Source organism: Triticum aestivum, chromosome 5B (assembly GCF_018294505.1).
Source record: "Triticum aestivum cultivar Chinese Spring chromosome 5B, IWGSC CS RefSeq v2.1, whole genome shotgun sequence".
NCBI classification, from domain to species: domain Eukaryota; kingdom Viridiplantae; phylum Streptophyta; class Magnoliopsida; order Poales; family Poaceae; genus Triticum; species Triticum aestivum.
The window spans coordinates 172,145,324-172,217,412 of record NC_057807.1 but is presented as its reverse complement, the minus strand read 5'-3'; positions in this window follow the sequence as shown (position 1 = coordinate 172,217,412).

Below are 72,089 nucleotides of genomic sequence, written 5' to 3'. Positions count from 1 at the left end.
AGGACCTCTGGATTTGGCACTCCTTTTTTGTATGCCAGGAACTCACAATGACATCAACATACTGCAGTGCTCGAATGTCTTTGCCAAGCTTGTTGAAGATCATGCTCCTCCGGTGAACTTCGAAGTCAATGGGCACCACTACACAGGTGATACTACCTAGTAGATGGCATCTATCCGAGATGTTCTACATTTTTGAAGACTATCTCAAACCCTATGCTAGGAGGCAAGCGTTCCTACTTCGCCAAGTGTTAGGAGGCTTGCAGGAAGGATGCCAAGCGGGCATTTGGTGTGCTCTGATCTCGATTTGCTGTTGTCCGGTACCCCGCTCTAACCTGGTTGAAAGATCAAATGTGGGAAGTCATGACTTGCTGTGTCATCTTGCACACCATGATCATTGAGAGCGAGCATGAAGAGTCAGTGTTCGACACTGAACCATATTACAGGCAGGGTCCTCTTGCCCAAGTTGATCACCTGCTACCGGCATCATGGGCTGCCTTCCTGAATATGCGTCAGGAGATCCGAGACCCACAGGTGCATCAAGAACTGCAACACGATCTGGTGGAGCACCCATGGAGGCTCAAGGGCAACGCCTAGTTCGACGTGTGATGAACTATGATTTTTATTTTGTGTTTGAATTATGAGTTTGCTTCGTTGAACTATTTGATTTGTATTGATTTCTGTGATGAATTATGAGGTAAAAAATAGTTTATGTTGAATTAATGAGGAAGCACGCCGAATTTGAGCCAAAGTTGCGCCAAAATTGGGCCGAAATCGGTGAGTGGGGGAGAACTTGGGGCGTCGGCTGGGAACCCGAGCCCCCCACGCCAAATTTACCGCCGGATGGCCCCCAAGCAGCGTTATTTCAAGTCTCTAGGGGGGCAGACGACTGGAGATGCTCTAACACTCTTATTGTCATTGGATTAAACTGCACGAATCTCTGCGTGAGCGACTGGGTTAGTTAGATTTAGCAAATATTCGCTGAAATGTGCTTTCTACGCGAGCACTCCTCTGCAGCGAATGGATGGACAAGGCTTATCCACTTTCGACGCCACTCCTCTATTTCTTCCACCCATCCTCACCCTACAACTCACGCGTGCTCCCTGCTCTGTCGTTGCCATGTTCGCACACGGGGTCCTGGCCGAGGTTCGCCGCCTAGGAGACAAAGATGACGAGGTTGATGGTGAAGGGTTGCGCGTGCGGTGATTCCATGATTCCGCGCTCGACACATGCGAGGGAAGCTGACGACAGGGACGCCGCGCTTGCAGATAGGGAGCTGGTTGGGGGTACGCCGCCTGGGAGACGAAGAGGCCGAGGAAGGGCGACCACCGGGGGGTGGATCCATTGGTTGGCGAGCACCAACGGCTTGCTCGCTCTCCCCTCTGGTGGTCGCGCGTGGGACAAGTTCGTCGCGCTAGGGCCGTGCCGCTGCATCCAGCGGGTGGCCGCGGTTGCCGACGCCAACTCGACCCTAGGGTAGCCCATGCTTGAGCCAAGGTTGATGGTACACCGCGGAGCGCGCAACTGGGGGTTGATCTGTGCATCACGCGTCATGCGGGAGACGCCTCGAGGATGAGGTTTGCGTCAAGAGAAGCAGAGCAGGGATTCGAAGTGGCCGCCGGCGGCGCAACATCGGAGGCCGCCAAGGCTGCGTTGTCGATTCTTCGAGGACTGACCATTTCACTCGCGCTGGAGGGCGTGCATCCACGTCCGTGTGTGTTGACATGGAGGCTTTTGTTGAGGGCGGCGACCCTGGTAGTCAACAACAAAAAGATGGATAAATAGCACTAGCACCTGATGTCTATGGAAGCAATTAGGTTAAGTTATGCTTTTATTCTTGGTGCTTGGGGCATGTTGTTTTTGTCTATTTTCTCATGTTCTTGTTTTGTAGTACACGATTTGATTGATTCTACAAGCAAGAACAAGATAAAAACAATCCATTGTTAGCTCAATTGCAGGCATCATTAGAGTTGGCTTCTGTCCATTGTTCGTAATTTGTAAATTTATATCTGTGTTGTTGTGGTTAAGTTTAAAGATGGCAAACTGGGTTTTACAAAGTTTTGTGTAGCATTTTTAGATGATAACACCTAGTATGCCATGGGAAAAAATTGCTAACTCAAACCATATGGCAGCTTGTCTTATTTGTCCAACCATTGTAATTGCCATTGTCTTACCTTGTCAACTAAATATACTTCAATTAGAGTTCTTGTTGCATCATATTTGTAGCATGCATTTTTCTCTTCTATATCATGGTACAAATCCTTAATTTTCCATGTGTTTGAATAAAAAAATCCTAAATTTGCCATGTTCCGTTGGGAAAATTCCTAATTTTTTTATCTCTTTTAAAGAAAAATTCTCCTAATTTTACCATGTGCCCATGGCAAACTCCTAATTTTGCCATCTTTTCCAAAAAAATAAAACTATTAAAATCTGCCATGTGCCCTTGGCAATTTGCTACATTCACCATGTATGTTAAAGAATAAATCTCCTAAATTTGCCATGTGTCCATTTAAAAAAAACTTGCCATGTTTTTTACAGAGCAAATTTTTAAAAATATTTTTGTTCCACGGCACCTTAAGTTCTGTACTATATGTATAGACATGCCATGAAAAACTTTTTAAAGATGATTTTTTCCGTGCATTTTAATTTGTATTAGATATATGTTCAATACATGGTATATTTGCTTGCTTTTAACTATAAACTAACCATGGCAAACTTTCCAATCTTTTGCCACTTTAAGTTAACTATATACTACATTCGCCATTTAATTCGTACATTTGACATGTCCCCATTATACATTTTTTAAAAGAAATGTTTTGTAGAATATTTTTATAAGTCTGCCACGTGTTATTTTATTGTAGGTACGGTAGCAATTTTCCTTATTAGACCATGCCATTTTTACTATTTAGAACATGGTAGTTTTATTTTAGGTACCATGACAATTTTAATATTTAGACCATGGAAATTTCATTTTATGTACCATGGCAATGTAACTTTTTAGATAATGGCAATCTTATTAGTTAGACCATGGCAAAATTATTAATAAGAACATGTTGATTTTATTATTGGTAGCATGGCAATTTTTATTCTTTTGACCATGGTAGTTTTATTTAATTATACCATGGTAGTTTTATTATTTAGATCATGGCTATTTATTATTTATACCATGGAAATTTTATTAATCAGACCATGTTGATTTTCTGTAAGTAGCTTGACAATTTCATTATTTCGACCAGACATGGCAATTTGGTTTTTTCTTCATATCATAGACGCCTTCTGATGAAAATTTTTCTATGTATCCATTTTGAAATTTAAACAAAAAACTTGTTATGTTTTTATGGAGCAAATGTTTTAAAGCTGCTTCTTTCCATTATTGTTTAGACCATAGGAGTTTTATTTAATTAAACTATGGTATTTTTATTATTTAGCCATGTATATTTATTATTTACACCATTGCGATTTTATTAATAAGACCATGGTAAGTTTTTGTAACTAGCATGCCAATTTCATTATTTGGACCATGGAAAAAAGTACATGGACTTGGCGATTTTGTTAATTATATACCATGGTAGTTTTATTGTAGTTAGCATGGCAATTTTATTTGTTAGACGATGGTAATTTTATTTGTTAGGCCATGGTAGTTCTAATGTAGGTAGGATGGTATTATTTATTTATACCATGTCAATTTTGGAAATTTTAATTTGCCACGGCTACTTGTTTTTGTACAATATTCATTGTAAAACATGCAACTGAAACATTGTTTTGTGTGATGGAAATTAAATATCTGTTGACATGGTACTTTGAAAATGATTTTCGCCATATTGGAACTTTTATAGATGTTTTGTGTTGATTTTTGAATAGTTATTTTTGTACAACCACTTCTTTTGTACAAACATTTTGGGTGATAACTAGAATGTAGCAACTCTCTGGTAATACATTTTTTTATTCTAAAATACTCATCGTCTAATGACTATATGCTCTAGTTGTCGTGGATACTCGTAAACATTTTATTGGGTTCCAACGTGCTTTGAATGGGAATTGCCTTTTTATTCTACATTGTACATTCATGAATGTTCTAGTTTGATGGAAATTTTATTCTGCATATTCTGGCAAGTTGTTTATATGCATATTTTTGTTTCTTTGTTGAAAATCATGGACATGTGGCAGTTTCACGTGCAGTTGATCAGATATGTTAGATTACGAGTGAGGGCACATCAGTTGTTAAAAAAACAATCAACACCCGAAAATCCTAGCCCTCGCTCCCTGCCGGTGGCCACCCCGGCCCCGACGTCCACCATCCCAGCCACCCCTCGCCGGAGTTTCCTCCTGTGTGGTCATCTAGTGCGTGCCCATGGCGCTTGCCGATCTGAATTTCGACAGAGGGCAGGACTTGGCGTCTGAGATTTGGAGAAAGTGGGGCATTCCTATTAACTTCGAGGAAGGTAAGGATATGGAAGAATTTCTCCTAGTGGCAAAGTTCACTAGATCTAAGATCAAATTATCTGAAGAATCAGTTTGAACTATTCTTCTCTCTTGCTTTGGAGGCTGTGCATCTTTAATTTGTTCAAAGTCCAGCGCTTGCAAAACTAGTCTTTCAAGTTCTCTGTCTCATCCAAGGAAGTTGGTTTCTCTATCATAAAGGAAGGTAATATCAATCTACCTCTACACAATATGAATTTCCTTCTTTGGGGTAATGGCGGGCCAAATTCCTCCTAGGAATTAGATCAGTATCTCATAGAGAAGGAGGATGCATGGACTCATATCTTTCGACGTCATCCTAACAAATCATATCTTCAAGCCCTTAGATCCCCAGTAGTTTTTCAACATCGAAGCGATCCAGATCCTCGATCATACCAGACATTCAATGATAATTCCATGGCTCCATCTTCGGGCGCTGATAGACGAACATGCGTTAATGCAATCAATGTGGCAGTTTCTGGCAATAGGGTGGGATCTTTGCATGTTCAATATGGCCCACAGGGCCCTTTCTGTGTGCGCTGCCTGCTAATGGGCCACTTCAGGCCGGAGTGCAAAAATAGGATCAAGTGCAGGCTATGCAAACGATGGGGCCATATTGAGCAGGATTGCTTCTCCAGGGCCCAGCCAAGCCCAGCTCCCAGGTCCACCCGACGGTCGAAATTCTGAGGCATGTCCCCTCTGTTCCTGCGATTGTGACTACTCATGTCGTATCTGTGTCGACCAATCGGGCAAATTAGGTTAATGCTCCTCTGCAATCACTCCGGGTTGGTAGCCATTTTCTTGCCTCTTCCCAAAGCTCCATTACCCGGTGGCTTCAGGAGGCGATTAACCCATCCACCTCTCCCCCTTCCATCGTCGCAGCTCCAACCTCTCGCCTTGCATCAATGGCGACCTTCCCCTTTGATCCTGCCCCTTTTCTTCCACCTAATCACCACATCATTGAGGACGAAGGCAGGCCGGCCAAAGTTAAGGTCATCAATGGCGTGGCGCCGGCAACGCAAGAGGAATGGGTGATTGCTTCTATTGTTCCGATGCCTAATCTCCCTGTGGCTTTCAGCACTGTCAGATAGGTACTCTCCGATTTCCTCAATAAAAAGCAGCTAGGTTTTTCTGAGATTGAGCCCTGTCCATTTGGGCAAGCGTACATCAAGATGAATAGTGTCTTTGACAGAGATGAGTTGGTCTCCTCTAGTCCGCATTTGTTTACTGATGCCCATGTCATCTTTCAAAATCACAATAAGGGTATGAATCGGAGAATATTGACCCCGGGTCTATTTTCCATCATATATTTTCAGATCTATAAAATCAAAAACCCAAAAATACCTTGTTGCAATTTATTTATATTTACTTTATTTTGCCTTTTACTTATATTTTATATCTATCTCTATTAGATCTCACTCTTGCAAGTGACCGTGAAGGGATTGACAACCCTTTTCGCGTATTATGCAAGTGTTTATTAGTTTGTACAGGTGCATAGTGGGGACTTGCTTGTGCCTCCTATTGGATTGATACCTTGGTTCTTAACTGAGGGAAATACTTATCTCTACTTTGCTACATCACCCTTTCCTCTTCAATGGAAAAATCCACGCAAGCTCAATAAGTAGCATTTGGCTTCGAAGGGTTCGTAGAGCTCACGCGGTTGTGGCGTTCTGCAGAGGTCTTCGCGGATCCTCCGAAGAGTGCGTCGGACGCCGTCCATCATGTTGACCGATTGGAGGGTTATGAGGCGAAGAGGGCCTTCTGGCAGCAGTTCTAGGAGGCGCTGCAACCGTAGCTGCTGAATCATCGGACGAAGCAGCTAGCGAAGCTCTTCCGCATGGAAAGGCCAGAACTCCAGGACATCTGCACAAATTGTGGCCCGCAGAAGCACTGACGACCAGCTTCTTTGGCCTCCTAGCTCGGTTGCAAGTGGCCATCCCGCAGGTGGATTGCTGGAAGCGATCTACGTGCGTAGAGGGAGCATGGCGGGCGTACGCCTGTGTGAAGACTCGATCTTTGCTGCAGGGCCCCCGAAGGGAAGGTGCATACCATGGAGCAATTCTTCACCGAAGTGGAAGAGGGTGCCTGGGTTATCGAGGCCACATTTCCAAAAGACACTTTATATTTTTAGATAGCAGGTTGGAATGTTGAAGTATGTGGGATGTATAATAACTATATTTTGTTTTAATGAGTATGGCTTTAAATTCCCTCCTATGGTTGTGTTCTTCGTTATTTAATATTCGTACTGTTTGACTGTTTTGAACTGAAACTGGCCAGTCATCAGCTTCTACCCCAATGTAGAATATACAGAGGGTGTTCCTTGAGGCAGTTTCAAACCTTAGCCGACGTCTCGGTACCCAGAGGCGGTCTGTGCTCATAGGAACAAGGCAATCAGACTATAACGACTTTATAACTTTCATTTATTCATAGGAGTTTGATGGTGGGGACTGATGACAAGCCCCCGGTGTGTGAAGTGGTCGGCTTAAGGACCTTAAAGGGTACGTTTTCTTTATTTTATAAGGTCAAGCTTTACATGCCAAGCTGTAACGAGAGGAACTAAAAAGATAAAATGTAATAAAGGAGCAAATAAAAAACAGGGAGGATCTTGCCATTGGGTTTGTGAGCCCAAGCTGCTTCTTGGTGCACGTCTGCATCTCCATGTTGTTGACCAGCTCGTCTTCATTGACGGCAAAGATTAACACGGGTTGTATGCAAGCTCGGTCATGCACATGCTTGATGTGTTCGCTGGCCGAGTCCTTTTGAAGAGGTCTGCAGATGTACGCTACGTGGTTGAAGCCACGTGAATATACTTTTGTTGGCAAGCTCTTTGACATAACCTTGCCGATGTGAAAGCTCAAGGCTCGGTCGCTTCTCGCTCTAGCCTATCCGATGTTTCCATTTTTTTGGCTCCTCGGCAGCCCAGGGAATCTTTAGTGCAAAATAGTGCACCCTGGGGACATAGTGCCCCTTCCAAGGGTAGCGCGCAAGGAGCCCGTACCCCTATTTAGGGTGTGAGGGTGCATGTTTGAGGTCGACTGGCGTAACCCGCGTGCACTTTGATGAGCTAGTTGTGCATTTACCATAACGGGCTGCCTTTTTAGATGTCTCCACCTTGGTTGCGAAGGCCGTGGTCTGCTCCTCCGTCTAGGTAGAGCACTCTCTGTTACCATTAACTGTGATAACACCATTAGGTCTTGGCATTTTAAGCTTGAGGTAAGCATAATGCGGGACTGCATTGAAGCGAGAAAATGTGGTGCGCCCTAGGAGTACGTGGTATCCGCTTCGGAAAGGGACGATGTCGAAGATTAACTCCTATTCCTGAAGTTCTCGAGTGACCTGAAGACTACCTTCAGTTTCACAGTTCCGATACATGGGTCCTCAATGCCTGGTATGACACCTTTAAATATGGTGCTACTTGGCTTGATCCGAGATGTGTTGATGCCCATCTTCCTAACTGTGTCCTCGTAGATTAAGTAGAGACTGCTTCCTCCGTCCATGAGGACGTGTGTCAGACGCAAACCATCGAAGATTGGGTGCAAGACGTGTGCTGCCAATCTGCCATGCATGATGCTGGCTGGATGGTCATGTTTGTCGAATGTGATCGGGTAAGCCGACCATGGATTGTACTTTGGGGCCATAGGCTCTAACGCATAGATGTCCCGGAGTACAGGCTTCCTCTCTCATTTCGGGATGTGGGTAACATAAACCATGTTTACTTCTGTCACCACATTAGGAAACTTCTTTTGGCCTCCTGAAAGTGCAACTAATTCCCAGGTGGTTTTGATAATTCATAACAACATATAGCTCATTGAACTAATACTCTTTCAAGATCAATGTTTCAGAAAGTTTAATGATTGGTATGGCATGGACTAGAGATGTGGACCCCTGAAAATGCTAAGGACACATATTGGCAAAAGCTCAAGACTCTACATTTTCATTTTAATGATCTAAGATCACATTGAGTCCATAGGAAAAGCCAATACTATTAAAAGTTGATGAGATGTTGCTTAATGGCTTGCTTGCTCAAAATGCTTAGTGATATGCTCCAAAATCCCTCAACCACTTTCTCATTTCCACATATGTCCTAAACCTAAAGTCAAACTCGGCCCCACCGATTTGATCTATCTGGCGCCACCGAGTTCACTTGACATAGCCATATCCACAAACCCTAATTAGTTTGATCTCATCGATAGGGATCTCGATCTCACCGAGATGGGAATGCAAACTCTCGGTTTCCCTTCGTAATGTTCCGGTTTAATCGAAGTGAGAGATCAGTCCCACCGAGTTGGCATTGCAAACTCTGTGTTTCCTTTTTGTAATGTTTTGGTCTAACCGAGATGAGCGATCGGACCCACCGAGTTTTCCTGACCAAGTCTCTATTTGCTTATTACTTAAATCGGTCTCACCGAGTTCATGTGATCGGTCTCACCGAGATGAGGTTTTGCCCTAACCCTAGCGCATCGGTCTCACCGATTTGATGTTGTCAGTCCCACTGAAATGCCTAACATTCATATTTTGAACCAAGTCGGTCTAACCGAGTTTAACCATTCGGTCCCACCGAGTTTGGGAATTTGTGTGTAACAGTTAGATTTTGTGTGGAGGCTATATATACCCCTCCACCCTCTTCTCCATCTGAGAGGGAGCCATCAGAACATGCCTACACTTCCACTACTCATTTTCTGAGAGAGAACCACTTACTCATGTGTTCAGACCAAGACATTCCAATGCAACCACAAGAATCTTGATATCTAGCCTTCCCCAAGTTGCTTTCCACTCAAATCATCTTTCCACCATAGCCAAATCTATGAGAGAGAGTTGAGTGTTGGCGAGACTGTCATTTGAAGCACAAGAGCAAGGATTTCACCATCAACATACCATCTATTACCTTTTGGAGAGTGGTGTCTCCTAGATTGGTTAGGTGTCACTTGTGAGCCTCCGTCAAGATTGTGGAGTTGAACCAAGGAGTTTGTAACGGCAAGGAGATCGCCTACTTCATGAAGATATACCCAAGTGAGGCAAGTCCATTGTGAGCGATGCCCATGGTGGAATATACAAGGTTGCTTCTTCGTGGAACCTTCGTGGGTGGAGCCCTCCATGGACTCGCGCAGCCGTTACCCTTCGTAGGTTGAAGTCTCCATCAACGTGGATGTACGATAGCACTACCTATCAGAACCACGCCAAAAATCTCTGTGTCTACATTGCGTTCTCTCCCTCCAAACTCCTGCCCTTTACCTTCGTATGCAATGATTTACATTCCGCTGCTATACTCTTAGAATTGCATGTGTAGGTTGTTTGCTTGACTAATGCTAAGTTGCTAAAATCTGCTAAGACTAAAAGTTGGGAAAAGGCTAGTTTTTTATTTGGTCAAGTAGTCTAGTCACCCCCCTCTAGACATACTTTTCATCCTACAAGTGTTATCAGAGCTTTGGTCTCCATTTACCTTGATTTCCATTGCTTTGGTGATCATAGCCTTGGTTTCACAACCTAGGAGAGTATGGCGTCTAGTGAGGGAAATTACCATCGTAGAGGTCCGTACTTTGATGGGACTAATTTTGCTAGTTGGAAGCATAAGATGAAATGCATATTCTTGGACATAACCCCGCCGTTTGGGCTATTATGTGCATTGGTTTGCAAGGTGAATTCTTCAATGGGAGAGAACCAAATCGTGAAGCAACCGTGGAAGAATTGAAGATGCTGCAATACAACGCTCAAGCTTGTGATATCCTCTTCAATGGATTGTGCCCCGAAGAATTCAACAAAATCAGTCGTCTTGAGAATGCAAGGGAAATTTGGGATACTTTGATTGATATGCACGAAGGTATCGAGTCCGTCAAGGAATCCAAGTTGGATGTGCTTCAAAGTCAACTTGACAAGTTCAAAATGAAGGATGGTGAAGGTGTCACTGAAATGTACTCTGGGCTTGCTCTCATCACAAATGATATTGCCGGCTTAGGAAGTGAAGAGATGACTGACAGATTCATCATCAAGAAGATCCTAAGAGCATTGGATGGAAAATATGATACCGTGTGCACATTGATCCAAATGATGCCCAACTACAAAGATCTCAAGCCAACAGAAGTCATTGGAAGAATTGTTGCTCATGAGATGTCACTCAAGGATAAAGAAGAGCTTCACAACAAGTCTAGTGGTGCATTTAAAGCCTCATGTGATGCTCCTGCAACATCAAGTGAAAAACAAGTCTTCAATGAGGAATTGAGCTTAATGGTGAAGAACTTCAACAAATTCTACAAGAGTAGAAGCAAAGAGAGAACCTCCAAGTCAAGATCCTACCATGACAAAAGATCTTCTAGTCGTTAGCGAAATTGCTACAATTGTGGAAGAATCGGACACTACTCCAATGAGTGTATGACTCCCTACAAAATAAGAGAAGACTCACCTAAAAATAAGAAGTAGAAGAGAAGAATCACCTCCAAGAGAGAGAAGGAGTAGAGATGATTATTATGAACAAAGAACCTCTCGTAGAAGCAAGGATTCGGAAAGGAAGGAAAAGTCATCAAAGAGCTACACAAAACGAAGACATCAAGCTCATGTTGGTGAATGGGTATCTGGTTCTGACTCCGACCACCACTCCGAGAGAAGTTATCACTCCGACTCCGAATATACTCAAGATGAAGGTGTTGCCGGTCTTGCACTTGTGTCAACCAACTCCTACGACATATTTGACTCACCAAATGAAGGAATTGGAAGAGGCTTCATGGCTAAAGGCCCCAAGGTATCACACCCCGAGTATTTTGATTTGAATAGTGACGAAGTTGACTTGCTAGGTGATGATGATTTACTAGTTGACCATGCTAGTGATGAAAACTTTGATGAAATTGATGTTAATCATGCTAATCAAGATGAAATGAATGAAAATGATAAGAAGGAGATTGAATGTCTAAATAAAGAACTAAACACTCTTAAGTTAGCTCATGAAACTCATGAGAAGCTACACTTCGAGAAGCTCAACCTAGAGCAAGAACATGGGTTCTTAAAAGCCATCAATGATGATCTTCAGAAGAAAAGTTCTTCTTATATTGCTAAGCATTTACTCTTGTCTACTTACATGCCACAAGTAAAATATAGCAACAAGAGTAAGAAAGATTCTTCTTCTAGTAGTAACAATAATCATGCTAAATCCAATATTATTGCTTCTAGTAGTTCTCTTGATTCCACTAATGATTCTCTTAGACAAGTTACACTTGAGAAAGAAAATAGCTTACTGAAGGGAATTATACAAGAGCCTTGCCGGAAGTAAGCAATTTGAGGAAATTGTATGCAAGCCAGGAAGGCACCGGAAGAATCAAGGTGTTGGTTTTGAATGAAAGTTCAATGCCAATGGAGTTGAGTGGGAAGAATATCAATACCCCAAGACAAAGTTTGTTCCTCAACAAGAGAAGTATGATCCTACTTCCTTCAAGGGGACACAAGCTCAAGATGATCTTCCACCACAAGACCACAAGCTAAAAGGAAAGGACAAGCTTCAAGAGGAGATTGATGCATTTGAAGAAGCTCCAAAGGCCTTGGTCAAGTGGGTTCCCAAGTCCACCTCAAGTTCTACTTCATAAAGTACATCTACAACCCCAAGGATTCCCATCAAGATGATGTGGATCACGAAGAAGAAGAACTAGAGAGTTCTTGAGGGTGACTCCGCCAACACACTTCACTCATATTCATATTGGCAAGAACAAGTGAAATCAATTTCCACATCTTGCACTAATTCAAGGAGTCACAAACCCTCTTGTTAGTAAGTCAAGAGACAAGGTAACCTAATGCTTTCTTGGACATCATCTTGTGTGTACTTCACTCTATGTCATATTCTTGTTTGTTCCTTGTAGGACTAACCCATTTAGGTATTGTAAGTGCAACTCACTCCAATGGAATGCTCCAAATGATCTACATCAACATTGAGCATCCACATCTTCAACATCTACATGAAGTCATCATCGACAAAACCCAAGGTTAGTTCATCCCTCTAAAAGGGGATATCACATCTAGGGGGAGCTTTACTCTAATAATTGAGCTAAAGCAACTCTAATGATGTGAACACAACAATGCTTTATGTAAAAGTGGTAACCCCACTTGTGCTTTGCTACCTCTTGAGCACTGCGTTGGTTTTCCCTTGAAGAGGAAAGGGTGATGCAGCAAAGTAGCGTAAGTATTTCTCTTAGTTTTTGAGAACCAAGGTATCAATCCAGTAGGAGGCTCCTCAAAAGTCCCACACACCTACACAAACAAACAAGAACCTCACAACCAACGCGATAAGGGGGTTGTCAATCCCTTCACGGTAACTTGCAAAAGTGAGATCTGATAGAGATCATAAGATAAGATAAATATTTTTGGTATTTTTATGATATAGATTGAAAAGTAAAAGATGTAAATAAAAGTAGATGGGAAACTTATATGATAAAAGATAGACCCGGGGGCCATAGGTTTCACTAGTGGCTTCTCTCAAGATAGCATAAGTACTACGGTGGGTGAACAAATTACTATTGAGCAATTGATAGAAAAGCGCATAGTTATGAGATTATCTAGGCATGATCATGTATATAGGCATCACGTTCGTGACAAGTAGACCGACTCCTTCCTGCATCTACTACTATTACTCCGCACATCGGCCGACTCCTTCCTGCATCTAGAGTATTAAGTTCATGAAGAACAGAGAAACGCTTTAAGAAAGATGACATGATGTAGAGGGATAAACTCAAGCAATATGATATAAACCCCATCTTTTTATCCTCGATGGCAACAATACAATACGTGCCTTGCTGCCCCTGCTGTCACTGGGAAAGGACACCGTAAGATTGAACCCAAAGATAAGCACTTCTCCTATTGCAAGAAAGATCAATCTAGTAGGCCAAACAAAACAGATAATTCGAAGAGACTTGCAAAGATAACCAATCACACATAAAAGAATTCAGAGAAGATTCAATTATTTCTCATAGATAAACTTGATCATAAACCCACAATTCATTGGATCTCGACAAACACACCGCAAAAAGAGTTACATCGAATAGATCTCCAAGAAGATCGAGGAGAACTTTGTATTGAGATTCAAAGAGAGAGAAGAAGCCATCTAGCTAATAACTATGGACCTGAAGGTATGTGGTAAACTACTCACAACTCATCGGAGAGGCCTTGGAGATGATGTAGAGGCCCTCCATGGTCGATTCCCCCTCTGGCGGAGCACCGACGAAGGCTCCAAGATGGGATCTTGCGGATACAGAAGGTTGCGGCGGTGGAAATAGTTTTTTGTGGTGCTCCTGGATGTTTTCAGGGTATGGGAGTATATATAGGCGAAGGAGGTAGGTCGGTTGACGCTCGAGGGGCCCACGAGGGTGGGGGCACGCCCACCCCCTTAGGGCGCGCCGGGCACCCTTGTGGCCGCCTCGTTCACTGCTTGACGTCCACTCTGAGTCTCCTGGATTGTGTTTGTTCCAAAAAGATCGCTCTCGAAGGTTTCATTCCGTCTGGACTCCGTTTGATATTCCATTTCTTCGAAACACTGAACTAGGCAAAAAACAGCAATTCGGGCTGGGCCTTCGGTTAGTAGGTTAGTCCCAAAAATGATATAAAAGTGTAAAGTAAAGCCCATAAACATCCAAAATGGGTAATATAATAGCATGGAACAATCAAAATTTACAGATACGTTGGAGACGTATCAAGCATCCCCAAGCTTAATTCTTGCTCGTCCTCGAGTAGGTAAATGATAAAAACAGAATTTTTGATGTGGAATGCTACCTAGCATATTTCTCAATGTAATTTTCTTTATTATGGCATGAATGTTCAGATCCAAATGATTCAAAATAAAAGTTCATATTGACATAAGAAATAGTAATACTTCAAGCATACGAACTAAGCAATCATGTCTTCTCAAAATAACATGGCATTAGAAGGTTCATCCCTACAAAATCATATAGTTAGGCTATGTTTCATTTTCATCACACAAAAATACTCCCATCAAGAACAACCCCGGTTTCAGCCAAGCAATTGGTTCATACTTTTTAATGCGCTTCATCGTTTTTCAACTCTCACGCAATACATGAGCGTGAGCCATGAATATAGCACTATGGGTGGAATAGAATATGATGATGGAGGTTGTGTGGAGAAGACAAAAAAGGAGAAAGTCTCACATTGACGAGCCTAATCAACGGGCTATGGAGATGCCCATCAATTGATGTCAACATGAGGAGTAGGGATTGCCATGCAACAGATGCACTAGAGCTATAAATGTATGAAAGCCCAACAAAAGAAACTAAGTGGGTGTGCATCCAACTTGCTTGCTCACAAAGACCTAGGGCATTTTGAGGAAGCCCATTGTAGGAATATACAAGCCAAGTTCTATAATGAAAAATTCCCACTAGTATATGAAAGTGACAACATAAGAGACTTTCTATATGAAGAACATGGTGCTACTTTGAAGCACAAGTGTGGAAAAGGATAGTAACATTGCCCCCCTTTTTTATTTTCTTTTTTGGGCCTTTCTATTTTTTATTTTGGCCTTTCTCTTTTTTTTTCTTTGTCCCTTTTTTTGGCCTTTCCCTTTTTTTTTATTTGGGAACAATGCTCTAATAATGATGATCATCACACTTCTATTTATTTACAACTCATGAGTTGCAACTCAAAACTAGAACAAGATATGAGTCTATATGAATGCCTCCAGCAGTGTACCGGGATGGGCAATGAATCAAGAGTGACATGTATGAAAATTTATGCATGGTGGCTTTGCCACAAATACAATGTCAACTACATGATCATGCAAGGCAATATGACAATGATGATGCGTGTCATGATAAACGGAGCGGTGGAAAGTTGCATGGCAATATATCTTGGAATGGCTATGGAAATGCCATAATAGGTAGGTATGGTGGCTGTTTTGAGGAAGATATAAGGAGATTTATGTGTGATAGAGGGTATCGTATCACGGGGTTTGGATGCACCGGCCAAGTTTGCACCAACTCTCAAGGTGAGAAAGGGCAATGCACGGTACCGAAGAGGCTAGCAATGATGGAAAGGTAAAAGTGCGTATAATCCATGGACTCACATTAGTCATAAAGAACTCATATACTTATTGCAAATTTTTATTAGCCCTCGAAGCAAAGTACTACTACGCATGCTCCTAGGGGGGAGGTTGGTAGGATTTAACCATCGTGCGCCCCGACCTTCACACAAGGGAAGGCAATCAAAAGAGCACCCCATGCAATAAATTTGTTACACAACTTTTACCATACGTGCATGCTACGGGACTTGCCAACTTCAACACAAGTATTCTTTAAATTCACAATTACCCAAATAGCATGACTCTAATATCACCACCTCTATATCTCAAAACAATTATCAAGCATCAAATTAATCATAGCATCCAATTCACTTCCTATGATAGTTTTTATTATACCCAACTTGGATGCCCATCATTCTAGGACCAATTTTATAACCATATAAAATACAATGATGTTCTAAAAGACTCTCAAAATAATATAAGTGAAGCATGATAGATCAACAATTTCTACAAAATTAAACCACCGTCGTGCTCTAAAAGATATAAGTGAAGCACTAGAGCAAAATTATCTAGCTCAAAAGATATAAGTGAAGCACATAGAGTATTCTAATAAATTCCAAATCATGTGGGTTTCTCCCAAAAGGTGTGTACAGCAAGGATGATTGTGTAAATCTAAAAAGCAAAGACTAATATCATACAAGACGCTCCAAGCAAAACACATATCATGTGGCGAATAAAAATATAGCTCCAAGTAAAGTTACCGATAAACGAAGACGAAAGAGGGGATGCTTCCGGGGCATCCCCAAGCTTAGGCGTTTGGTTGTCCTTGGATATCTTGGGGTGCCTTGGGCATCCCCAAGCTCAGGCTCTTGCCACTCCTTATTCCATAGTCCATCAAATCTTTACCCAAAACTTGAAAACTTCACAACACAAAACTCAACAGGAAATCTCATAAGCTCCGTTAGTGCAAGAAAGAAAAACCACAACATAAGCTATTGCAATGAACTCATTCTTTATTTATATTGGTGTTAAACCTACTGTATTCCAACTTCTCTAAGGTTCATACCCCCCCCCCCATACTAGCCATGGATGCATCAAAATAAGCAAACAACACACGAAAAACAGAATCTATCAAAAACAGAACAGTCTGTAGAAATCTATAACTTTCGAATACTTATGGAACTCTAAAACTCCTACAAAAATAGGAAGTCGTGGGAACTTTTTCTATTGATCTAGAGCAAAAAGAATCAACGCAAAATCACGTTTCTGTGATTTATTAAAATTATTTTCGTGCACGCAAACATTTCTGTTTTTCAGCAGAATCAAATTAACTATCATCGTAGGTTATCCTATAGGTTCTACTTGGCACAAACACTAATTAAAACATAAAACCACATCTAAACAGAAGCTAGATGAAATATTTATTACTAAATAGAAGCAAAAAAGCAAGGAACAAAAATAAAATTGGGTTGCCTCCAAACAAGCGCTATCATTTAACGCCCCTATCTAGGCATTAGTAATAATGTACGCGCAATGCACATTTATATTAGGTAGGATATTAGTTGCATGTCATATTAGGTAAGATATATCTGTTGCACGTTGGTATTTGGTAAGATATCCATTACTTTTTCACGGAAATGGTAGGATATTAATTATATGGCAGATTTCAAGGGATAGCGTTGAGTCAAAGCGTATTTATGACCAATGGCAGTGGTGGGTAATTAGAGAGTTAAACGTGTTTGGTGATCAACATTAGAGCAATTTGAACCGCTGGATAACGTGATTTAACAGTCGAGATGGTTTGGATCTGCCTATTTGGGTCTTTTTATATTGGTATAGATAAAAGCGAGAATAGATCTAGGTAGTGCCATCTTTGGCATTCAATTCATAAGTGGCATGCATAATGGATTCATAAGGTAATTTAACTTTCATTCTAGGGAAGTGTTCCATGTCTTTCCTTAATGGAAATTGGAATCTAATATTCCCTTCCTTCATATCAATAATTGCACCAATCATTCTAAGGAAAGGTCTACCAAGAATAATAGGACATGAAAGATTGCAATCTATATCAAGAACGATAAAATCTACGGGCACATAATTCCTATTTGCAAAAATAAGAACATCCTTGATCCTTCCCATAGGTTTCTTAATGGTGGAATCCGCAAGGTGCAAGTTTAAAGAGAAATCATCAAAATCATGGAAACCTAGCACATCCCATAAAGTTTTCGGAATCGTGGAAACACTAGCACTCAAATCACACAAAGCATAGCATTCATGATCTTTAATTTTAATATTAATTGTAGGTTACCACTCATCATAAAGTTTTCTAGGTATAGAAACTTCCAAATTAAGTTTTTCTTCATAATATTGCATCAAGGCATCAACAATATGTTTGGTAAAAGCTTTATTTTGACTACAAGCATGAGGAGAATTCAACACGGATTGCAACAAGGAAATACAATCTATTAAAGAACAAGTATCATAATTAAATTCCTTGAAATCCATAATAGTGGGTTCAATACTATGTAAAGTTTTGACCTCTCCAATCCCACTTTTACCAAATTTAGCACCAAGATCTAAAAACTCTGAATCATTGGGACGCCTTTTAACTAAAGTTGACTCATCTCCAGTCCCATCATTATCAAGATTCATATTGCAAAACAAAGATTTAATAGGGGACACATCAATAACTTTTAGATCTTCATCATTATTTTCCCCTAACCCTTCTGGTTTGGCAGCCATCTTATTGACTAAGGTGGCTTGCTTATCAGAAATTTGGGCTATAGATTTTTCAAGACGAGCAATCTGGGAATTCAAGCCATAAAACTCTTTAGACATATCATCAAACTCTTTATTCATGTATTCCATGAAGCTTTTTTGTTCTTTAAGTTCTTTTGGAAAGAAACTGTTGTGCTCAAATTGTAAAGTCCTAAAGCTCCTAATATTTAATTCCATTTCATCCAACCTTTTAAGGTGGAGATTAACGTTCTTAGGCAAAGCCATAAGGGAAAACAGGCAAACAAGAAGCAAGCGAAAAAAGAGAGGCGAATGGAAAAGAGAGGCCAAATAAAATGGCAAGGGTGAAATGGGGGAGAGGGAAGCGAGAGGCAAATGGCAAATAGTGTGAGATGAGTTTGTGATGGGTACTTGATATGTCTTGACTTGAGCGAAGACCTCCCCGGCAACGGCGCCAGAGATCCTTCTTGCTATCTCTTGGGCACTGCATTGGTTTTCCCTTGAAGAGGAAAGGGTGATGCAGCAAAGTAGCGTAAGTATTTTCCTCAGTTTTTGAGAACCAAGGTATCAATCCACTAGGAGGCTCCTCAAAAGTCCCGCGCACCTACACAAACAAACAAGAACCTCGCAACCAACGCGATAAAGGGGTTGTCAATCCCTTCACGGTAACTTGCGAACGTGAGATTTGATAGAGATAATAAGATAAGATAAATATTTTTGGTATTTTTATCATATAGATTGAAAAGTAAAAGATGTAAATAAAAGTAGATGGGAAACTTATATGATAAAAGATAGACCTGGGGGCCATAGGTTTCACTAGTGGCTTCTCTCAAGATAGCATAAGTACTACGATGGGTGAACAAATTACTGTCGAGCAATTGATAGAAATACGCATGGTTATGAGATTATCTAGGCATGATCATGTATATAGGCATCACGTTCGTGACAAGTAGACCGACTCCTGCCTGCATCTACTACTATTACTCCACACATTGACCGACTCCTGCCTGCATCTAGAGTATTAAGTTCATGAAGAACAGAGTAACACTTTAAAAAGATGACATGATGTAGAGGGATAAACTCAAGCAATATGATATAAACCCCATCTTTTTATCCTCGATGGCAACAATACAATACGTGCCTTGCTACCCATGCTGTCACTAGGAAAGGACACCGCAAGATTGAACCCAAAGATAAGCACTTCTCCTATTGCAAGAAAGATCAATCTAGTAGGCCAAACCAAACTGATAATTCGAAGAGACTTGCAAAGATAACCAATCACACATAAAAGAATTCAGAGAAGATTCAGTTATTTCTCATAGATAAACTTGATCATAAACCCACAATTCATCGGATCTCGACAAACACACCGCAAAAAGAGTTACATCGAATAGATCTCCAAGGAGATCGAGGAGAACTTTGTATTGAGATTCAAAGAGAGAGAAGAAGCCATCTAGCTAATAACTATGGACATGAAGGTCTGTGGTAAACTACTCACAACTCATAGGAGAGGACTTGGAGATGATGTAGAGGCCCTCCGTGGTCGATTCCCCCTCCGGCGGAGTGCCGACGAAGGCTCCAAGATGGGATCTCGTGGATACAGAAGGTTGCGGCGGTGGAAATAGTTTTTCATGGTGCTCCTGGATGTTTTCAGGGTACGAGAGTATATATCGGCGAAGGAGGTAGGTCGGTTGACGCTCGAGGGGCCCACGAGGGTGGGAGGCACCCCACCCCCTTAGGGCGCGTCAGGCACCCTCGTGGCTGCCTCGTTCGCTGCTTGACGTCCACTCCAAGTCTCCTGGATTGCGTTTGTTCCAAAAAGATCGCTCCCGAAGGTTTCATTCCGTTTGGACTCCGTTTGATATTCCTTTTCTTCGAAACACTGAAATAGGCAAAAAAAACAACAATTCGGGCTTGGCCTCCGGTTAGTAGTTTAGTCCCAAAAATGATATAAAAGTGTAAAGTAAAGCCCATAAACATCCAAAACGGGGAATATAATAGCATGGAACAATCAAAAAATTATAGATACGTTGGAGACATATCATGCTTAAACGATGAGTATGGCCTATGATCAAATGTTCTCATTTGACTCCTAAGTCAACATACTCATATATAGATGACCTAGTCATCGCCAATTGTTTGATAGATGCTAGAGTGTTTGTGCATGCTTTGCGACATATTTAATTTGTTATCTTATTGTCTGAATATGTTGGTTGCATAATTTTCTTCACTCGAGGACATTCATTTGTTGTTTTGATTGTTTAGTCTTTTCTTTTGACAATTGGATGGACAAGAATGCCTAAGTACTCTCTCTAGCTATCTGTTCTTTTCTCATCTCAAACTCTATTCATGCCACATCAAAAGGTTGATCAAGTCAGATTCGAACCCTTTGGGTGAGGAGCACTCGGAGTCACCGATTCGTCGTAGACTTAAACTTCCAAAACCTCTTGATACCTCTTGGTCTGGCTGATTCATTCCTTTCGGTCACACCAAGTTCATTAAGTTGATCTAGGTTTCAATCTCGGTGCAACTGATTTGAACACTTCAGTCTCACTGAGTTGCAGTAACCACTTGCGGTTCTGCATCTCGATGCCACCGAGTTGTTCCACTCGGTCACACCGACAGGGTCTGGTTGAATTTTTGGAAATTCCTCCAAAACTCTTCGCCTGCGCTGTCCAGCTCTGCCGACTCAAAGTCTTCGGATCATTGCCTCCGTCGCCAGCGGCCTCCTACCGCTGGTCTCCGCTGCCATTAACAGATTTTCCTCCGTCGTTGGCGTTGTAGCAATCTCATCGCCAAGTTAGGGTATGAGTTTGATCCTTTGTGCTTTCTCACTCTGATTCTTAGCACGAAGACAGTGCCATGATTCTTGCCACGATTGAGGTTATTCTATCCAGCAAAAACTTCCATTAGATTAGTTTTTATTCGAAAATTTAGGGTTAGGTTTCTGTTGAATTCATCTCGGACCGACCGAGTTGTAGAAATCGGCCTCACTGATTTGGCCTAGGCCATTGCACTGTGATTTTCGGTCTGACCGAAACTCGCAAATCGGTGTGACCGAGTTTAGGACTCTGTGAAACCCTAGCAATATCGGTGTCACCGAACTGTGCCTCGGTCTGACTGAGTTCACTAGTTTTGACAATGGACATTGCTTCGGTGTCATCGTGTTCAGCAAATCGATAGCTCCAAAATGACTTCAGTAGAAAACTAAAACTAAGTTTTTGGCTCAATTGTTTTGCAAAATCTCTGCACTTTGTGATGGTCATCCACTCTATCTCGTTTATATCCATCCACAGGGTCAGCCTTCAGCTTGCAGCAATGTCTGACAATAGTGACAACCAGAATATGTCTGAGGAACAAGTTCAGATGAGTGAGGGCACTAGTCCCTCTGAGAGGAGTCATGATGATGGGAGCATAAGCACTCCCAGCAACCTGCCCAAAGCTGCAACTAGGCAGAGGAAGAAGAACAACAACCTGCCCAAAGCTGCAACTAGGCAGAGGAAGAAGAATACATTTGATTCTGAGGTTGAGGATTTTGTGATTGATGAGGAAGTCTCTTCCAAGAGGAAAGGTGACAAGAAGAAAACTGGCACTGCTGCTAATCTCAAGCCAGGGTTGAAGACAAAAGTTCCTACAAGAAGAGTTCCCATGTCCAAAGCCAGATCCTCAACCCAAGAAACCATGGTGTTCACTCTTGAACCCAAAGAGGCTGGTGAGGGCAAGAAGAGAAAGGAGAGGGTCAAGAAGATAATGGCCAGAGTCAATGGGATATCTTCTATGATCAGAGACCCAGAAGAGGAAGAAGAGCAAGATGCACCTCCTGCAAAATCTCAGAAGCTAATGGGGGATGCAATCAGATTAGGGGCTGCTCGTTCAAAGCCCAAATCTGCCCCCAAGGCTGCTGCTCAAGCCCCCCAAGATATCCACCAGAAACATTTCAAATGCTGAGAAGAATAAGGCCCCAATGCCTCAAGTGGAAGAAGAAGAAGAAGGGCAAGTACTTAGGAAGTTGAAGCCCAAGATTCCTGATCACGATGACACACATCCTGTTGCTGAGAACATGAAGGTCGGAAAGGATGCAGGTCTCAGGATATGGAGGAAGAATGACCCATATGCCATTAGAAGGAGAACGGTGGTTGACTACAGGTTCCACACAAAGGAACAACAAGACATCTATGAGACTGTGCTGCTTGACGAGAATCCTATAGTCAGTGACATGAGATGGGTCGACTGGGAGTACATTGACAACAATGAAGATTATTTCCCAGGAGTCCATGAGAGCTTCAGATGAACAGGAGTTGATGCATTTGTTGGACAGAAGTTGACAAAATGTAATGATGAGTTGATCATGCAGTTTTACTCCACAGCACACTTTTATCCTGATGGTAAAATTGTTTGGATGACAGAGGGTACCAGGTACCAATCTTCTGTGGCTGAGTGGGCAAAGTTGATGAATGACCCAGAAGAGCATGAGGATGATACGGATGTACATGCTAAGCCAAGGAAGGGACATGACACAATGGCTCACATGTACAAGGAAATACCAGATGCTGCCTTGGACACCCACAAGTTTGGGTCTATTTATTATCTGCTGTCAGGTCTGCCAACAATCAACACAATTCTCAGACACACTTTGCTGCCCAAGTTTGGAGATGACAAGATGATCAGTGGGCACTTAATAAATCTGTTGCATATGTTTGATGTGCCTGAAAAGTTCAATGTGATGACACTGATTGCTGAGACAATCAGGAGGACAGCAGCAGACCAGAAGAGATCATGTGGCTATGCTCCACAAATTCAGATGCTCATCAACTCCAAGATGGGCAAGAGCATGTATCTCTTGGACAAGGAACTTCTTCCCATGCTGCCAGAGTTTGAAGATAATGTGTTTGTCATGGATCCATCACATGCCACATCTGTGCTGGCTCACGAGAAGAAGGAAAAAGCTAGAGCTGAGAAGGCATCCAAGCCACCAAGTGCAGAAGAAGCTTCCCAGATATTCCTGAAATCCAAGCAAGATCAACTCGGCTATCTCATTCAAGCAACTTTGAGTATTGAGAAAGGGTTGGCAACCCTAACTCAGAACCAAGAGAGACTAGAGAGGATCATTGAGACTAAATTTAATGATCTAGACTTGAAGGTCACAGAGATTCAGACTGCAGTTGAGCAACTCTAGGATGAAGCTGAAGAGAGAAGAGGGAGAGCTACCAGTGAAGCTTTTCAGAGAGTGCCAAGGGCACAAAGGTCTGCAGTTGTGCCAGCCATTAAAACAAGGGCTACTACATCAGCTACAACAGCTACAGCCTCTATTGCTCATCTAGTTGCAACTCCACCAGCTCCTCAGACCTCTTCGGATGCATTCATCACAGGACTCCTCTCCACGCCACCTTCACACTCCGGAGCTCCGGGAGATCGTGCCTAGAGCCACATAGCACTTTGCATTTTCAAGCTTTTTGGTAACTTGTTGCCAAAGGGTGAGAAACTGTGTAGATCATAGGCTTCGAGAGAGAGTGTGTTTTCTTCTTTTTGCTCTCTTGCTACTCCATTTTATTTGCTTGTTTGGATGAAACAATGCTTTATGCTTATGTATGAGATACTTCTATGATCATATGCTTGATCATATCATACTTTAATGCTTGTTCTTAATGATGATATTCTATCTCTCATGTATGATCATTCATATCTTATTTTGGTGATGAGTGCATATTTCATATTTTATCATTTTGAGTGCTCCACCAAGATGTATGTCACATGGAAGAGTAACCCCTGATCCTAATTGATTGTGCATTTGCATTCAAAAGCAAATTTCAAATAATGCACAAATTTAGGGGGGGCTCTTGCTCATCACATAATTCTCAACCCGATGATGTACTTCATTTATATTATCATTTGTCTAAGCTTTGATCTATATGTTGTCATCAATTACCAAAAAGGGGGAGATTGAAAGTGCAACTAATCCCCGCGTGGTTTTGGTAATTCAGAACAACATACATGACAACATATAGCTCATTGAACTAATACTCTTTCAAGATGAATGTTTCAGAAAGTTCAATGATTAGTATGGCATGGACTAGAGATGTGGACCCCTCAAACTGCTAAGGACACATATTGGCAAAAGCTGAAGACTCTATATTTTCATTTTAGTGATCCAAGATCACACTGAGTCCATAGAAAAATCCAATACTATTAGAAGGGGATGAGGTGTTGCTTAATGGCTTGCTTGCTCAAAATGCTTAGTGATATGCTCCAAAATCCCTCAACCACTTTCTCATTTCCACATGTGTCCTAAACCTAAAGTCAAACTCGGTCCCACCGATTTGATCTATCCGGCACCACCGAGTTCACTTGACATAGCCATATCCACAAACCCTAATCAGTTCGGTCTCACCGATAGGGATCTCAGTCTCACCGAGATGGGAATGCAAACTCTTTGTTTCCCTTCGTAATGTTTCGGTCTAACCGAAGTGCGCGACCGGTCCCACCGAGTTAGCATTGCAAACTCTCTGTTTCCTTTTTGTAACATTTCGGTCTAACTGAGATGAGCGATTGGTCCCACCGAGTTTTCCTGACCAAGTCTCTGTTTTCTTATTACTGAAATCGGTCTCATCGAGTTCATGTGATCGGTCTCACCGCGATGAGGGTTTGCCCTAACCCTAGCGCATCGGTCTCACAGAGTTGATGTTGTCGGTCCCACCGAAATGCCTAACGTTCACATTTTGAACCAAGTCGGTCTGACCTAGTTTGACCACTCGGTCCCATCGAGTTTGGGAATTTGTGTGTAACAGATAGATTTTGTGTGGAGGCTATATATACGCCTCCACCCTCTTCTCCATTTGAGAGAGAGCCATCAGAACATGCCTACACTTCCACTACTCATTTTCTGAGAGAGAACCACCTACTCATGTGTTGAGACCAAGACATTCCAATCTAACCACAAGAATCTTGATCTCTAGCCCTCCCCAAGTTGCTTTCCACTCAAATCATCTTTCCACCATAGCCAAATCTGTGAGAGAGACTTGAGTCTTGGGGATACTATCATTTGAAGCACAAGAGCAAGGAGTTCATCAATACACCATCTATTACCATTTGGAGAGTGGTGTCTGCTAGATTGGTTAGGTGTCACTTGGGAGCCTCCGTCAAGATTATGGAGTTGAACCAAGGAGTTGGTAAGGGCAAGGAGATCGCGTACTTCATGAAGATCTACCCAAGTGAGGTAAGTGTTGGGGAACGTAGTAATTAAAATTTTTCCTACAATCACGCAAGATCTATCTAGGAGAAGCATAGCAACGAGACATGAGAGTGTGTCCACGTACCCTCGTAGACCAAAAGCGGAAGCATTTAGTAATGCAGTTGATGTAGTCGAATGTCTTCACAATCCAACCGATCCAAGTACCAAACGTACGGCACCTCTGTATTCAGCACACATTCAACATGATGACGTCCCTCGAGCTCTTGATCCAGTTGAGGACAAGGGAGAGTTATGTCAGCACAACGGCGTGGCGACGGTGTTGATGATGTTACCGGCGCAGGGCTTCGCCTAAGCACTATGACGATATGACCGAGGTGTTAAACTGTGGAGGGGGGCACCCCACATGGCTAAGAGAATAACTGTTATGCTTTGGGGTGCCATCCCGCCCCCGTATATAAAGGAGGGAGGAGGAGGTGGCCGGCCAAGGGGAGGAGCACCAAGGGGGGGAGTCCTACTAGGACTCGAAACCTAGTAGGATTCGACCCCCCTTCTTTTGCTATTTCGAGAGGGGGGAGGAGGGGAGGAGAGGGAGAGGGGAAGGAAAGAGGGGGCCCCGCCCCTCTCCCTAGTCCAATTCGGACTACTATGGGGAGGGGCGCGCGCCACCTTGTGGCCTTCTCTCTCTTACTCCCTTATGGCCCATCTAGGCCCATAACTTCCCCAAGGGGTTCCGGTCACCCCTCAGTTCCCCGAAAAATGCCCGATCTCTTCCAAAACCTTTCCGGTGTCCAAACTGTCACATCCTTAATTCTAGTCTGACCTACACTGGTTTCCATGTGGGCATCATGTTTAAATTCAAATGAAATTTGAATTGAGAAATTTTTAAAAGCCTCAGAAAACCTCTAAAAATATTCAACATTTAAATCTCATCAAATGAGTCCAAGAAAATGTTCCTGTTATTCTGTGAAAATATTGGCATGAGGTAAAATTCCAACCAATATTTTTGGAGTCACGGAAATAATTTATTTTGGGCCTTTGATTTAAATCAATAATATATTTGGGTTGGAATTATTTCTGCTATATAAGAAATAATGTTCAAATATTTTGTAAGTTTGCATGTTACCTTGGACTATCTCTCTGAGCTCAGTAAAAATTTATAGGAAGTTTTAAAATGGTTTAGTTTTCAAACTAAATCAAAACAAAATAACAGAAATAGGAAAGAAAAATAAAAGAGAGAGAGAGAGAAGGACTAACCTGGCGCCCACCAACCGGCCCAGCTCCTGTGCTGGCCCAGCACTGTGCGGCCCAACCCACTACGGCCTCCTCCCCTGTCGCCTTCCTCCTTTGCTAGGAGGACGCGCATGTGGCCGATGCACGCATGCACGTGCCACGGCCACCTCCTCCCTCCTAGCCTGCCTGGCTCCCCCTCGTCGCGCCTAGACGACGCCAGCGCGACGCTTGGACGCCCTGGACCCCTCCCTCTCTCCCCCGAACACTCTCCCCTCCTCTGTTCTCTCCATCGAGCGCCGCCGTCTCTACCGGTCGACGTTGCCACGGCCACCATGCTCCCATCGCCCCCAACGTGTCCCCGAGCTCCTCCATGATGTCGCCGTCCTCTCCACCGAGCCACGCGGTGCCGGAAGCCCTATGTCATCTCCAACATCGCCATTTTCCCCCTCGGTCGTCCGAGATCGCCAGCGCCCGTATGTCGTTGTCCGTCCTTCCCCGAGCCCGTTTTGACGCCTGCTGCAATCTCCGTGAGCCACTGAACCTTTCCCCCCTCTCTGTTCTCACTCTTGTGCGCCGTAGCCGCCGCACCTTGCTCACCCGCACGCGCCGCCGCCTTGACCACCGCCGACGTGCCTCCGGCCACCTAGAGATCCGACCGTTGTGCTCATCTCCCTTCCCGCGCCGCGTAGAGCATGTAGGTGCCCCTCACGAGCCTCCCCGTCCACTGTAGCACCGACCCCGAGCTCACCCGAGCTCCCGCGACCGCCAAGGTCGACGCCGGTGACGACTCCGGCCATCTCAGGCCCCACCACAGCCACCACTCAACGCAGACGAGTGCTCGCTTCATGTAGATGCCCTCCGCCGGCCATTTGGTCACTGGAGGAGGAATCCCGACGCCCTCCGCCATCTCTGGCATCGCCGGCGACGAGCCGTGGGTCAACTCCGGCGAGTTGACTGGGGTTTGACCCCAGTTTGACCCATCCTGGGTGTCTGACATGTGAGCCATGCCCCTGTTTAGTTTAGGTGCCAAATTAGTTAGCGCTAATTAACTTAGCTAATTAGTTGACCTACTGACATGTGGGCCCAAGCCCTAATTAGCCTAGGTTAGTAATTAACCTAACACCAACTAACTCTGTCAGTTAGTTGTGTCACTGACGTGTGGACCCCACACGTCAGGTTGGACCTGGACCGGCCCTGTTGACTAGCTGACATCACAGTGACGCAGTGCTGACGCAATAAGTCATTTTCTAGATTAAACTTAATTCAGGAAATTCCAAAAAATTCCCAAAAATTCTAAAATTCATAGAAATTCAACCATAACTCCAAATGAAACAAATTATATATGAAAAATGATCAGAAAAATTCAATCCGTCCATCTGTACCATTTTCATACATGTTAGAACAACTTATAGCTACTGTTTTGGACAAATCATATAAATGGCATTTGAATATCCACATATGGAGTTTGAATTTGAATCTTGGATTCAGACCAACTCCATTTAATCTGTTGCTAGTTGCATTAGCTCAAATCACAGCATATTGACATGTCATGATCATGCATCATATCGTGCATTGCATTGATTGTGTTCTTCCTCCCTCTCAATAGACGTAGTTTTGGCGATGAGTTTGATGACACCGATGAAGAAACTATATTATCTTCAGAAGTGCCAGGCAAGCAAAACCCCCCTTGTTCATTCCGATACATTCCCACTCTCTCGCCCCTGCTCTCTTTTACTGCATTAGGACAACAACGATTCATCTGTTACATGTTGTGGTAGTTGAACCCCTTTCCTCTGCATGACCTGTCAATGCCACAATAAATAGATGAAACCCACTAGCATGAGTAGGAGTTGTTTGAGCCCTGATGTGCCTACTCATTCATGCTTGTTTGTCATGCCTGCCACTGCTTAAAGTTGTGTCAGGTCTGATACATCGGGGATGAATTGGAATGGTGATGAACATGTCCTACTGTGTGTGAGCTATGTGTATGAACACGATTTGGTAAAGGTAGCAGTGAGAGGCCATGTAGGAGTACATGGTGGGTTGTCTCATTGAAGCGGTCCTCAGGAACTCAGTTCTGTGTTTGTGATCCATGAAAGAGCTACTACCATGCATTGGGCCCTCAAATATGACCCCGCTCGACTTCTTAACCACCCTAGCCCTCTGTCCAGGAGTTGCAAGTAGTTTCTAGTGTTTGTAGTATACTGGAGGCCGTGCGTAGCGCTGACCTGAGGGGTAGGCTGTGATGTGGTAGGCACATGGCCGGGTAAGCCGGGCGCCCGTTTGGTGTCACGGAACCCTATACACATCGTTCGGGGACGTATGTGGAAACCTCGGACGGACTCCCTGCGGATGGAACCTGAATAGGCGATAAACCTGGACTAGAGAGTTGAGTGTTTAGGTAGGTCGTGGTCTACACCCACGTCGGCTTTCGCTTGAAGTCTACCGAGCACATGTCGTGTGCAGACGCTAAGTGGTGGAAACATGTATGAAGAAGTACACCCTGGAGGGTTATAAAAGATCTGTTCGAATAGCCGCGTACGCGGTAAAGGACCTTTGGGTTTCCTATACAGTTCATAGACAAGTGAAAGTGGATACTCTAAAATGCGCAAGATAAGCGTGAGTGCTATGGATGGCGTTCTCGTAGGGAGACGGGAGCGGATCCATAGTGGTGTATTGATATGGTGAATATGTGGACTCATGTGCGCCACCTCAAAAGAGTTACTTGCAGTCATATTTCAGGATAGCCACCGAGTCAAAGCTGGCTTGCTACAGTTAAACCCCACCATCCCCTTTGTTGATAATGATGCATATGTAGTTAGTTCTGATGTAAGTCTTGCTAGGTACATTTGTACTCATGTTTGCCTATTTTATGTTTTGCAGAGAGACTTCCGTCTCACTAGTAGTTCTGCGTGGGCTTCGATGTTTAGCTTGTTACCTCAGCTACAATCTTGTACCCTCGGCAGGATCTGGTAGATAGTCAGGCTTCTCAACCTTTTTCATTTGTAGATGTCTGTACCCAGACATGTTAAGCTTCCGCTTGTGCATTGACTTGTATGCTCTGAATGTTGGGTCGTGAGACCCATGTTTGTAATATCTCGCTCCTCGGAGCTTATTGAATAAAAAACTTGAGTTGTAGAGTCATGTTGTGATGCCATGTTGTATTTGCACATATCGAGCATATTGTGTGTATGTTATTGAAATGCTTGGTATGTGTGGGATCTGACTATCTAGTTGTTTATCCCTGGTAGCCTCTCTTACCGGGGAAATGTCTCCTAGTGCTCCCACTGAGCCATGGTAGCTTGCTACTGCCCCAGAACACTTAGGCTGGCCGGCATGTGTCCTCCAATGTTCCTGTGTTTGTCCCTTCGGGGAAATGTCAAGCGGTGTCTACCGGAGTCCTGTTAGCCTGCGACAGCCCGGATTCTCCGGAGTCCTGTTAGCCCAGTTGCTATAGCCTGGATTCACTCACTAATGACCGACACGTTCGTTGTTGGGTCATGTATGCCTGTCCCTGTAAGTTAGTGCCACTTTGGGTTTACGACTAGCCATGTCAGCCCAGGTTCTTTGTCATATGGATGCTGGCGACACTATCATATATGTGAGACAAAAGGCGCAAACGGTCCCGGGCATGGTAATGCGACACCCCTGGGAATACCGTGCGTGAGGTCGCAAAGTGATATGAGGTGTTACATGCTAGATCGGTGTGGCATAGGATCAGGGTCCTGACAGCTTTGGTATTAGAGCCTGACTGCCTGTAGGATTACCAAGCCAAACTGGTCGAAGTTGAATCTAGAAAGTCTTTAGTTATATAAGGGAATTGATTGTGGGATGGAATGTAAGGCTCCTTTTACTCCTTATACCTTATGCCTTCGGATCCGAGTCATCTTATCTTTCCTACGGGGTTAAGGAACTAGGCTTTCTCTTCTCTCTATCAGGATCACGTGTTACTAATACATAGACTTATAAGATTGATGAATTCAAGCCTCAGTTCAGTTCCTACTACTTCCGTATGTTAACTATTGATCTCGAAACTTGTATATTGTGCTTCTGAGTGGTTATGCCACCATTTTGTAGGATGTCTCAAATGTTTTTGAGCAATTACAGCCGTTATGCCGTCTGAGTCGTCCCAGGTTTCTAAACAATCTGATGCATTTGCAAATCCCTTCGTTCCGTTCCCGAAGTTTCTTTGTGCCAGATCAACCACACTAACTAGTGTGTTGAGGTACTACCTCGACATTTATGTTGGAGCTATTATTATGACCACGTGTTTGAGTTCCTAGTGTGATCATTCTGGCCATCATTCTTGAAAGCATTCTGTGATGCAATTTAGTTAGTAGGTATTCTACTCCTCGGTTTTGAACCCGAGATTCACCCTACTTACCTCATGTAGATAGTGTTTGCTAGTTTCTTTAGAATATTAGTAGCCTTTGCATTAGTCCTCGAGGTCCATGGTATTTCTTCCTTCCAAATACCATGAACTGCTTATGGCAGAAGTTCTTCGCTGAACCGAAAGATCACAACCAGAGTGCTTTTGACGAGTTCTCGATTCTATGCTGTGACTCTGCCAGTTCTACCTTCTCTGCATGGGTTATCTGGAAGAAATGTGTTGAATTCGTTCGACATGCTAATCTATGCATACACAACTCAGAAAATCATATGTTCTTTTGAGTTGTCCCTTTTTAGTTGTTTTCTGGCCCTCATCTATCAATTGATTGTCAAGAGAATGCGTGCATTCGTTCATCGATACCTATTACTCTTGTGGTCCGTCAAGTCATTATATTCTAGAATGGCTAGGAGAAACAAACTGCAGTACCTCATCCATATCTAGGATTGGGTCAAAGCAGTTGTATTCTGCAGATCAAAAATGCAATCAAGCTTTTGGTCCGTTCTACCCTGAAGTGTTACCCTCTTTACGTCAGGATCGTCATGAGAATTGCACTATCTCTTATGAATTCTTGACGCAGTGATACTTCTTGCCATCATTGTTCATTCCTCGGTTTCCGTGTTATTGTAACCAGAATGCCGACAAGTGAATCATGGTGTGTGAAATCAATACTCCTAGCAACTTCGTTGCTTGGTAGTTAAATGGTCAATAACCTCATTCTTAGCGAGTTGATTATTGAATCATCACCCTAAGGTTGATCGTGTTACCTAATCCACTTCCTTGGTGCACTCCTCGATTCATGAGTTAGGATTTTGTCAAGTCCTCGCTCATTTGATCATATCTTCTTACCCTGAAAAGTAAGATTGCTCTCGAGCTTGTAACATATCGGTGGTTCGTGATTTTCTGAATATCTTTTCGGAAGTATCACCAGGTTGTCACCTGGCCGCTATGTTGAGTTCGTGAACATGTTGGCTCTCTTGTAAACCACCCTCTCTTCAAGAATCAATGTTGGATGCCCCGAGCTAGTTGGCCGAGCTAAACAACAACTTGGAGGGTTGAAAGATAAAAGCTTGTCTGATTTAGCTCATTCTAAGGGATATTTTGTGCGTGTGTGTTGAAGAAAGATGATATCTTCCTTGATTGAACCTCGTGGTCAATTATTGGATCTATTGTCTTGCCAAAACTTTGATTTGAGTATGGGCTATCCTAAAATCAAATCAGAACCAACGATGTTCATAATGTCGTCTTACTTGTGGTTGATTCCTCGATCATATGTACACCATTATATCATTTGGACTGACCAATGCTATCACCTTGTTCACATAATTATGGAATTCCATTTACATGGAAATCTTGATGACTTGTTGTTGAGCTCATCCGCAGCATTGTGTCTCCTCCATGACTCGTGTTAAACATCCAACTAGTATTGGAAACTTCTATAAGCATTTCTTCATGCTAACTCATGAAGCATATGTTCGGATGTAAGAAGTGACTTTCTCTAGTTCATGTGCATTTGACGCAAGTTTCCACCATGGATTCGAGAAGCAATGTTGCTTCCTTTGGAATCATCCGAAATCGGTCATGCATATGTGCGAAGTATTTTTTGGTTCGGAGATTTGCAACCTTCATTCTATATGTATTCCTAGCACACCAAGCGACTAATTGATTTGTTCAAGGAGAAGAAGTTCCTTCTTAAGAGCAAGACTTATGCAAGGACTTCAATATCCTCGATGATGGTTCCCCTCCTGAACTCGGTAGTGTTTTATTATAAGACTAATATGTGGTCATGCTTGTCTCCGACAACGTGTTCACATGTATGTAGCAGAACTAGCTCATGTTTTGGAGCTTGCTATTGTAGTTCATTCCCCGAGAATCTCGCAACAACGTCTCGTCGATTTGTGTTGCAAACTTTCATTTTTCTCTCTAGACTTGACGAGTCTGGAAATCCTGACACCAACCAGATCTGAATCTCAGGAAGTTATGATGGTTGGAACGTTTCCCAAGAACTATAGTATCGGTCTCTCTGTAACCCGGTAAAGTGGATGTCGTGGCCAACACACCCAGCCGAAAGACCTATTACGGTAGTATCTTGATTGAAGAAGTTGGCCACCTCCCTATAAGGATTTAGTAGGATTTACTTCCGTAGTTATTCCTTATCGATTCTTGTGCTTCCGAAGTCCGGCCTTTTACTTGATGTTCTACGTACCAAATCATTTTAATAAATGGGTTGCGCTAGCACATCAAGGACAACATTAAAAGTGGAGTGCTAAATGTCTCTCGGTTGATCATCCATAGTTTGTCCCCTTGGCCTCGCTAAGGTGAAATCTGAGAAAGTGTTATCTTCATTTGCATCTGCATCCTCCACCAATATTCATCATGGTAGTATGTTGTGTTGCCAGGATCCTTGACACGGATGTCGGTAAAATCCTGATGAATATGGAGATGCTCAAGTTCTTGAGAGCATGCACCAACACTAGGTGTTATCACCGGCACTAACTGGGATTGCTCTTAGTTTCCTTGGTTATGCTATAACCTGTCAAATAGTGGACTCCCTCGTTTGTTGAGTTTTTCCCCAGTTACTAGAATCATTCCCATCATTTGCATTTTGTTCCCAGCTTACCGCCATCGTGCCACCCTACTCTGGATTACCTTTCTCAGTAATTACTGATCAGGACCGTCTTCAAAAGTGGTCCTACCATGGGTCCCATCCATCTTCGGAGATAAGCAAAATCACCCCTTGTGTTGTCTTCAACAAGGTAGTCCAGATTATCCAATCAAGTCCGGAGATGCCATTCCTTTGAACTTCGCCAAATGATTATTGGTGAATTGCCTTAGGCTGGCACAGAGAGTTTCAATGCTCTCTAAATCAAAAGTAATTCTTTTTGCCACTTCAGGTAATGGTTCTATGAGTCACCCTCCTCCAGGATGTCTCGTTTTGGTGTCATGGAAACTCTACTCCTCGCTACGTTGACAACCGTTCACCACCTTCTTAGGTGTGGAATTGTTGCCTACCTAGTGAACTTCATCATCTATTTCATTCCATCCCTTTGGATGTGTGCTTCGTGTCTCATCTCGAGAGATGTTTCTATGTCTCACTCCGTGAGTTGATCCTGAGTTGTTCGATCTCCGAGAAGATCGATCCTTCTAGAATTTTCCCTGTCCTCTCGTTGCCATGTTGGTTGGAGTTCTCAGAGCAAGACAATGAGACAATGTTGGTGATTGAATCAACGCCCTTATGAAGTGCAACCTGGATCATGAAGATTATGTTAGTTCGCCTTTCCCCCCTCATCTTGCCCTACGCTTGAATCTCGGGACGAGATTCTTGTTTAGTGGGGGTGAGTTGTCACATCCTTAATTCTGGTCTGACCTATGCAGGTTTCCATGTGGGCATCATGTTTAAATTCAAATGAAATTGAATTGAGGAATTTTTAAAAGCCTCAGAAAACCTCTAAAAATATTCAACATTTAAATCTCATTAAATGAGCCTAAGAAAATGTTCCTGTTATTCTGTGAAAATATTGGCATGAGGTAAAATTCAAACCAATATTTTTGGAGTCACATAAATAATTTATTTTGGGCCTTTGGTTTAAATCAATAATATATTTGGGTTGGAATTATTTCTGCTATATAAGAAATAATGTTCAAATATTTTGTAAGTTTGCATGTGACCTTGGACTAGCTCTCTAAGCTCACATAAAAATTTACAGAAAATTTTAAAATGGTTTAGTTTTCAAACTAAATCAAAATAAAATAACAGAAATAGAAAAGAAAAATAAAAGAGAGAGAGAGAGAAGGACTAACCTGGCGCCCACCAACCGGCCCAGCTCCTGTGCTGGCCCAGCACTATGTGGCCCAGCCCACCACCGCCTCCTCCCCTGTTGCCTTCCTCCTCTACCAGGACGGCACACGTGTGGCCGACGCGTGCATGCACGCACCCCGGCCACCTCCTCCCTCCTAGCTTGCCTGGCTCCCCCTCGCCGTGCCTAGACGACGCCAGCTCAACGCCTGGACGCCTTGGACCCCTCCCTCTGTCGCCCAAACACTCTCCCCCTCCTATATTCTCTCCACCGAGCATTGCCGCCGCCGCTGCTCGACGTTGCTGCAGCCATCGTGCTCCCCTCCCCCCCGACGTGTCCCCGAGCTCCGCCACGACGTCGCCGTCCTCTCCACCAAACCATGTGGTGCCGAAAGCCCTGTGGCATCTCCAACGCTGCTGTTTTCCCCCTCGGTTGTCCGAGATCGCCGCCTCCCGTACTTCACCGTCCGTCCTTCCCCGAGCCCATTTCGACGCCTGCTGCAACCGCCGTGAGCCACTAAAGCTCCCCCCTCTTAGTTCTCGCTCTTGTGCGCCGTAGCCGCCGCATCTTGCTCCCCCGCACGCGCCGCCGCCTGTGACCACCGCTGACGTGCCTCCGGCCACCTAGCGGTCTGGCCGTCGTGCTCATCTCCCTTCCCGTGCCGCGTAGAGCCTGTAGGTGCCCCGCACGAGCCTCCCCGACCAGCATAGCGCCAACCCCGAGCTCACCCGAGCTCCGGCGACCGCCAAGGTCGACGCTGGTGATGACTCCGGCCATCTCAGGCCCTGCCACTACCACCACTCGATGCGTACGAGTGGCCGCATCATGTAGATGCCCTCCGCCGGCCATTTGGTCATCGGAGGAGGAAACTCGACGCCGTCCGCCGTCTCTGGCGTCGCCGGCGATGAGCCGCGGGTTAACTCCGGTGAGTTAACCGGGGTTTGACCCCAGTTTGACCCGCCCTGGGTGACTAACATGTGGGCCATGCCCCTATTTAGTTTAGGTGCTAGATTAGTTAGCGCTAATTAACTTAGCTATTTAGTTGACCCACTCACATGTGGGCTCAGGCCCTAACTAACCTAGGTTAGTACTTAACCGAACACCAACTAACTGTGTTAGTTAGTTGTGTCACTGATGTGTGGACCCCACACGTCAGGTTTCACCTGGACCGGCCCTATTGACTAGCTGACGTCACAGTGACGAAGTGCTGATGAAATAAGTCATTTTATGGATTAAACTTAATTCAGGAAATTCCAGAAAATGCCCAAAACTTCTAAAATTCATAGAAAGTCAACCATAACTCCAAATGAAACAAATTATATATGAAAAATGATCAGAAAATCCAATCTATCCATATGTACCATTTTAATGCATGTTAGAACAACTTATAGCTACTGTTTAGGACAAATCATATAAATGGCACTTGAATATCCACATATGCAGTTCGAATTTGAATCTTGGATTCATACCAACACCATTTAATATGTTGCTAGTTGCATTAGCTCAAATCACAGCTTATTGACATATCATGATCATGCATCATATCGTGCATTGCATTGATTGTGTTCTTCCTTGTTTGCCGGTATTTGTCCCCTCTCGATAGACGTGGTTTTGGCGATGAGTTCGATGACACCGATGAAGAAACTATATTATCTTCAAAAGTGCCAGGCAAGCAAAACACCCTTGTTCATTCTGATACAATCCCACTCTCTCGCCCCTGCTATCTTTTATTGCATTAGGACAACAGCGATTCATCTGTTACATGTTGCGGTAGTTGAACCCTTTTCTCTGCATGAACTGTCATGGCCACAATAAATAGATGAAACCCACTAGCATGAGTAGGAGTTGTTTGAGCCCTGATGTGCCTACTCATTCATGCTTGTTTGTCATGCCTGCTATTGCTTAGAGTTGTGTCAGGTCTGATACATCGGGGATGAATTGGAATGGTGATGAACATGTCCTACTGTGTGTGAGCTATGTGTATGAACACGATTTGGTAAAGGTAGCAGTGAGAGGCCATGTAGGAGTACATGGTGGGTTGTCTCATTGAAGCGGTCCTCGGGAACTGAGTTATGTATTTGTGATCCATGAAACAGCTACTACCATGCATTGAGCCCTGAAATATGACCCCTCTCGACTTCTTAACCACCCTAGCCCTATGTCCAGAAGTTGCAAGTAGTTTCTGGTGTTTGTAGTATACTGGATGCCGTGCGCAGTGCTGGCCCGAGGGGTGGGCTGTGATGTGGTAGGCACGTGGCCGGTATGCCGGGCACCCGTTTGGTGTCACGGAATCCTATACACATCGTTTGGGGCCGTATGTGGAAACCTCGACAGACTCCCTGCGAATGGAACCTGAATAGGCGATAAACCTGGACTAGAGACTTGAGTGTTTAGGTCGGTCGTGGTCTACACCCACGTCGGCTTTCGCTTGAAGTCTGCCGAGAACATGTCGTGTGCAGACGCTAAGTGGTGGAAACATGTATGAAGAAGTACACCCCTGCAGGGTTATAAAAGATCTATTCGAATAGCCGTGTCCGCTGTAAAGGACGTCTGGGTTGCATATACAGTTCATAGACAAGTGAAAGTGGATACTCTAAAATGCGCAAGATAAGCATGAGTGCTATTGATGGCGTTCTCGTAGGGAGACGGGAGCGGATCCATAGTGCTGTATTGATATGGTGAATATGTGGACTCGTGTGCGCCACCTCAAAAGAGTTACTTGCAGTCGTTGTTCAGGATAGCCACCGAGTCAAAGCTGGCTTGCTGCAGTTAAACCCCACCATCCCCTTTGTTGATATGTAGTTAGTTCTGATGTAAGTCTTGCTGGGTACATTTGTACTCACGTTTGCCTATTTTATGTTTTGCAGAGAGACTTCCGTCTCACTAGTAGTTCCGCGTGGACTTCGACGTTTAGCTTGTTACCTCAGCTACGATCTTGTGCCCTCGGCAGGATCTGGTAGATAGTCAGGCTTCTCAACCTTTTTCATTTGTAGATGTCTGTACCCAAACATGTTAAGCTTCCGCTTGTGCTTTGACTTGTATGCTCTGAATGTTGGGTCGTGAGACCCATGTTTGTAATATCTCGCTCCTCAGAGCCTATTGAATAAAATACTTGAGTTGTAGAGTCACGTTGTGATGCTATGTTGTATTTGCACATATCGAGCATATTGTGTGTATGTTATTGAAATGCTTGGTATGTGTGGAATCTGACTATCTAGTTGTTTATCCTTGGTAGCCTATCTTACTAGGAAATGTCTCTTGGTGCTTCCACTGAGCCATGGTAGCTTGCTACTGCTCCGGAACACTTAGGCTGGCCGGCATGTGTCCTTCAATGTTCCTGTGTCTATCCCTTTGGGGAAATGTCACGCGGTGTCTACCGGAGTCTTGTTATCCTGCTACAGCCCTGATTCTCTGGAGTCCTGTTAGCCCAGTTGCTACAGCCCGGATTCACTCGCTGATGACCGACACGTTCGTTGCTGGGTCATGTATGCTTGTCCCTGTAAGCTAGTGCCACTTTGGGTTTACGACTAGCCATGTCAGCCCGGGTTCTTTGTCATATGTATGCTAGCCACACTATCATATACGTGAGCCAAAAGGTGCAAACGGTCCCGGGCATGGTAAGGCGACACTCGTGGGAATACCGTGTGTGAGGCTGCAAAGTGATATGAGGTATTACATGCTAGATCAGTGTGGCATAGGATCGGGGTGCTGACACAAACATAGCCTTCCAATATATCAATCTTTATGTCTCGACCATTTCAAGACTCCTCGTCACGTCCGGGATCTCATCCGGGACTCCAAACAAACTTCGGTCATCAAAAACACATAACTCATAATACAAATCACCATCGAACGTTAAGCGTGCAGACCCTACGGATTCGAGAACTATGTAGACATGATCGAGACACATCTCTGATCAATAAACAATAGCGGAACCTAGATGCCTATATTGGCTCCTACATATTCTACGAATATCTTTATCGGTCAAACCACATAACAACATACGTTGTTCCCTTTGTCATCGGTATGTTACTTGCCCGAGATTCAATCGTCGGTATCACCATACCTAGTTCAATCTCATTACCAGCAAGTGTCTTTACTCGTTCCATAATGCTTCATCCCACAACTAACTCATTAGTCACATTGCTTGCAAGGCTTATAGTGATGAGCATTACCTAGAGGGCCCAAAGATACCTCTCTGAAACACGGAGTGACAAATCCTAATCTCGATCTATGCTAACCCAACGAACACCTTTGGAGACACCTGTAGAGCATCTTTATAATCACCCAGTTATGTTGTGACGTTTGATAGCACACAAGGTGTTCCTCCGATATTCGGGAGTTGCATAATCTCATAGTCTGAGGAACATGTATAACTCATGAAGAAAGCAGTAGCAATGAAACTGTAACGATCATACTGCTAAGCTAACGGATGGGTCTTGTCCATCACACCATTCTTCTAATGATGTGATCCCTTTCATCAAATGGCAACACATGTCTATGGTTAGGAAACATAACCATCTTTGATTAACGAGCTAGTCAGGTAGAGGCATACTAGGGACACTATGTTTTGCCTATGTATTCACACATGTACTAAGTTTCCGGTTAATACAATTCTAGCATGAATAATAAACATTTATCATGATATAAGGAAATATAAATAACAACTTTATTATTGCCTCTAGGGCATATTTTCTTCAGCAAGTCCTTCGTGGGCGATGGCTGTGGTGGGATAGACAAGGTTGCTTCTTCGTGGACCCTTCGTGGGTGGATCCCTTCATGGACTCGCGCAGCCGTTACCCTTCATGGGTTGAAGTCTCCATCAACGTGGATGTACGATAGCACCACCTATTGGAACCACGCCAAAAATCTCTGTGTCTACATTGCGTTTGCTCCCTCCAAACTCCTCCCATTTACCTTCGTATGCTATGATTTACATTCTGCAGCTATACTTATACCGGCGTTTCCTTTAAAGGGTTTCCGCTTCTGCCCAGATCTAGGTCTGGTGAACCCTGCGTTGATCGCGATGTCCTCTGTGTCGCTGACGCCATTCTTATACCGGCGTTTATTTTAATTACGCTGAGGCTTTCCATTGGTGTCGCTCATTTCTGAGGTATCTGCCTCATCGTTATGGGTACTACGGGCAGCCAACTTTCCTCGCCCGCAAAAAAGCGGGTCATAAGGGAGGTTAGGGTTGTGATGGTTCTCAGTTTATCCTTCCTGAGCTGGCGGGCAAGCCACTCATCTTGGATGTCGTCACACCCTGATTTTTGGCCCTTTCTTTTTCTTTTGATTTTCTTTGGATTTTTGATTCGGATTGCTTTTCTGTGGTTATGTGGTCTTGAAACCTGGAGAAATAACTCCTGCTTTCTTTCCCAAGTGGCTTGCCATCCCAATATTCATCCCTAGGCCTTGTCATTTTCATATTGGAACAATCCCAGTATTCTTTTTCTTGAGAATATTCCCTTTTATATTAAAGGAATAGTCTTATATGCCCTAGGTTATGAAGCAACCTCACAACCTACATCTCTGTCATTCCAAACATTCCCAAATAATTCCCATAATTTTTTTGGGTCATATCTTCCAAAAAAATGGCAAAACCTTTCCTTGCCATGTTAAAAAATAATCCATTAATAATTCTTTTCCTATTCGGCCCTAAATGGCACTTTTTGAAGGAAGTGCTATTTGTCTTTGCTTCCTTGACCCCAAAATTTTTGGACACCTTTTCGTGACCATATCATTGTCATCTACCAAAATTTAACTCAATGTGCCTATTAAATATTTAGCAGCTATTTTTCCAAAGTTTTTGTCCAGAAAGGAACTTTGTGAAGGAGGTCCAAGCTAGGCATATTCAAATGAGAGGAAATTTAGTCACAACCTTCATGTGATCAAATAATAGCTCTCCTCCAAATTTGAGCTCATGACACCTCTCCAAGTGAGCTCTACATCAAATCTTGGTTTCTGGTCTGATTTTCAGTTTGTGAAACAACTATATTTTATATTGTTTGATTTAAGCTGAAAATTTACCAGGACATGCTCCTATCTATATAAGCTCTCTCCACCAAATTTGGACTCGTTCTATCTAACCATTTTCCCTTAGCATTTTTCCTAAGATTTTGTTCAGAGAAGTGCATTATGAAGGAAGTACCACTTTGGCTTGTCCAAATGTACGAAAATTTTATGTCACTCTCATATGAACAAATCATCATGCCTTGCCAAGTTTCGGCTCAATCCAAGCTATTATTTGAGTGCAACTTCAATATTTGCATTTCTGGACCATGTGGCACTTTGTATAACAAGTTCCACTTATCTTCGTCTTAATGAGCTAAAAAATTGCAGAGATACTCACCTTAGTAGTTGATCACCCCTCCGAAAGCTTAGTCTAATCCTCCAGACCAATCTTCTCCAGCAAGTTACAACACCTTGTTATTCAGCTGGTTTGGACCTAAGCCCAAATCTCTTCTTTGCCCCTGCCCTTCTTTGTTCCTTCCTTGGCACTCAGAGTAGAATGGTCTATCTCCCAGACATAGTTTGATAGTCCAGAGCATGGGCCATGGTCGTGTGCATGTGGTGATCACAGAGCAGACGTGCCAAATCGCATGCTCTGGAGTGTTCCTGCCCCTGTTCTCGTCCATTCCCTCGTTGTCTTGATGCATTGCCGTGTCCTGGAGTTTCCCTGTGAGCCTCTGCATCGCCCTGTGCTCTACCCATCTCCTGTTGCACCGTCGTTTAGCCGTAGTCGAGCTCGTCTGTGACCTGCACCCTCTGTCGTCGCCTTAATTAGTCATGGAGCTAGAGAGCACCAGAGTTCTCTCGAGCCTCCCCTCGGCTATATAAGAGCCTCCCCGACCTCTCCCGCACTTCGTTGCCCTCTCCAAGGCCCTCCTCGACCACCGAAGCACTGATACGTCTCCAACGTATCTATAATTTTTGATGTATTCATGCCATGTTTATAATATTTCTACATGATTTTGGTATAATTTGATTAGAACTAACCCAGACTGACGCTGTTTTCAGCAGAACTACCGTGGTTTTGTTTTTGTGTAGAAATAAAAGTTCTCGGAATGCGCTAAAAGTCAACTGAGATTTTTTCTGGAAAATATAAAAAATACTAGAACGAAGAGTTACCGGAGGGGAGTCCCATGGGGCCCACGAGGGTGGAGGGCGCGCCCACCCCCCTTGGCCGCGCCCCTGTGCCTCGTGGACTCTCCGTGGGTCCCCTCGCCCACCCTCTGCCAGCCTCTCCTATAAATATAGAAACCTCCAGAAAATAACCTAGATCAGGAGTTCTGCTGCCACAAGCCTCTGTAGCCACCAAAAACCTCTCGGGAGCCCGTTCTGGCACCCTGCCGAGGGGGAATCCATCACCAGTGGCCATCTACATCATCCCGACGCTCTCCATGATGAGGAGGGAGTAGTTTACCCTCGAGGCTGAGGGTATGTACAAGTAGCTATGTGTTTGATCTCTCTCTCTCTCATGTTCTTGATATGGCACGATCTTGATGTACCTCGAGCTTTGCTACTATAGTTGGATCTTATATTGTTTCTCCCCCTCTACTCTCTTGTAATGGGTTGAGTTTTCCCTTTGAAGTTATCTTATATGATTGAGTCTTTAAGGATTTGAGAAAACTTGATGTATGTCTTGCGTGGGATACCCGTGGTGACAATGCGGTATTCTATTGATTCACTTGATGTATGTTTGGCGATCAACTTGCGGGTTCCGTGACCTTGGGAATCTATGCATAGGGGTTGGCACACGTTTTCGTCTTGACTCTCCAGTAGAAACTTTGGGGCACTCTATGAAGTACTTTGTGTTGGTTTGAATAGATAAATCTGAGATTCTGTGATGCATATCGTATAATCATACCCACGGATACTTGAGGTGACATTGGAGTATCTAGGTGACATTAGGGTTTTGGTTGAGGTGTGTCTTAAGGTGTTATTTTACTACGAACTCTAGGGCTGTTTGTGACACTTATAGGAATAGCCCAATGGATAGATCGAAAAGAATAACTTTGAGGTGGTTTCGTACCCTACAATAATCTCTTTGTTTGTTCTCTGCTATTAGTGACTTTGGAGTGACTCTTTGTTGCACATTGAGGGATTGTTATATGATCCAATTATGTTATCCTTGTTGAGAGAACTTGCACTAGTGAAAGTATGAACCCTAGGCCTTGTTTCGAAGCATTGCAATACCGTTTCCGCTCACTTTTATTACTTGTTACCTTGCTGTTTTTATAATTTCAGATTACAAAAACCTATATCTACCATCCATATTGCACTTGTATCACCATCTCTTCTCCGAACTAGTGCACCTATACAATTTACCATTGTATTGGGTGTGTTGGGGACACAAGAGACTCTTTGTTATTTGGTTGCAGGTTTGTTTGAGAGAGACCATCTTCATCCTACGCCTCCCACGGATTGATAAACCTTAGGTCATCCAGTTGAGGGAAATTTGCTATTGTCCTACAAACCTCTACACTTGGAGGACAAACAACTCTACAAGAAGAAGGTTGTGTAGTAGACATCAAGCTCTTTTCTGGCGTCGTTGCCGGGGAGGTTAGTGCTTGAAGGTATATCTTTAGATCTTGCAATTGAATCTTTTAGTTTCTTGTTTTATCACTAGTTTAGTTTATAAAAGATAACTACAAAAAAATGGAATTGAGGGTGCCACATATGCTTCATATTTTTAATGTCTTTTGTGGAAGTGATGGAAAGGAAAATTGTGCTCAAGTGTTAGAAGAAGAATGCATTAACATGTTTGGCACTAAATATTTGTATGATAAGCATGATTGCAATATTGTTAGTATGAATTCCTTGAATATCCATGATGCTAATGATATGCAAAGCCACAAGCTTGGTGATGCTATGTTTAATGAAGATGATATTTTTAGTCTCCCAAGTTTTGATATGCAAATTTATTATGATGATAGCATGCCTCCTACCTATGATGATTATATTTATGAAAGTGGGTTTGGAAGAGTCAACTTTAGGAAGTAATGATCCAACTATGTAATGCCCCGGATCCGATGCGCCAGGTGTCTGCCAGTTATTCGCCGTCGTTGCCATGTCATTTGCTTGCGTGTTGCATTTTATCATGTCATCATGTGCATCTCATTTTGCATACGTGTTCGTTTCATGCTTCGGAGCATTTTCCCCGTTGTCCGTTTTGCAATCCGACACTCCAATGTCCTCCGGCGTCCCCCTTTTGTCTCCTGTTGTGAGCAGGTGTTAAACATTCTTGGAATGGACCATGATTTGCCAAGCGGCCTTGGTATACCACTGGTAGACCGCCTGTCAAGTTTCGTGCCATTTGGAGGTCGTTTGATACTCCAACGGTTAACCGGGGAACCGTAAAGTCCTCTATTGTGTGCAGCCAAACACCCCTCCAAAGTGGCCCAATAACCCATCCAAAACTCCTCCATGCTCTCGGTCGTTCGATCACGATCGTGTGGGCGAAAACCGCTCCTCATTTGGACTCTCCTAGCTCTCTCTACCTATAAATATGTGATCCCCTCCGAAAATCCCGCAGATGAAACCCTAGCCCCGCTCCTCCGCACGCCGGACATGTCCGCGCCCGCCGGACGAAATCCGCGCCGCCGCCCCGAGCGAATCAGAGGCCGCCATGTGGCGCTCCGGCACCTCCCACCACCGCCGGCCCGCCTGGCCCACGGGGAGCCCGCCCCGGGTCGGTTCGGGCCCGAGCTCCCGCGCCCGCAGCGCCGCCCGGCCACCGCGGGGCTCCGCCGCCTGCCGTCCTCCGGCCCCGCCGCCGTCCTCGTCCGCCGCCGTGCAGGGCCTCGCCACCGCGCCTCGGCTCCCAGCCGCGCCGCCGCGACCCCGCGCCTCGCCGCCCCTCACCGTCCTCCTCCGCTCCGGCCGGAGCCGGAGCTCGCCGGAGCTGCCCCGTCATCGCCGGATCTGGGGAGTGGGATGAGATCCACCACTCCCCGGATCCAAACATCTCCCCCGTACCTGGATCCCTCCGTCCCGTCCCGCGTTGACTTTTCGGAGGGTAATTTTCGCCAAGTCCTTAAAATCCTTACATTCTGGTGCATACTTTGACATGCCATAACTCCATGCATACTGCTCCGCTTTGTGTGTGTAATATATCGAAATGTTCGTTGTGAGATGCTCTACATTTCATGCCATTGTGTCATGTTTGTTTGAGTCCATCTTGATTCCTGAATCATCGTTGCAAGAGTGCTATATGATGTTAATCTGCTGAAACTGTTATAACTTGATGATTTGTCATTTTTGTTGCATTTGATGTGTGCATCTTATGAACTTGAGCCCTACATGTGTTTTGAACTATGTCATGCCATCTTCATAGTGGTGCCATCCATGTATTTTTGTGAGTCTTGCAGGGAGTGCATCGAGGTCGTGAAGTAGGGTACTTTCTGTTACTGTTTTGCTAAAATGTTTCTGCTATATCTTGGTGCTATGTAAACCTGATGCTACAAGTCATTCTATGCATAATCTGGAGATGTTCACTAAGGATGTTATGTTATACATGTCATGCTCTATCCATTCATACCCATGGTTGTATTTATAGCCTGATGTATCTTGTTGTAATCTTGCTCTCAACTTGCTAAATAATGTTGTTGTCATCCTGTTAACATTAAGTTCAATGTTGCCATGATTGTTGTTAGTGATCCATGCACCCTATAAACTTTATCTTGCCATTATTAGCTTCATAAACATATATTTTTACTGTTGGTTACCTTGTCATGCCATGTATTAATCTGTGGTGAGTGGTATAAGCTCACCAACATGTCTACTTATTGTTGTTCCTGCCATGTATGAATCTGTCATATCTCTTGCTATGTTTACATGGGTGCCATCATATTTTATGTGCCCTTTTGGCTCATGGTCAGTAAGGGACTTTTGTTATATGCAATTAGTAGATTCATGCCATGCCTTTGTTTTCCATCTTAAGTTCCTGTAGCATGATGTTTGCTAGCTCTAAACATTGCAACCTGATGTTATTTCCTGCCAAGTCTGAAACTGTTATTATTTGCAATCTTTCCATGTCCTTTTGAGCTTGTTCTAATAGATTCTGGAGATATCTCAGTGTTCATGTTTTATCATGTTTTACCTGTACTTCATTACCATGCCTTTTGTTATTATGTTTAGGTGCTGTAGCATGTTGTTTTGATGCTTGCTATATGCCTAGTTGCTGTTTTGGATAGCTTGTCCTTTAAACTTGCATAGTGTATGTGTTGAACCGTTGCTCCGTTCTGAGTGTGCTCTATATGAAACTTGCTTGATTTTGCATGTAGTTTTATATTATCATGTTGCATCCTTGTTTTGAGGTGTTTGCTTGATGTTTGTATGCATTTTGCATCAATGCCATGTTTAACTTGTTTTGCTCATATCTTCTAGGCCGTAGCTCCGAATTAAATGAACTTTATATGTAACTTGACTAGAATCTCGTGTAGATCATCTTGGTGCATCTTAACTTGTTGTTTAATAACTTCAATTTAGGTTTATTCAGTTCTGGACCAATTTATAAATTTGCATATGAGGACTTACCGGAATTGTTATATGTTGTTTCCGGCCTCATTTAAACTTGCCTTGATGTGTTGCTCTTGTTTGCATCATCTCTTGCCATGAGTAGCTTCATGTAGACTTTGTCATGCATCATACTTGAGTGTGCATCATGTCATGTCTATGTGTGGTGTGTTTACCATGTTGTGTGCTTCTTCTCGATAGTTCCCGTTTCGTTGCGATCGTGAGGATTCGTTCGCCTACGCTTGGTTCGTCTTCGTGGCTTCATCTTCTTCATGGACTCGCTCTTCTTCCTAGCGGGATTTCAGGCAAGATGACCGCTACCCTGGATCTCACTACTATCATTGCTATGCTAGTTGCTTCGTTCTATCGCTTTGCTGCGCTACCTATCTTTTGCTCTTCAATCCTCCCAAATTGCCATGTCAGCCTCTAACCTTTTCACCCTTCCTAGCAAACCGTTGCTTGGCTATGTTACCGCTTTTGCTCAGCCCCTCTTATAGCATTGCTAGTTGCAGGTGAAGTTGAAGATTGCTCCATGGTGGACAGGATTATGTTGGGATATCACAATATCTCTTATTTTATTAATGCATCTATATACTTGGTAAAGGGTGGAAGGCTCGACCTTATGCCTGGTGTTTTGTTCCACTCTTGCCGTCCTAGTTTCCATCATATCAGTATTATGTTCCCGGATTTTGCGTCCCTAACGCGGTTGGGTGATTTATGGGACCCTCTTGACAGTTCGCTTTGAATAAAACTCCTCCAGCAAGGCCCAACCTTGGTTTTACCATTTGCCTCACCACCACCTACTTTTCCCTTGGGAGTCGCTCTCGCGAGGGTCATCTTTATTTTAGCCCCCCGGGCCAATGCTTGTCTAAGTGTTGGTCCAAACTAGAGCACCGTGCGGGACCATCCCTTGGCAACTTGGGTTACGTCGGTACCTATATGCTTCGCTTATCCGGTGTGTCCTGAGAACGAGATACGTGCGACTCCTATCGGGATTGTCGGCGCATCGGGCGGCTTTGCTGGTCTTGTTTTACCATTGTCGAAATGTCTTGTAAACCGAGATTTCGAGACTGATCGGGTCATCCTGGGAGAAGGAATATCCTTCGTTGATCGCGAGAGCTTATCATGGGCTAAGTTGGGACACCCCTGCAGGGTATAAACTTTCGAAATCCGTGCCCGCGGTTATGTGGCAGATGGGAATTTCTTAATGTCCGGTTGTAGATAACTTGACACCAGATCCGAATTAAAACGCATCAACCGCGTGTGTAGCCGCGATGGTCTCTTTTCGGTGGAGCCCGGGAAGTGAACACGGTTTTGGGTTATGGTTGACGTAAGTAGGAGTTCAGGATCACCTCTTGATCATTGCTAGCTTCACGACCGTTCCATTTGCTCTCTTCTCGCTCTTATTTGCGTTATGTTAGCCACCATATATGCTTAGTCGCTGCTGCAACCTCACCACTTTACCCCTTCCTTTCCCATTAAGCTTTGCTAGTCTTGATACCCATGGTAATGGGATTGCTGAGTCCTCGAGGCTCACACATTACTACAACAACAGTTGCAGGTACAGGTTATGCGATGATCATGACGCGAGAGTGATGCTTGCTTGTTTTGGAGTTCTTCTTCTGCTTCTTCTTCGATCAGGGGATAGGTTCCAGGTCGGCAGCCTGGGCTAGCAGGGTGGATGTCGTTTGAGCTTCTGTTTGTGTTTCATCCGTAGACGGATGTTGTTCCCATGTAAGATATATTGTTGTATTCATGTGTCCTTGGGTGTATTGGTTGTATCCCCACCTATTATGTAATGTTGATGTAATGATATCCACCTTGCAAAAGTGTATCAATATGCAGTTCTATCCTTGGTGGGACCTTCGAGTCTCTTTAGGATAGTATCGCATATTGGGCATGACACACTATTTTAGAGGGTGTTGAATCTTATTGTGATAATTATGAAAGTGGATTTGGAGAGGTCATGACTTTATTTAGTGATGAAATCCACTATTTTGGAAGAGGTTCCAATTGATTATGAGAACAAAGTTGCTATCTATGATGATTATTGTGATGACATGTATGCTATAATGAATAATGATAACCATGAAATTTGTCATCATGATTTTAATTTTCAATTGGATTATGCCTCACATGATAGTTATTTTGTTGAGTTTGCTCCCACTACTATTCATGAGAAGAAATTTGCTTATGTGGAGAGTAATAATAAAAATTCTATGCTTATGCATCATGAAAAGAGTGCTTTATGTGATAATTATATTGTTGAATTCATTAATGATGCTACTGAAAATTATTATGAGGGAGGAACATATGCTTGTAGGAATAGCAATAATATCAAGTTTCCTCTCCATGTGTTGAAAATCTTGAAACTATGCTTGTTTTGCTTTCCTATGCTAGTTGATTATTGTTCCCATAAGTTGTTTGCTCACAAAATCCCTATGCATAGGAAATGGGATAGACTTAAATGTTCTAGTTATATTCTTCATGATGCTCTCTTTATGTATCAATTCTCATCTTTTATACGAGCATCATTGAAATCATCATGCCTAGCTAAAAAGGCATTAAAGAAAAGCGCTTGTTAGGAAATAACCCAATATTTACCCTTACTTTTTTAAGTGTTCACATGGTTATGCTACTGTATTAATCATGTTTTATAGATTTTGTTTCAATAAAGTGCCAAGTAAGACCTTTGGGATAGTGTACGGTGATAGTTGTGTTGATCCTGCTGAAAATCAGAAACTTTTGCGCTTAGTAAATTAGTTTTGAAAATTCACAGAAACGTGATTTTGATCTGATTCTTTTTTTTCTGGATTGGTACACAAATTGATCAGGTTTCCTAATTTGGTAGGATTTTTAGAGTTACAGAAGTACTCGAGAGTTACAGATTACTACAGACTGTTCTGTTTTTGACAGATTCTGTTTTCTATGTGTTGTTTGCTTATTTTGATGAATCTATGAGTACTATCGGAGGGTATGAACCATAGAGAAGTTGGAATACAGTAGATATAACACCAATATAAATAAAGAATGAGTTCTCAACAGTACCAAAAGTGGTGATTTATTTTCTTATACTAACGGAGCTAGCGAGTTTTCTGTTCAGTTTTGTGTTGAGTTTTCAAATTTTGGGTAAAGGTTCGATGGACTATGGAATAAGGAGTGGAAAGAGCCTAAGATTGGGTATGACCAAGGTAATATTCAAGGACAACAAAGAGCCTAAGCTTGGGGATGCCCCGGATGGCATTCCCTCTTTCATCTTCATTCATCGGTAACTTTACTTGGAGCTATATTTTTATTCACAACATCATATGTGTTTTGCTTGGAGTGTCATTTTATTTTATTAGGTTTTGCTTGCTGTTTGAATAAAATACCAAGATTGGAAATTCTTAAATGTTAGAGAGTCTTCACAAAGTTGGATAACTATTCGACTACTCATTGATCTTCACTTATATCTTTTGGAGTAGTTTGTCGTTTGCTCTAGTGCTTCACTTATATCTTTTTAGAGCACGTCGGTAGTTTTATTTTTAAGAATTTGATGAACTCCCGTGCTTCACTTATATTATTTTGAGAGTCTTTAAAAAGCTTGGTAATTTGCTTTGGTTATGAATTTAGTCCTAATATGATGGGCATCCAAGAGGGATATAATAAAAACTTTCATATAAAGTGCATTGAATACTATGAGAAGTTTGATTCCTTATGATTGTTTTGAGATATGAAGACGGTGATATTAGAGTCATTCTAGTGGAGTAGTTGTGAACTTGAGAGATACTTGTGTTAAAAGTTTGTGATTCCTGTAGCATGCACGTATGGTGAACCGTTATGTGATGAAGTTGGAGCATGACTTATTTATTGATTGTCTTCCTTATGAGTGGCGGTCGGGGACGAGCGGTGGTCTTTTCCTACCAATCTATCCCCCTAGGAGCATGCGCGTAGTACTTCGTTCCGATAACTAATATATTTTTGCAATAAGTATGTGAGTTCTTTATGACTAATGTTGAGTCCATGGATTATACGCACTCTCACCCTTCCACCATTGCTAGCCTCCCTAGTACCGCGCAACCTACGCCGGTATCATACACCCACCATATACCTTCCTCAAAACAGCCACCGTACCTACCTACTATGGCATTTCCATAGCCATTCCGAGATATATTGCCATGCAACTTTCCACCATCCTGGTTATTATGACATGCTTCATCATTGTCATATTGCTTTGCATGATCATGTAGTTGACATCGTATTTGTGGCAAAGCCACCATTCATAATTCTTTCATACATGTCACTCTTGAGTCATTATACATCCCGGCACACTGCCGGAGGCATTCATATAGAGTCATATTTGTTCTAAGTATCAAGTTGTAATTCTTGAGTTGTAAGTAAATAGAAGTGTGATGATCTTCATTAGTAGAGCATTGTCCTAGTGAGTAAAGGATGATGGAGACTATGATTCCCCCACAAGTCGGGATGAGACTCCAGACGAAGAATAAAAAAATAAAAAAATGCCAAAAAAGAGAAGGCCCAAAAAACAAAAAAACAAAAAAATGAGAGAAAAAGAGAGAAGGGGCAATGCAGTATCCTTTTACCACACTTGTGCTTCAAAGTAGCACTATGATCTTCATGAGAAAGAGTCTCCTATGTTGTCACTTTCATATACTAGTGGGGATTTTTCATTATAGAACTTGGCTTGTATATTCCAATGATGGGCTTCCTCAAATGCCCTAGGTCTTCATGAGCAAGCAAGTTGGATGCACACCCACTTAGTTTCTTTTTGAGCTTTCATACACTTACATCCCTAGTGCATCCGTTGCATGGCAGTCCTTACTCACTCACATTGATATCTATTGATGGGAATCTTCATAGCCTGTTGAGATGCCTAGTTGATGTGAGACTATCTTCTCCTTTTGTCTTCTCCTATAGTGCTATGTCCATGGCTCACGCTCATGTATTGCATGAAGATTGAAAAAGTTTGAGAACATCAAAAGTATGAAACAATTGCTTGGCTTGTCATCGGAGTTGTGCATGATTTAAATATTTTGTGTGATGAAGATAGAGCATAGCCAGACTATATGATTTTGTAGGGATAGCTTTTTTTGGCCATGTTATTTTGAGAAGACATGATTGCTTTATTAGTATGCTTCAAGTATTATTGTTTTTATGTCAATATTAAACTTTTGTTTTGAATCTTATGGATCTGAATATTCTTGCCACAATAAAGAAGATTACATTGATAAATATGTTAGGTAGCATTTGTTTTTATCATTTACCTACTCGAGGACGAGCAAGAATTAAGCTTGGGGATGTTAATACGTCTCCAACGTATCTATAATTTTTGATGTATTCATGCCATGTTTATAACATTTCTACATCACTTTGGTACAATGTGATTAGAACTAAATCGGACTGACGTTGTTTTCAGCAGAACTATAGTGGTGTTGTTTTTGTGCAGAAATAAAAGTTCTCGGAATGCGCTGAAAAATAACGGAGATTTTTTCTAGAAAATATTAAAAATACTGGAACGAAGAGTTACCGGAGGGGAGTCCTGTGGGTCCCATGAGGGTGGAGGGTGCCCCCACCCCCTGGGCTGCGCCCCTGTGCCTGGTGGACTCTCCCTGGGTCCCCCTGACTTGTTCTCGATGCCAATCTCTCCTATAAATATAGAAACCTCGAGAAAACAACCTAGATTAGGAGTTCCGCCGCCGCAAGCCTCTATAGCCACCAAAAACCTCTCGGGAGCCCGTTCCAGCACCCTGCCGGAGGGGGAATCCATCACCGGTGGCCATCTTCATCATCTCGACGCTCTCCATGACGAGGAGGGAGTAGTTTACCGTTGGGGCTGTGGGTATGTACCAGTAGCTATGTGTCTGATCTCTCTCTCTCTCTCTCGTGTTCTTGATATGACACGATCTTGATGTACCACGAGCTTTGCTACTATAGTTGGATCTTATGATGTTTCGCCCCCTCTACTCTCTTGTAATGGATTGAGTTTTCCCTTTGAATTTATCTTATCGGATTGAGTCTGTAAGGATTTGAGAACACTTGATGTATGTCTTGCTGGGATACCTGTGGTGACAATGGGGTATTCTATTGATTCACTTGATGTATGTTTTGGTGATCAACTTGCGGGTTCTGTGACCTTGGGAATCTATGCATAGGGGTTGGCACACGTTTTCGTCTTGACTCTCCAGTAGAAACTTTGGGGCACTCTATCAAGTACTTTGTGTTGGATTGAATAGATGAATCTAAGATTGTGTGATGCATATCGTATAATCATACCTACTGATACTTGAGGTGACATTGGAGTATCTAGGTGACGTTAGGGTTTTCGTTGATGTGTGTCTTAAGGTGTTATTTTACTACGAACTCTAGGGTTGTTTGTGACACTTATAGGAATAGCCCAATGGATTGATCAGAAAGAATAACTTTTAGGTGCTTTCATACCCTACAATAATCTCTTCGTTTGTTCTCCGCTATTAGTGACTTTGGAGTGACTCTTTGTTGCACATTGAGGGATTGTTATATGATCCAATTATGTTATCCTTGTTGAGAGAACTTGCACTAGTGAAAGTATGAACCCTAGGCCTTGTTTCGAAGCACTGCAATACCATTTCCGCTCACTTTTATTACTTGTTACCTTGCTGTTTTTATAATTTCAGATTAGAAAAACCTATATCTACCATCCATATTGCACTTGTATCACCATCTCTTCTCCGAACTAGTGCACCTATACAAGTTACCATTGTATTTGGTGTGTTGGGGACACAAGAGACTCTTTGTTATTTGGTTGAACGGTTGTTTGAGATACCATCTTCATCCTACGCCTCCCATGGATTGATAAACCTTAGGTCATCCACTTCAGGAAAATTTGCTACTGCCCAACAACGTCTACAAGAAGAATGTTGTGTAGTAGACATCAAGCACCTCTCCCTCTCCTCTGTCCACCGCTGTCCGCCATGGCTGCCTTGGCCTCGGCCTAAATTCGCGCAAGCTAGGCGCTCCCCTTCCGTGTTCTCTCTAGCACTAGCTTCCCCAAGACCCACCGAGCCTTCACCGCCTCTTATTTTGTCGCCGGAGCGACTGTGGTCGTGACCCCCAAGTTTGGTCGTCGCCACCGTCCGTGGCCACCTCAAATTGCCGCTGTTGCAGCCCTCCCCGATGCCCTTACTGCTTTTGGATGGGCGTGGCGTAGCTTCCCGAGGTAGCCGGTGCCTTGCGTCGGTCGGAGATGGCCGGTGGCTATAGGCCCAGCACCAGCCACGCCCTCGCCCGTCCTCCCTGTTCAATTGCACACGACTGAGCCACCACCGCTATGGCCTTTCCCCGACGCGCGGGGGGACCTGGCTAGATGCGGCACTCCCTCCTGCACCAACCGGTGCCTGCACCTCGGCCTGAGGTGGCCGGGAGCAGCAGGGCCAGCGCCGGCCGCGCGCTACTCGACGTCCTCTGTTTTGTGGCACGTAGCGCACAGGAGGATGAAGACGACGACTTGGCCAGGCGGGCTCCTCCTTCCTGCGGACCCCACTTGTCAGCTCCTCCAACCTTATCTAGTCAGATAAGTCGAAACAGATTTAATGGAATACGTTTTCCGAATCTGTAAACGTACGATGTTTCTACTTCTGCTGAAAATACGCTTTCCCTATGCAAAAGACGTATTCACTGGAAACGCGCTTTCTGTTTTAACTACGAAGGGCCTGTTTGTGAATATTTGTTTTATAGATTGGTCCCTGGACTTCAAACACTCGTATCTTCGCGCTCCTAACTCCAAATGAGGTGATTCCAAGTCTCACGATTTCGCCTCGTCGAGCCCATCATGTTGGTACCATTTTCATGATGTTTTCACGTAGTGAAAATGATCATATTTCCCTTGCCCTTATCTAGCCCCCTTCGAGAGAGAACCGTTCCGGCAATTCGTTCCACGGTTTCACCGCACTTCTCCCGGAGTATCCTTCACCCCCAGGCAAGCCATGACACCCACTTGAATGATAGCCTTGCAATAGCAATGGTTTTCAACTTGAATCTTTAATTTGTTTGTGCATGCTATTATTCCATGAATGATTCGGCCTTGCTCATGTTTGCATGCTTATGCTTGTGCTATGATCGTTTGCATCTAGTTGAATAGATGTTTACTTGCTTATGCTCTTGTTATACTCTAGTCAAATAATTATTTTGATGCTAATGATCATGTTATGCTCTTATGTGACCTGGTTATACTATTTTGTTCATGTCCATCATCATGTCATGCTCATCGGTATTAATGCTTTACTACTATTGATGTGTTGAGTGATTATGCTTTCCCATCCATGTTCATATTATTATCATGGTCAGTTCATCATGTTACATTGTGTGACTTAGCATCATTTGCATTCAAGTTTAAGCGGACTTTAGTCGAACTTGAACACCTGTTGGCTGAGTCATAGTGCCATCGAGACAAGTTGACTAGTGCAACCACATTTGCCTTTATGGGAAGGCCCTAATGCGGTCTATTGTCATGCCTCTCACCGATGCTTCCAAGTAGGAAAGGTTAGGTGCGCGCGCTACCTTGGGTAGGTAGGCGGCAGTAACCTTGTGTGCCCATTGTTGTTGTACCCAGGTTGTCCCCGTTTGGGACTATTTTGTTTTGCCACGACGGTGGCCGTTGGATGTCACGAGGTGACATTGGGGCCACCCATGACTTAGCCCAAAGGGGAGTTTGTCAGGGCGGCCGTGCGAGTGTCATGGCAATAGATCGGTTTTGTCCGAACGCCATTGGTCCACCCAAATGGGAGCACGAGGCCTTGGGTTTAGTGGTGTGGGTACAATGTGCTAACCTCTACATAGTGTGTTTAATCTATCGATAGTCGTGCCCGCGGATGAGGGCCCAGTTCAATGATGGAAGAAGTTGATTATGTGATCGTGAGAGGATCATAGTGGTATCATGGATATCAAAGTTGGTGGATATTCCTGGTGTCATGTGATAATCCCGGGTAAAGATCAAGCTCATTGTGATCATTACGTTATTATTAATACCAAGCTTGGTTGGTCCTGAGATGATTGTGTGATGCCCAAGTGGGTAAGTTGATACACGTGGTGGTTACGATATAACCTCCGATCAATGTAAGTGAATCATGGTAGTTCTTGCATACTGCATCCTTGTATCATCTTGTTCATATCATGAGTAGCATGACATGTTCATTTCATATGGTTCTAGTTGTGTGGTGTTCAACATACTCATGTTCATGCCATGCCTATGTTGTTCTACTGGTACCATGTTCATCTCTAATGTTTAACCTATAATGACATGCTGTCGTTAGCCTTGACTGCTCTTGGTTGTTGTAAGCTTGCAAGTACATTCAATGTACTGACCTAGCGTGTCATGCTAGCTTGCAGGTCTTGCCTTGTCTGCTTGCTTGTTTGCCGTGGATTCCGAGTTTGCGAGCTAGGCTAAGTGTCCTAGACAGAGTCCCTGTGGAGTGGATTCCATCGTTGTCGCTGTCATTCCGTTGCTAGAAGATATTCCGCTGTTACGTGTTGTTTTGATGCTAGCATAGAGCAAACCTGTGCAGGCGTAGTGTCACCGTGCCGATGTAATTCCCTTGTATCCATATAGATTATAATAAAGAGCTGATTTGTTTTATGCCAAGTAGTGCCTATTCCAGAAGACCTACCTCGATCTCTGGGCCGGAATATGGGGCGTTCCGGTCTCTTTGAGCCGGGGTACCACAATGCTTGGTATTAGAGCCAGGTCTGGTTGTAGGACACCCTAGTTCACGCGAACGTTAGAAAGCGATAGTATAGAGTCTAGTCGGTTTGCTGCACTTGAGTGCTGCATTTGTTTGTCACATAGCATGCATATAGACTTACCGCTAATGGTTGATCTTGTGAGTGTAGGTGGGATCGGTTTTTCATCCACTACTTGCACCCTCCAGCTTTGCATCCCCGCTTCTCGGTGTTCAGCGTAATCTCTGTCCCAGCAGAGTGATGCCAAGGTACCAAGTGGTATCAAACACTTGCAGGAGTTATGCTCAGGTATCGCATCGATATCTTTCCACCAGCCACCCCTGTCATTTCGGTGATAGAAATGTTTCCATCTCGAATCGTGCCATCCATCTCACTGCGTTGGCAACCCTTACTGGTCTTTGTTATCAGAAAAGGGCAATGTCAGCAAGCCATGTTTCCACCGTCATCCTACCATGTCACCCCATTCTTCGGACGGGTGCGGTTCCCTTCCGTCTGCTTGATGACAATGTGGTCGTGACCTCCGCATTCCACCACATGATCACCAAGTCTGTCCTCATCTCCATGTCCGCCCAGATACAACTGGTGTTAAGCCAGCGCTTGGTGTAGCTTTGTTTACACCAATCCTTCCACACAAGAATTCACTTTCATGCACACCGCCACAACATAATAGATCGCAATACTGGAGTTTCCGTGAGATTTGTGTGCTTAGGTACCCATGCATATTACTGTTGTGAGTAGCAGTAAGGTGTGATGTTGCTTGAATATAATATTATTTGTATACCTTGTGTGTTGTTGTTTTCATCGTTTCGTTTGCCTTCTTTCTTTGGGCCATTGGTGTTGCATTAATTCCCCTTATTAAAGTTGCTCGTCAACCAACACCGAACCCGAAGAATCAGTGGGGAGTTCAAATATTTGGAAGCTCAACAAAACATTATGGAATTCTCAGTCATCTGCATTGTATTGGGAATATTTGGTCATCATGCAAATGATATCCTGGCTTGGTTATCAACATCAAAGTACATCTCGGTGGGCAATCTTCATAGCAGTAATGATGAAATCAACCGAAAGACAGATTGTGTGCAAGACCAACAATATATTTTCAAGTCAAAGGTATGGTTCAAACGCAAGGTTGATTCTGTTATGAGTAAGATTTGAAGTATGCTATACCCCAAAAGCAAGTCAGAATGTACTATGAATTCAATACTCACCAAGAAGGATACGAACAGCCTTTTTCATATGAGTAATCGGCAGTAGAAATATTAAAGGGTATGTATATGGCATTCAGTCAGCATACTACAGTAAGAAGCTTTTGGTGTAAGCAACTCAGTTTTCCCTCGCAAGCTACCAGAGAAGCTTACAATGCAAGATTCCTTAGTCTTTCTCGGTACGATATGTGGATGACTTCCCATGTAAGATACTCTGCCTTCTTCGGTACACCACCGCAAAAGCTTCCGGCATAAGGTACAGAGTCTTCCCCAGCAAGACTTTAAGGGGGGGGGCTTGTGAAGTACGGTATCCAGCCTTCCTTAACAAGTTGCCCTAATGAAAGCTTCAAGCACAAGTTATTCAGTCGTCTTCAGCATGACACTCTCGAGGGCTTCCAACACAAGCTATCCAATCTTCGTCAGTACGACACTGGTGCAAGATATTACACCGTGAGTTGGCAGCATATGAATGTGCATCCCAATCAGATCCGCAAAAGTTTGTTCAGAAACAAGAATCAGTCAAAACACAAGTCTTCCTCGAGAATCATATTCTCATATATATGCAGTAAGCATACCACAAAACTCTTGCAAGTCACTCAAACAATGATGAATGTGAAAACCACAAGAGTATTGTTAAAAGAAGGAAGCCAGATATACACCTTAGTGTGACAAAGGACTATGAAGAATGACGATAACAATGAGCTCTATAAAAGTACCTGTGAACCTTGTATATGATACTGATGAGCCCTTCTTTACTTTTCTCTGGTGACGGCACCACACCTGTGTTCTGAGCTGTTTTTGGCTGTCCGGGGTGGATGCCGACTTTATATTTCTCTATTCAACAACTATCATGCGTTCTGAGCTGCTTTCCGATTGTCTCGTACAATTGTTGAGTTTATTTTTGTGGAGGTGGCCCTATGCTCTCAGCTGCTTTTCAGCCGTCTTAGGGAACTGCCACTTTCTTCTTATCAACATGTTCTCATGCTCTGAGCTGCTTTTTGACCATCTTGAGTCGTGGTTGAGTTATTTCAGTAATGTCCCTGATCTAGGTTGTAAAGACCGTTCTGGTGGCTACTGATTTATTTGCCGATTTCTTGCAAGGGTTAGGATGATCATTTCCCTATGGTTAAAACTTGACAGGCGATGAACCTGCCATTTAAATGATGTTACCATGTTAGGAGATGATGATAAAAGTATGATAATTGTTGCATGATTCACATGGATATACCGACATGATGAGTAATCAGAAAGTTGAACAATATTCTCGAAGCATGTGCCTCGTATATGGGAATCAATTAAAGGATAGTCTGCCATGAACAAGATTCTTCTGCCAAAACCACGGTCACACAAGTCTGTGGATACTATCGTTACAAGGTCGTACCCCTTTATTTTGGTCACGACAAACGATTGTCAAATCTTTGGTACCGATTGGATACTCATGACAGTGGAGCTAGCCAAGATGATTCAGAAATCCCCGCAAGAAGTTAGATTCCGCCATGAGAACAGTATGATTCACAACACTGTGTTGAATCCGGAGGGACATGCAACTATTTGAGCGACCCAATGCAATGAGTAAGATTTTTGGTGCTCACCAAGAAAATTTGTTCACAACTTCATGGAATGTCGTTAGTGCTGGATGACACACCCACCGGAGACAACTCTCGGACTCGTGAGAAGGGCACGTATGCCAGTCAGGATAACCATCGCACCCCAGCTAAGCCAACATGTATGAAAGTAATTGGAGCCAGTGTGAACATAAACATATGTGATAAGACCTATCAGAATGTTGGGTGTGGTGAAGCAAACCACCCAGATCAAGGCAGTCAGTCAGGTGAGATAAAGAGGGAACAATCCACAAACAAAAAAGGATACCCGAGTTGGAAATGGTTTCCTTAAGTCAGATATAGTCATACTTGTTCCCTGAGCAACCAAATCTCGAGGATGAGATTTCTTTAAGGGGGGAAGCTTTGTCACACCCTGATTTTTGGCCCTTTCTTTTTATTTTCATTTTCTATGGATTTTTTATTTGGATTGCTTTTCTGTGGCTATGTGGCCTTGAAACCTTGAGAGATCACTCCTGTTTTCTCTCCCAAGTGGCTTGCCATCCCAATATTCATCCCCAGACCTTGTCATTTTCATATTGGACCAATCCCAGTATTCTTTTTCTTAAGAATATTCCTTTTTCTTTTAAAGGAATAGTCTTATATGCCCTAGGTTGTGAAGCAACCTACCTCTTTGTCATTCTAAAAAATCCCAAATAATTCTCATAAATTGTTTGTGTCATATCTTCCTAAAAATGGAAAAACCTTTCCTTGCCATGTCCAAAAATAATCCATTAATAATTATTTTCCTATTCGGCCCTAATAGCACTTTGTGAAGGAAGTGCTATTTATCTTTGCTTCGTTGACCCCAAAATTTTTGGACACCTTTTCCTGACCATTTCATTGTTATCTACCATAATTCAACTCAATTTTGTCGGATTACGGGTTCCGCAAACCCTTGAAAGGTTTGAACTCTAGGGTGCATGCGTAGATCTCAACCTACCCAGCCTGCCTACTCGCGGTCCTCCTAAGCCTAGCGCATCGGGCTCGAAGAGACAAAGAGATATGGTAGTTTATCCTGGTTCGGGCCACCTTGCGGTGTAATACACTACTCCAGCATTTTGGTGGATTGCCTCGAAGGGCAGAGGATGAACTAGTACAGTGGATGAACATGCCTCAGGAGGTGAGGTGTTCTTGAGCTCAAGAGAGCTGGTGAGGTGGTCGGGTGAGAGTGGATCCGATCCCCCTCTATGGTGGTGGCTATGTCCTATTTATAGTGGCCTTGGTCCTCTTCCCAAATGTTGGCAGGAAGGGATCCCACAACTGCCGGATTTGAAAGGGCACAAGTAGTATAGCTTATCCTGGCTAAAGTGGTCTTCGCCTGCAAAAAGCCCCTGGTCGTGACGTTGCGATGGGCTCGATGATGACCTACGTCCTGTCGTCCTGGTGGTCTTGGTCTTGTTGCACCAGAATGGAAACCTTTGGCTGATTCCTTGGGACTCCGCGCCTGTGGCTTGCCTCCCTTGAACCAAAGAGGAAATAGGTGCTTTGTGCCCACTGGCGCCCACCTGGCGCCCGCCTGGCCTTGGTCATCATGGCTCACATCAGCTGAGCCTCATGAGGTGCACCTTCATAGAACTCTCCGCCCCTTGGGAGCTGGCCTGAAGAGGTCGATCCCCTCGGTGGTCTTGGCGTCGTCCGCCTCGCGAGGCTTGGCCCCTCGCGAGTGTATTGAGTCATTGATCCTGGAGCTAGGTCGTACGAGGCCGTCTGGGGAGCCACGTGGTGGGTCGCAGGCAGGCAAGTCTAGATAGCCCCATATCCAGAATGCCAATAGTAGCCCCCGGGCCGAAGGCACACTCATACTTGGCTTCCAAGAGAAGCCAAGGGGCAAGTGCGGAGCGCCGTGGGCCCTAACCGCCTGCGGCCTTGATGATGGCGTGGCAATTGATGGGACGTGGGTTTCTCCACTTCCTCACGCCATCTTGATATCAGCCAGGCCTAGTGGTTGCCCGTTGCTAGAGCAGCTCGCCCTCATAGGTTATCGCGCTTGGCCTTCGTTTCTTCTTCTCCCAATCTTGTAGCTCCGTGCGCAGATCCAGCATCGACGCCTCGCCCCCTTTTCTCGCTTATGTCATGGACCCGCAGCAGAGGAGGAAGAAGGGGAAGTCGCGCGCCCCGGCCGGTCCCCCGCCGGCCTTGGAGCCAGCTCTTGAGCGATCGATGGTGATCAATCAGGAGGGGCTGGACAAGGTCCGCCATGTCCTTCCTGTCGATTCCAACGAGTGGAAGGCAATGGTCGTTCGTCCTGCGTCTTGGCTTGTGGGTGAGATGAGCGCCACTGAGATCCCCATCTATCTCCATGCTCTCCTTGCGGGTCTGATTTCTCCCTTCTCTCCCTTCTTCAATGACTTAATCTCGCATTACCAGATCCACCTGTTGCACCTGGATCCCCGCTCCGTCATCCTCCTCGCCATCCTTTGCGAGGCCATGGTCGGCATTACTCCTTCTGTGGCCCTATTTCGCCATTTCTTCTTGCTCCGGCCGATCGATGCTTGCCAATGCTCAGGATGCGCGACCTTCGAAGCTGTGGCCGCAACCGCCGGCTCGGGGATCGACTTTGAGCTTTCGCCCACTGCGAAGGGGTTTCAGAAGCAGTGGCTGCTTATGGATGCTGGTACATGCAGCCCCCTGCTCCTGACTCCTCGGGCACCGGCCTTACCCAGCTCCGGTTGGGGGCACATGAAGCTCTCCGACCGGCGCCTTACTTGCGTCTGGAAGAGGTTGGCGAGGCTGAAGGGGCTGGGGGTGACGATGCCGATGGTGGTGAAGGAATTCATCAGGCAGCGCGTCACCCCCTCCAGTGCCATTCTCTCTTGATGCGGGACCTTGCTGGCGTCGAGGATCCTATGAGGCTGCAGAAGCAGTCACTGGCCGCCGATACCTTGAGCATGGTGCTTGAGCTCCTGACGGGCAAATCCGAGCCCGCTGACCTTCCAGGACATGGCTGCCTCCTCTATTAGTGCTCAAACAAGATGGTCTTCGTGGGGCAGATGCCCCTATTTGACCAGTGGGGGTTGCTCCCGGAGGGCCTTGAGGGGCCTCGTGAGAACCCCGTCTTCATGACTCCCCTGCTGCTCGATCCTGCTGTGTGCGCCCCAAGTGTGTAAGCAGGGGGGTGCCCGTCGTCAGCAGCTGCTGAGGGTTGCTCCGGAGGCCTGGCGCCGCTGGGGGCCCGGGAGATCGGGACTCCTGAGACCCAGAAGGGGGCAGCCGCAGGGTGAGGGCAAACCTATGTTCCGGAGGCAGAGGCTCCTGAAGCTCGGGGTGATGGCTTAGAGGTGGCTGCCGATGGTGAGGCGTCCACCGACGGCTCCAGAGTCGCCGCTCAGAAGACCCCGCCAGGCGCTTCTATTCCTGGGACCTCCGCCCCTAGACGCCTCACCGAACGCTCCTCCTCCTGGGGGTTGCCCGTTGAGGTCCGGTCGGCCCCGCCTGAGCCTTGAATCGCTCCTGAAGAGGAAGGGATCTCCATGCCGCAGCAATGGCACCCGTCGACCGCTGAAGCTGAGGAGATATGTGGCTGCAGATGAGTAAGTACCTTCGCTCTTGATTCCTTGCGCGCCGCGTTCTCTCCTAGCCAAGACCTTGTAGGGTTCCCATGACGATGAAACCTCAGGAGGTTAGTGCCTCCAAGGATCCTGGCTTGACCCCAGCACACAGCCCCTGGTGCCCTGGCCCTGCGCAGGGCGCGGGGCCGACTCCGGCTGCCGAGGTGCCGCAAGGGGGCCCCGAGCCCGAGCTTCCTGCTTCCTTTCTTCGTGCCCCGACCTAGTGTGGGGGATCGGCTGGGGCCCTCTCCCTGCGCGTGCCTCAGGTCCATCGCGACGGGGACGTAGGCTTCCGGGCTGGCTGCGCCAGAATCGCTGTCCGGCTGCCTCATGTTCCCACTGATAACCCACGAGTATAGGGGATCGCAACAACTTTTGAGGGTAGAGTATTCAACCCAAATTTATTGATTCGACACAAGGGGAGCCAAAGAATATTCTTGAGTATTAGAAGTTGAGTTGTCAATTCAACCACACCTGGATAACTTAGTATCTGCAGCAAAGTGTTTAGTAGCAAAAGTGGTATGATAATAAAGGTAATGGTAGCAAAAGTAAAGATGAATGTTTTTGGGTTTTTTGTAGTAGTTGTAATAGTAGCAATGGAAAAGTAAATAAGCGAAGAACAATATGCAAAAAGCTCGTAGGCAAAGGATCAGTTATGGATAATCATGCCGGATGCGATTCCTCATGCAATAGTTATAACATAGGGTGATATAGAACTAGCTCCAATTCATCAATGTAATGTAGGCATGTATTCCGTAAATAGTCATACGTGCTTATGGAAAAGAACTTGTATGACATCTTTTGTCCTACCCTCCCGTTGCAGCGGGGTCCTAGCGGAAACTAAGGGATATTAAGGCCTCCTTTTAATAGAGAACCGGAACAAAGCATTAGCACATAGTGAATACATGAACTCCTCAAACTACGGTCATCACCGAGAAGTATCCCGATTATTGTCACTTCGGGGTTGTCGGATCATAACACATAATAGGTGACTATAGACTTGCAAGATAGGATCAAGAACACACATATATTCATGAAAACATAATAGGTTCAGATCTGAAATCATGGCACTCGGGCCCTAGTGACAAGCATTAAGCATAGCAAAGTCATAGCAACATCAATCTCAGAACATAGTGGATACTAGGGATCAAACCCTAACAAAACTAACTTGATTACATGGTAAATCTCATCCAACCCATCACCGTCCAGCAAGCCTACGATGGAATTACTCACGCACGGCGGTGAGCATCATGAAATTGGTGATGGAGGATGGTTGATGATGACGACGGCGACGAATCCCCCTCTCCGGAGCCCCGAACGGACTCCAGATCAGCCCTCCCGAGAGAGATTAGGGCTTGGCGGCGGCTCCGTGTCGTAAAACGCGATGAAACTTTCTCCTGATTTTTTTCTCCCCGAGACGGAATATATGGAGTTGGAGTTGAGGTCGGAGGAGGTCCAGGGGGCCCACGAGATAGGAGGCCGCGCCCTAGGGGGGGCGCCCCCCTGTCTCGTGGACAGGCTGTGGGCCCCCTGGCATTAATTCTTTCGCCAAAAATTCTTATTAATTCCAAAAAGTGCCTCCGTGGATTTCCAGGACATTCCGAGAACTTTTCTTTTCTACACATAAAACAACATCATGGCAGTTCTGCTGAAAACAGCGTCAGTCCGGGTTAGTTTCATTCAAATCATGCAAGTTAGAGTCCAAAACAAGGGCAAAAGTGTTTGGAAAAGTAGATACGTTGGAGACGTATCAACTCCCCCAAGCTTAAACCTTTGCTTGTCCTCAAGCAATTCAGTTGATAAACTGAAAGTGATAAAGAAAAACTTTTACAAACTCTGTTTGCTCTTGTTGTTGTAACATGAAAAGCCAGCATTCAAGTTTCAGCAAATATTATGAACTAACCATACTCACAATAACACATAGGTCTCACAATTACTCATATCAATAGCATAATCAGCTAGCGAGCCATAATAATAAAACTCGGATGACAACACTTTCTCAAAATAATCATAACATGATATAACAAAATGGTATCTCGCTAGCCCTTTCTGAGACCGCAAAACATAAATGCAGAGCACCTTTAAAGATCAAGGACTGACTAAACATTGTAATTCATGGTAAAAGAGATCCAGTCAAGTCATACCCAATATAAACCAATAATAATGAATGCAAATGACAGTGTGCTCTCCAGCGGGTGCTTTTAATAAGAAGGGTGATGACTCAACATAAAAGTAAATAGATAGGCCCTTCGCAGAGGGAAGCAGGGATTTGTAGAGGTGCCAGAGCTCGATTTTAAAATAGAGATTGAATAACATTTTGAGCGGCATACTTTCGCTGTCAACGCAACAACTATGAGATGGTTGTATCTTCCATACTACATGCATTATAGGCAGTTCCCAAACAGAATGGTAAAGGTTTATACTCCCCCAACCACCAACAAGCATCAATCCATGGCTTGCTCGAAACAACGAGTGCCTCCAACATACAACAGCCCTGGGGGAGTTTTGTTTAATTATTTTGATTTGCTTTGATCTTTTTGGATCATGGGACTGGGCATCCCGGTTACCGGCCCTTTCTCGTGAATGAGGAGCGGAGTCCACTCCTCTTGAGAATAACCCACCTAGCATGGAAGATATAGGCAGCCCTAGTTGTAACATGAGCTGCTCGAGCATACAAAACAGAATTTCATTTGAAGGTTTGGAGTTTGGCACATACAAATTTACTTGGAACGGCAGGTAAATACCGCATATAGGAAGGTATAGTGGACTCATATGGAACAACTTTGGGGTTTAAGGAGTTTGGATGCACAAGCAGTATTCCCGCTTAGTACAGGTGAAGGCTAGCAAAAGACTGGGAAGCGACCAACTGAGAGAGCGACAACAGTCGTAAACATGCATTAAAATTAATTCACACCGAGTACAAGCATGAGTAGGATATAATCCACCATGAACATAAATATCATGAAGGCTATGTTGATTTGATTCAACTACATGCGTGAACATGTGCCAAGTCGAGTCACTCAATTCATTCAAAGGAGGATACCATCCCATCATACCACATCATAATCATTCTAATAGCATGTTGGCACGCAAGGTAAACCATTATAACTCATAGCTAATCAAGCATGGCACAAGCAACTATAATCTCTAAATGTCATTGCAAATATGTTTACTTCATAATAGCTGACTCAGGAACGATGAACTCATCATATTTACAAAAACAAGAGAGGTCGAGTTCATACCAGCTTTTCTCATCCCAATAAGTCCATCATATATCGTCATTATTGCCTTTCACTTGCACGACCGAACGATGTGTATAATAATAAGAGTGCACGTGCATTGGACTAAGCTGGAATCTGCAAGCATTCAACTCAAGAGAGAAGACAAGTAATATGGGCTCTAAGTTAAATAAACAATCATGCATATAAGAGCCACTAAGCATTTTCAATATGGTCTTCTCGACCCCCAAAGGAAAGAAAAGAAAATAAAACTATTTACACGGGAAAGCTCCCAACAAGTAAAAGAAGAACTAGAAATCTTTTTGGGTTTTCATTTTAATTTCTACTACAAGCATGGAAATTAAACTAACTAATTTTTTTGGTTTTTCTTAAGGTTTATCAAACACACAAGAAGAAAACTAGAAAAAGAAATTTAAACTAGCATGGATAATACAATGAAAGAGTATGAGCACCGACGACTAGTGTGTGAACATGAATGTAAAGTCGGTGAGAAATACGTACTCCCCCAAGCTTAGGCTTTTGGCCTAAGTTGGTCTAATACCAAGGACCGCCTGGCTGATATCCATAAGTGAAACTGGGGTAGTACTGAGATGCAGAGGCAACCGCCTCCTGAGCAGCAGCATGTTGGCGAGCTGCCTCCATTCCCCTCTCATATTCAGTTGCTTCTTCCCTGGTGACAATATATCTTCCTTTTGCCTGATAATCAAAAAGGTAGGGAGCAGGAAGAGTAACAGGGACGACGTTGCGTCTGTCATAGATTAGTCGATAATGGAGGAATTGTTCATTCCTCTCAAGAAAATGATGATCAAACATAGCTTCTTTATCCAAATAAACAGGAGGTACAATCATATCCCCCTCTCGTGGAGCTATATTAAGAAAATTAGCCACACGGGTTGCATAAATTCCTCCAAAGAAATCTCCCCTTCTACTATTATTCTGCAACCTACGTGCAACTATTGCCCCCAAGTTATAACCTTTATAACCTGACACAGCACTCTTGAGGACACAAAGATCAGGGCACACATGTGACATACTTCGTCCTTACCGTTAATGCATCTACCAATAAAGAGAGCAAAGTAATGTATAGCAGGAAAATGAATGCTCCCTATGGTAGCTTGTGCTATGTCCCTAGATTCTCCCACAGTAATACTAGCAAGAAAATCTCTAAATTCAGATTTGGGAGGATCATTAATATTACCCCACTGCGGGAGTTTGCAAGCAGTTGTGAAATCCTCTAAATCCATGGTATAAGATGTATCATAAATATCAAACATGACACTAGGAGAATTACGCGCAGAAATATATTCGAACCTCCGCACAAAGGAATCAGTCAATTGATAATATTGAGGACACTTATCTTGTAAGAAGTCCTCCAGCTCGGCATTACGCACATACGCGTCAAATTCCTCCTTGAAGCCTGCTTCGACCATAAAATCATCGGATGGCCACTCACAAGCCCGTACATTTGCGTCCCTTGGCAAATTAACATCTTGTTCACGTATAGCAATCCTTGGCCCTTTCTTTGCCGAGGAACCTCCTTGGTACATTCTTCTAAGCATATTTCTTTTTCTGAAAATTTCTGAAATTTTAGTAACTTCAAAATAAAAGTGAATAAAACTAAACAAGATTGATAGCAACTACTCCTACAAGTGCCTAGAGCCTATATCATGCATTGGAATTGCTTGGGACCTCAAAATTTAACATGCAAGCTCAAGAACATGGTCACCTATGCAGCAAAAATTTGCAATGAATAAAGCACTAGAACAAAAACTAATTGGACCAATGGAGGAGTCACATACCAAGCAACAATCTCCCAAAGCAGTTTTGTGAATGGAGCTTTGAGCTAAGAGATCGAAAATCGCAGCAAAACGAGCTAGAACTCGTGCTTGAGCTGGATGGGGATTTTTTTGGGTAGAAGATGAAGTGTGTGGGTGCTGGCATAAGTGGAGGGGAGCCACCAGGGGCCCACGAGACAGGGGGCGCGCCCTAAGGGGGGCGCCCTCCTCTCTCGTGGCCTGGTGCTTGCCCCTCCTGCAGTGTTTTCAGTGCCTAAAATCCTCAAATATTCCAGAAAAAATCATACTAAATTTGCAGGGCATTTGGAGCACTTTTATTTTCGGACTATTTTTTAATGCACGGATAATTCAGAAAACAGACGGATAATACTATTTTTGCTTTATTTATTCTAAATAACAGAAAGTAAAAAGAGGGTACAGAAGGTTGTGCCTTCTAGTTTCATCCATCTCGTGATCATCAAAATGAATCCACTAACAAGGTTGATCAAGTCTTGTTAACAAACTCATTCCGAATAACACGGAACCGGAGAAATTTCGAATAACACTAAGTTACCTCAACGGGGATATGAAAATCCCCAACAATAAGAATATCATACTTTTTCTTGACAGTAGGGAGAGGAAATTCAAAACCTCCAAAAATGATAGTTGGAACTTTTTCAATAGAATTGATGCTATGAACTTGAGATTGTTTCCTCGGAAAGTGTACCGTATGCTCATTACCATTAACATGAAAAGTGACATTGCCTTTGTTGCAATCAATAACAGCCCCTGCAGTATTAAGAAAAGGTCTACCAAGGATAATAGACATACTATCGTCCTCGGGAATATCAAGAATAACAAAGTCCGTTAAGATAGTGACATTTGCAACCACAACAGGCACATCCTCACAAATACCGACAGGTATAGCAGTTGATTTATCAGCCATTTGCAAAGATATTTCAGTAGGTGTCAACTTATTCAATTCAAGTCTACGATATAAAGAGAGAGGCATAACACTAACACCGGCTCCAAGATCACATAAAGCAGTTCTAACATAATTTCTTTTAATGGAGCATGGTATAGTTGGAACACCCGGATCTCCAAGTTTCTTTGGTATTCCACCCTTAAAAGTGTAATTAGCAAGCATGGTGGAAATTTCAGCTTCCGGTATCTTTCTTTTATTTGTGATGATATCCTTCATATACTTAGCATAAGGATTTACTTTAAGCATATCAGTTAAGCGCATACGTAAGAAAATAGGTCTAATCATTTCAGCAAAGCGCTCAAAATCCTCATCATCCTTTGACTTGGATGGTTTAGGAGGAAAGGGCATGGGTTTCTGAACCCATGGTTCTCTTTCTTTACCGTGCTTCCTAGCAACAAAATCTCTCTTATCATAACGTTGATTCTTTGATTGTGGGTTATCAAGATCAACAGCAGGTTCAATCTCTACATCATTGTCTTTGCTAGGTTGAGCATCAACATGAACATTATCATTAACATTATCACTAGGTTCATGTTCATCACCTGATTGTGTTTCAGCATCAGAAATAGAAATATCATTGGGATTCTCAGGTGTGTCTACAGTAGGTTCACTAGAAGCATGCAAAGTTCTATCGTTTTTCTTCTTCTTCTTTTTAGAAGAACTAGGTGCCTCTAAATTATTTCTCTGAGAATCTTGCTCGATTCTCTTAGGGTGGCCTTCAGGATACAAAGGTTCCTGAGTCATTCTACCAGTTCTAGTAGCCACTCTAACAGCAAAGTCATTTTTATTATTTAATTCATCAAGCAAATCATTTTGAGCTTTAAGTACTTGCTCAGCTTGAGTAGCAACCATAGAAGCATATTTGCTAACGCGGTGAAGTTCATCTTTAACTCTAGCCAGATTATCACCTACGCGTCCTATCTCGAAAGCATTATTCTTTAACTCTCTACCAACATAAGCATTAAAACTTTCTTGTCTAGCCATAAAGTCATCAAATTCATCTAAGCATGGGCTATGAAATTTAGTAGAGGGTATTTCAACTTTATCATATCTATAGAGAGAATTTACCTTTACTACCTGTGTCGGGTTATCAAGACAATGTGGTTCTTCAGGCGGTATATTAAGACCATGTATTTCTTCAATAGGAGGTAAATTCTTAACATCTTCAGCTTTAATACCTTTTTCTTTCATTGATTTCTTTGCCTCTTGCATATCTTCAGGACTGAGAAATAAAACACCTCTCTTCTTCGGAGTGGGTTTAGGAATAGGCTCAGGAGTTGGCTCAATTGGTTCAGGAATTACTTCAGGAACTGGCTCGGGAAGAGTCCAATTATTTTCATTAGTCAACATATTATTCAATAGTATTTCAGCTTCGTCGACTGTTCTTTCCCTGAAAACACAACCAGCACAACTATCCAAGTAGTCCTTGGAAGCATCGGTTAGTCCATTATAAAAGATATCAAGTATTTCATTTTTCTTAAGAGGATGATCAGGCAAAGCATTAAGTAACCGGAGAAGCCTCCCCCAAGCTTGTGGGAGACTCTCTTCTTTGATTTGCACAAAATTATATATTTCCCGCAAGGCAGCTTGTTTCTTATGAGCAGGGAAATATTTAGCAGAGAAGTAATAAATCATATCCTGGGGACTACGCACACAACCAGGAGCAAGAGAATTATACCAAGTCTTAGCATCACCCTTTAATGAGAACGGAAATATCTTAAGGATATATAAATAGCGAGACTTCTCATCATTAGTAAACAGGGTGGCTATATCATTCAACTTGGTAAGATGTGCCACAACAGTTTCAGATTCAAGGCCATAAAAAGGATCAGATTCAACTAAAGTAATAATATCAGGATCAACAGAGAATTCATAATCCTTATCAGTAACACAGATAGGTGAAGTAGCAAAAGCAGGATCGGGTTTCATTCTAGCATTAAGAGACTGCTGCTTCCATTTAGCTAATAATTTCTTAAGATCATTTCTATCATTGCAAGCAAGAATTTCCATAGCAGCTTCTTCATTCATAACATAACCCTTAGGAACAACAGGTAATACATAATCATTGGGGGAACCTTCATCATCACTATCATCAATAATAGGTTCTTCAATATTTTCATTCCCCCTAACTCTAGCAAGTTGTTCATCAAGAAATTCACCTAATGGCAAAGTAGTATCACGCACAGAAGTAGTTTCATCATGCATAGCAGAAGTGGCATCATCAATAACATGCGACATATCAGAATTCATAGCAGTAGCAGGTTTAGGTGTCGCAAGCCTACTAATAACGGAAGGAGAATCTAGTGCAGAGCTAGATGGCAGTTCCTTACCTCCCCTCGTAGTTGAGGGCAAAATAGTAGTTTAGCGTCTTTCAAGTTCTTCATAGTGATCAACAGATATAAATCCCAAGTGACTCAGAGAATAGAGCTATGCTCCCCGGCAACGGCGCCAGAAATTAGTCTTGATAACCCACAAGTATAGGGGATCGCAACAGCTTTCGAGGGTAGAGTATTCAACCCAAATTTATTGATTCGACACAAGGGGAGCCAAAGAATATTCTTGAGTATTAGCAGTTGAGTTGTCAATTCAACCACACCTGGATAACTTAGTATCTGCAGCAAAGTGTTTAGTAGCAAAAGTGGTATGATAATAAAGGTAACGGTAGCAAAAGTAAAGATAAATGTTTTTGGGTTTTTGTAGTAGTTGTAACAGTAGCAACGGAAAAGTAAATAAGCGAAGAACAATATGTGAAAAGCTCGTAGGCAATGGATCAGTGATGGATAATTATGCCGGATGCGATTCCTCATGCAATAGTTATAACATAGGGTGATATAGAACTAGCTCCAATTCATCAATGTAATGTAGGCATGTATTCCGTAAATAGTCATACGTGCTTATGGAAAAGAACTTGCATGACATCTTTTGTCCTACCCTCCCGTTGCAGCGGGGTCCTAGCGGAAACTAAGGGATATTAAGGCCTCCTTTTAATAGAGAACCGGAACAAAGCATTAGCACATAGTGAATACATGAACTCCTCAAACTACGGTCATCACCGAGAAGTATCCCGATTATTGTCACTTCGGGGTTGTCGGATCATAACACATAATAGGTGACTATAGACTTGCAAGATAGGATCAAGAACACACATATATTCATGAAAACATAATAGGTTCAGATCTGAAATCATGGCACTCGGGCCCTAGTGACAAGCATTAAGCATAGCAAAGTCATAGCAACATCAATCTCAGAACATAGTGGATACTAGGGATCAAACCCTAACAAAACTAACTTGATTACATGGTAAATCTCATCCAACCCATCACCGTCCAGCAAGCCTACGATGGAATTACTCACGCACGGCGGTGAGCATCATGAAATTGGTGATGGAGGATGGTTGATGATGACGACGGCGACGAATCCCCCTCTCCGGAGCCCCGAACGGACTCCAGATCAGCCCTCCCGAGAGAGATTAGGGCTTGGCGGCGGCTCCGTGTCGTAAAACGCGATGAAACTTTCTCCTGATTTTTTTCTCCCCGAGACGGAATATATGGAGTTGGAGTTGAGGTCGGAGGAGGTCCAGGGGGCCCACGAGATAGGAGGCCGCGCCCTATGGGGGGCGCCCCCTGTCTCGTGGACAAGCTGTGGGCCCCTGGCATTAATTCTTTCGCCAAAAATTCTTATTAATTCCAAAAAGAGCCTCCGTGAATTT